We start from the raw sequence: 54,183 nt of genomic DNA, 5'->3' as shown, positions 1-54,183 counted from the left end.
AGATGTGGACTTGCCGCTTCTGAAGAGCAGCGAATCAAAGAACCAACAAGCCAGCAGATCGAAGCATTGCTTCATTGGCTCACGCTTCGTTCCGACAAATGCCCTCAAAAACAACGGCCGCTCTGAAGGACTGATAAGGGAATTGTTAAGCAAAAAGGCTATTGATATCGGTGGATCGAATCATTTCTTAACGATACCTGAAAAGAACCGGTTCTCGATACCCAACCCTAGTCTTCACCCTGACAAATGTTGTTCTTCATGTTATTTGCTTCGTTGCAGACATGTTCCAGCAGTTGGTCATTAAAGAAGAAATGCTGCTTGAACAGCAGGAGTTGAATCTGAGTTTTGACCAGAAGGATGCTAAACAGGAACAAGTGGAAGTCTGGAAAAGTAACAAGGGACAGCAGCTTCACTGGCTGGAGACTGAGAAGACCAAGCTTCATGTTACCCGTGTCCCTGTGAAGACTGAAAATGATGATGAAATACCACAGTCATCACAGGTTCTTCAGAACTCAGGTATGAATTGATCAAAGCTCTGAAATGTCTGTTAGTGGGAGCAGGTGTTCCACTGCTATGAAACTATTTAATTACTCTCAATATGGAAAAGGAATTCTCCTGACCACATATAGGAAAAATCGACCCAGGATGCATTGCATCAACATTTGGGACCTCGTGTACAAAGGCATGCGTAAGCACAAAAATATCCAGATATATCAAGGTGTGCGTACGCATGATTCCAAGCATGTTCCTTTTTCACACCCCTATTTAAATGTGCAATTGTATGTAAATTGTGGGAACTGGGAATCCCCTGTCCGTCAGATTGGTCAACATGAACACAGAAAAGAAAGTACACAGAGTGTGAGCTGCAGATGGCACACAGGGATAGTTTATTTTTGTACGATGTCAAATGAAATAAATGTGCACCGGTAAAAAAAAAACAAAACAAAAACAAAGCACATGTATGTGTGAGGCCACTGTGAGCTCAGAGCAGCGCACACACACTGAAGTATTAAAAAGATTAGGTACGCCGACTGACAGTGTGACATTCACAAGTGTTTATTGACGAATACTGAGCACAGGGAGACAATCAGGGGCCTGTTAAGAAGCTCAGCAGCTTTAGTTTCACCATCAAGAAAAAGAAAAGACATTAATAATAAAAACATATTTGAATGCACACATGCCCAAATGTGCCTGCACTGGTTTTCATTCAGAACAATTATGCAAATTTCCTTACTAAGCAGTCACCAATCGTGCACCATGCCAGCTTCTAGCCTATTCCCAACCCAGTGCATTTGTGCATCACATCTGATTTGAACATTGCTGGAATGAAAATGTTTATTAACAAAAACAAATTCATCATATGATGGCGCATTCATAGCAATATGTGTGCAGTCAACAACTCCGTTACGTTAGGGAAACCTGCTCTCGCTGGCCACCAACTACTTGGCCACCAGCCTGCCTTATTACCTAAAAATCTAATTCCACTGATTTTTTTTTTTTCTTCAGTACTTTGTACTTATTTCTTGTCCCTAAATTCCCCATCCCAGCTTTTCTTTTTTTTTAATAGTTACAGGCCTGAAACACAGAAATAGATGTATTAATAATTCCTTCTTTATGTTCTCTAATGTCATATACCAACACAGAGCAGAGTAGCTACCTAAACTCTGTAAGGGAGTTAGAGTATCTCGTCAATAGTTTTACATCCTCTTTGAAGACAACTTTGGATGCTGTAGCTCCTCTGAAAAAGAGAGCTTTAAATCAGAAGTGTCTGACTCCGTGGTATAACTCACAAACTCGTAGCTTAAAGCAGATAACCCGTAAGTTGGAGAGGAAATGGCGTCTCACTAATTTAGAAGATCTTCACTTAGCCTGGAAAAAGAGTTTGTTGCTCTATAAAAAAGCCCTCCGTAAAGCTAGGACATCTTTCTACTCATCACTAATTGAAGAAAATAAGAATAACCTCAGGTTTCTTTTCAGCACTGTAGCCAGGCTGACAAAGAGTCAGAGCTCTATTGAGCTGAGTATTCCATTAACTTTAACTAGTAATGACTTCATGACTTTCTTTGCTAACAAAATTTTGACTATTAGAGAAAAAATTACTCATAACCATCCCAAAGATGTATCGTTATCTTTGGCTGCTTTCAGTGATGCCGGTATTTGGTTAGACTCTTTCTCTCCGATTGTTCTGTCTGAGTTATTTTCATTAGTTACTTCATCCAAACCATCAACATGTTTATTAGACCCCATTCCTGCCAGGCTGCTCAAGGAAGTCCTACCATTATTTAATGCTTCAATCTTAAATATGATCAATCTATCTTTGTTAGTTGGTTATGTACCACAGGCCTTTAAGGTGACAGTAATTAAACCATTACTTAAAAAGCCATCACTTGACCCAGCTATCTTAGCTAATTATAGGCCAATCTCCAACCTTCCTTTTCTCTCAAAGATTCTTGAGAGGGTAGTTGTAAAACAGCTAACTGATCACCTGCAGAGGAATGGTCTATTTGAAGAGTTTCAGTCAGGTTTTAGAATTCATCATAGTACAGAAACAGCATTAGTGAAGGTTACAAATGATCTTCTTATGGCTTCGGACAGTGGACTTATCTCTGTGCTTGTTCTGTTGGACCTCAGTGCTGCTTTTGATACTGTTGACCATAAAATTTTATTACAGAGATTAGAGCATGTCATAGGTATTAAAGGCACTGCGCTGCGGTGGTTTGAATCATATTTGTCTAATAGATTACAGTTTGTTCATGTAAATGGGGAATCTTCTTCACAGACTAAAGTTAATTATGGAGTTCCACAAGGTTCTGTGCTAGGACCAATTTTATTCACTTTATACATGCTTCCCTTAGGCAGTATTATTAGACGGTATTGCTTAAATTTTCATTGTTACGCAGATGATACCCAGCTTTATCTATCCATGAAGCCAGAGGATACACACCAATTAGCTAAACTGCAGGATTGTCTTACAGACATAAAGACATGGATGACCTCTAATTTCCTGCTTTTAAACTCAGATAAAACTGAAGTTATTGTACTTGGCCCCACAAATCTTAGAAGCATGGTGTCTAACCAGATCGTTACTCTGGATGGCATTTCCCTGATCTCTAGTAATACTGTGAGAAATCTTGGAGTCATTTTTGATCAGGATATGTCATTCAAAGCGCATATTAAACAAATATGTAGGACTGCCTTTTTGCATTTACGCAATATCTCTAAAATCAGAAAGGTCTTGTCTCAGAGTGATGCTGAAAAACTAATTCATGCATTTATTTCCTCTAGCCTGGACTATTGTAATTCAAAGCCTTCAGTTGGTTCAGAATGCTGCAGCTAGAGTACTGACGGGGACTAGCAGGAGAGAGCATATCTCACCCGTGTTGGCCTCTCTTCATTGGCTTCCTGTTAATTCTAGAATAGAATTTAAAATTCTTCTTCTTACTTATAAGGTTTTGAATAATCAGGTCCCATCTTATCTTAGGGACCTCGTAGTACCATATTACCCCATTAGAGCGCTTCGCTCTCAGACTGCGGGCTTACTTGTAGTTCCTAGGGTTTGTAAGAGTAGAATGGGAGGCAGAGCCTTCAGCTTTCAGGCTCCTCTCCTGTGGAACCAGCTCCCAATTCAGATCAGGGAGACAGATACCCTCTCTACTTTTAGGCTTAAAACTTTCCTTTTCGCTAAGGCTTATAGTTAGGGCTGGATCGGGTGACCCTGGACCATCCCTTGGTTATGCTGCTTTAGATGTAGATTGTGGTGGAGTTCCCATGATGCACTGTTTCTTTCTATTTTTGCTCCGTATGCATCACTCTGCATTTAATCATTAGTGATCGATTTCTGCCCCCCTTCACGGCATGTCTTTTTCCTGGTTTTTTCCCTCAGCCCCAACCAGTCTCAGCAGAAGACTGCCCCTCCCTGAGCCTGGTTCTGCTGGAGGTTTCTTCCTGTTAAAAGGGAGTTTTTCCTTCCCACTGTGGCCAAGTGCTTGCTCATAGGGGGTCGTTTTGACCGTTGGGGTTTTTCATAATTATTGTATGGCCTTGCCTTACAATATGGAGCGCCTTGGGGCAACTGTTTGTTGTGATTTGGCGCTATATAAGAAAAAAGTTGATTGATTGATTGATAATAAATGAAATGAAGTTTACCAAACAAATTACGAAATATCTTTGGTTCTTTCCACTGATGGGGAATAACAGTGTTACTGATGGTTCCACAGTCACAATGCCATTACCCTTACTGACAGTAAAATGTGGCGCGTCAACATAATTATGCTCATTGAAGCAGTTTTCATCCGACCAGGCTTCCCAGCTACAGCTGAGCTGCAAAGCTTTTCTTTTTTTCCTTTGACCACCACAAATTCCACTCAAATCCAGCATATATGTCTATAAACTGCATAGATCACCAAGAAATTTGCTTTTTAGAAGGCTCAAGCAACACACAAGGGACATTAAAGTGCTCTTGTGCCTCCTGGTAAATTTCTTTAGATGCACAACAATCTCTCAGAACTTTGTGATCTGATGAAGGATGTTATGAGCCCCAATAAGACAACCAGCCGTGCATCCCACTGTACCTCTGGACATGTTAATCTGATTTAGAATAATTGCATAATTCTGATAAAGCACATCGCATGTTGCTGTTTACATGACCACTTGAATAACCAGATAATTCCAGTAATCACATAATGTGCAGGCAAATGGGTCCATTGTTTTATACAGTGGTATGTAAACGTTTAGGCACCCTTGACAATTTCCATGATTTTCCTTTATAAATCATTGGTTGTTTGCATCAGCAATTTCAGTTAAATATATCATATAGCAGACAAACAGTGATATTTGAGAAGTGAAATTAAGTTTATAGGATTTACAGAAAGTATGCAATAATTCTTATTACATTTTTTAATTAATACATCAATATTTAGTAGATACTCCTTTTGCAGAAATAACAGCCTCTAAACACTTCCTGTAGCTTCCAGTGAGAGTCTGGATTCTGGTTGAAGGTATTTTGGACCATCTATATAAACCATCTCTAGTTCAGTCAGGTTTGTTGGTTTCTGAGCATGGACAGCCCGCTTAAAATCACACCACAGATTTTCAATAATATTCAGGTCTGGGGACTGAGATGGCCATTCCAGAACGTTGTACTCGTTCCTCTGCATGAATTCCTTAGTAGATTTTGAGCAGTGTTTAGGGCCCTTGTCTTGTTGAAAGATCCAGCCCTGGTGCAACTTTAACTTTGTCATTGATTTTATTTATTTATTTTTTTTAACGTTCTTAAGAATCTGCTGATATTGACTGGAATCCATCTGACCCTCAACTTTAACAAGATTCCCAGTACCTGCACTGGCCACACAGCATGATGGAACCACCTCCAAATTTTACTATAGGTAGCAAGTATTTTTCTTGGAATGCTGTGTTCTTTTTCTGCCTTGCATACTGCCCCTTGTTATGACCAAATAACTCAATTTTAGTTTCATCAGTCCACAGCACCTTATTTCAGAATGAAGCTGGCTTGTCCAAATGTGCTTTAGCAAACCTCAAGCGACTGTGTTTGTGCCGTGTACACAGAAAAGGCTTCCTTTGCATTACTCTCTCATCCAGCATCTCCTTGTGCAAAGTGCGCTGTATAGTTGAATGATGCACAGAGACACTATCTGCAGCAATATCATGTTGTAGGTCTTTGGAGCAGGTCTGTGGGTTGACTATGACTGTTCTCACCATCCTTCATTTAAGCTTATGAGATTTTTCTTGGCCTGCCACTTTGTGCCTTAACTAGTACTGTGCCTGCGGTCTTCCATTTCCTCATTGTGTTCCTTACAGTGGAAACTGACAGCTGAAATCTCTGAGATAGCGTTTTGTATCCTTCCCCTAAACCATGTTGAACAATCTTTGGTTTCATATCATTTGAGAGTTGTTTTGAGGCTCCCATGTTGCCACTCATTAGAGATGCAAGGAGAAACATTTGCAAATGGCTACCTTAAATATCCTTTCTCGTGATTGGATTCACCTTTGTAAGGAGGTCAAGGGTCAGTGAGCTTACCAAACCAGTTTTGTGTTCCAATAATTAGTGCTAAATGTATTCAAATCAATAAAATGACAAGGGTGCCCAAATTTATGCACCTGCCTAATTTTGTTTAAACAATTATTGCACACTTTCTGTAAATACTAAAAACTTTATTTCACTTCTCAAATATCAGTGTGTTTGTCTGCTATATGATATATTCAACTGAAATTTCTGATCCAGACAACCAATGACTTATCAAAGAAAATCATTAAAATTATCAGGGGTGCCCAAACATTTGCATACAACTGTATTTTCAATACACTGGGATTTAAAAAAAAAAAAGTTCCTGCATTTCTCCCGGGGAAGTTTAGAGTTCAGAGATGTTCCATGAACTATGCAACGGGAACAAACATTCAGGTTAAGCACACTGTGGGGAAAAAAACGATCTGAACCTGAGATGCGGTAATGAAGAGTTTGCGACACGGAGGAATGCTGGGAAATCCTGTGTGACAGCATGTTGATGTATTTGTGTGAAGGTGTGGACTCTGCTAAGGATCTGTGTGAGGACACAGAGGAGGGACCCTCGAAATCCAGTCTGTGTGGGGCCCGTGAGATCCAGATCAAAGCTCAGAGGTGAGACGAGGATCTGAAACTGACTGTTGACTTGGAATGGGTATTGACAAGATTTTATCTATCGATTCCGCTTATTGATCCAATTCCTTATCAGTTGCCTTATCAACACTTCTTGTGAATTTTCTGTGTGCTAAAAGTAGGCTTTACAGGTTTTCTATTTCAGCAGCATTTTATTGTCTTACAGTAAATAAGTATAAAATTGGTCACTGGATTCTTGAACTCTGGACATAAATAGAAATAAACAAAATATGTAGTTTTTGTCAAAAGCATTTCCTTTCAGGTATAAACGAGACACGTCAAGATCAATGTTTCATATAGAATGGAGGATGACTCATTTTTGGAGGAAAAATGATTGGGTCAGTGGTGTATATGGTTTGGGTCAGTTGTGTATATACACCTTTGGAAAAAGGTGTCATTCGAGTTAAAATGGTGATTTGCTTTGAAGTTATTAATTCCGACCGAAATCTATCTTTCCAACTTTACTCGGTAGAGAGCCACACAGCTTTTTGAGCTGTGCAGTTGTCCCACAAAACAGAGGATATTATCATTATTATTTCCTTTACATGATGGAAAACTTCAGTTTATGCACCAGCAAAGCGGGTCCTGCTCACGCCAGAGAACCATCACGTAAAACTCTGGTGTGGAACGGAGAACGATTCTTTTTTTTTTTTTTTTTTTTTTTTGCAATATTTTATTTATCAGTTTTGAAATTTACAGAGAACAAAAGAAAACTGACAAACACAAGTCCCTCTCCGTCCCTCCCCTGCTCACTTGAGGAAAAAAAAAAATCAAACAATAAGTAGTACATAATAAATAATTATTAAATTATTATTATTATGCTCCAAAGAAAGACCACTGCTCTAATTTTGAAACAAAAAAAAGACATGACATATCTTTACATATCTTTAGTAGGGCCAACTGATTTACAGAGTTGTACCTATGTAATCTAAGTAAGGTCACCAGATTTTAAGAAAGGTTTTGTATGACTTTCTCAAATTGTATGTTATTTCAGTGATTCTCAACCGGGGTGCCGTGGGCAATTATCAAATATCACCATTATCGGGTGTATGTGCTGTAATAGTGTGGCAGATGATGTAATGCTCTTTTATTCCAGTAGATGGCAGCAAAGCGCTATACTATAGTATAATAGACATACTTGCGCACCTAGCGTTGTGCGTCTCCATGGTTACGGGTTACTGACTACAGCGTGAATCTCTGCTGCTCACGGAGCATGGCTCCTCTGGGGAAGGACAAACCGCATTGGCTGTGGAGGTGTGCGGGGAAGGCGTCCTGACCTCCGTTGATGTCACCGTGGTCATACTTGGGCCTTCTCGCTCACAACTGGGTTCACTGAAGGCAGCCTCTGCGCTCCGTGAATATTAGAGTGGCAGATTTTTGTGAATAAAAGTCTCGACATGTCTAAAAAACACTTGAGATTAGGGCTGTCACAATTGTTACTGTATTCGTCAATCGCGATTATTTTTCATATTCACGATTACTGTGAATTATTTATTATCTGACGTCATTGCGCTGCAGCCTCGCTCTCGTTTTAAGGCGGGACAATAACATGGAGGCTGAAGAGCGATCCGTCCCGCCGTTTGGATAAGATGGCCGATTAAAACAGTGGCCGTCTTCTTCAAAAGCCGTCTAAAATGCGGTGCTGTGTGTGTGTGTGTGTGTGTGTGTGTGTGTGTGTGTGTGTGTGTGTGTGTGTGTGTCAACAGGCTGCAGACTGCGAGGGAGGGGGTGCGTGAGGGAGATTCCTGAATGCAGGCGTGACACGTTACAGTCTGAGAACCATCAGTGCGCAGCGAGCGCGGAGCAGAAAGAGGATTTTAACCCGAGTAAACATGTTAACAAAACCAAAACATGAAGCTGCTTTTACTTCTCTCTGAACTTTCTCTAAAGGTGTGATTCTGCCGTTACCATCCTGTTCACACCATGTGCGCGTCGTATGCTGAATTTATGAGATGAAATAAACGGTCAGATATCTTTAAAAACATATTTAAAAAATGAGAATATATGAATGAACTGAGCCACAAAAAAAAAAAAAACCCTGACATGGAGAAGCTGTGGTGATGTTCAGATGCACAGATCACAGAAAGCAGGTGAGAACTCTGAACTTTAACAGCTGTTACTTTCCAAAGGTATTTATTTGTTCAATATGGGCTTAATGCAGTGTTTAAGCACAAAACGTGACTGAGGAGAAACAATTTCAGAAATGCAGCAGAAACAACCACAATTCAGAAAAAGTTGGGACTGTATGTAAAATGAAGATAAAAATAAAAATGTTGCACTATTCCCAGTTTCTCCACTCACAGAAGCCAAACGTTCTTCCAGAGTTGTGTAATTATACTACAATAGTAGAATATAAAGAAGGGAAAAAAAATAGACAATATATTCGTCAATCGCAATTATTTGTCTGACAATCGTCTCCAGAAATTCCTAATCGTGACAGCCCTACTTGAGATCAGAGCGCAAAATGCTTGAGGATTTTCGAAATGCGGTGTTTTCTGTATCGATTTTCTATTGCGATAATTGGGTTTTGCGCAAAACCAGAGGTAATAGAATTATAATATTATTTTGGTTGGTGGTGTGCCGCAGGATTTTTTTAAATATAAAAAGGGTGCCGCGGCTCAAAAAAGGTTGAAAATCACTGTTATTTTTTTTCTAACGGCACACAGTTGTTCAACTCAGCATACCATCTTGTTAGGGACGGGGGGAATCACACTTCCATGTAACAGTAATACATTTTCTACCCACTGCCAAAGCTATTTCTAGAAATTTATTTTGTATTTTGTTTAATGGTTCTTTGTTTAATTGGAAATTTTGCAAAAAGTTCTGGATCCATCGGAATTGAAATTTTGGTCATGTTAGACAAGGTGTTGCACAAGTCGAGCCAGAAATGTCTGATTTTAACACATGACCAAGTACAATGTACAGAGGAACCAGTTTCTGTTGCACGTCGAAAACATACATCAGAAAGTTCTGGGTTAGACCTGTGGATTTTTTCTCGAGTCAGGTACAACTGGTGGAGAAAGTTATAGTGGATAAGTCTGTACCGTGAATTTGTTGTGGCTGACGTGCTGTCCTGACATAGATTAGACCACAGGTCCTCTTCAATTGTAATGTTTAAGTCTGATTCCCACCTTATTTTAGATTTATACAATGCTGGTTTAGGACATTGTTTTATCAACACAGAGTACACTTTAGAGATGAGTTTACTCAACACACCATTATATAACAGTTTTTCAAGCTCCGTAAGGTTAGGTGGTGCCATATTTATACCCAAAGTGCTGCCAAGGAATGACCGTAATTGAAGATAGCAAAAAGTTTTGTCTGACAGGTTGTATTTGTCTTTCAGTTGTTGAAAAGCCATCAAAGTTCCTTTCTCAAAGCAGTCCTCCAGGATATGTATTCCATTTTGATGCCAGGTGTCCAGGATCTTGTTGTTTACAGTCAGTAGAATGAGATGATTTTGTTTCAGGGGTGATTTTGGGGACATTCCAGTTTTTTTTATCCAATACATCTATGTATGTCATACCATAATTTAATGAGATGTAACAGAATTGGGTTATCACTGACTTCAGATAGAGTTTTTAAATCGTACTTATAAACAAAATCACAATAAGAATCATCTTTCAAAGACTGAAATGCAATTTGAACCCAAGAAGGAACAGTTTTGCCTTCAAATAAGGAAAAAATAAATCGCATTTGAGCGGCAAAGTAGTATTTTTTAAAATTAGGTAGTTGAAGCTCTCCTGACTTATAATCCCAAGATAACATTTCTAAAGACCTCCTAGCCCCTTTACCATTCCATATGAACTGTCTCACAGCTTTAAGAGATTTAAAGAAAGCTTGTGGTAAAGGTATGAGGAGTGATTGAAAGAGATACTGCATCCTTGGTAGGATGTTCATTTTAATGCAGGTAATTCTTCCAATCAAGGTAATGGGTACGCTAGACCATCTGTGCAGGTTTTCTTCAGTTTTTTTAATACATGGGGCCTAATTCAATTTATAGAGATTAAGGTTGTCATCCAGAGTTATGCCCAAGTATCTTATGCTTGAAGCCCATTTAAATGCGGAAATTAATTTACATGCCGAGTAATCAGATGTTGTAAGTGGAATAATTTCACTTTTATCATAATTTACCTTATAGCCTGAAATAGTTCCATATGAATCAAGTAAATGTTGTAGCCGAATAAGGGATTGGGATGGGTCTGTTATATACAGCATAATATTATCAGCTAATAAGTTAATTTTGTGGACTGTCCAACCAACCACAAAGCCCTTTATGGCAGGATCCTGTCTGATTGCCTCCGCCAGGGGTTCAGTTGCAAGTAGGAGCAAACTTGGAGATAAAGGGCAGCCCTGGCGGGACGATCTATTCAAGGGAAATGCCAAGGATATCTGCCCATTAGCTGTAATTCCTGCTTTTGGGTTATAATAGTGTTCTTACCCAATCAATAAAATTTTCCCCAAATCCAAATTTTTCCAGTACCTTGAACAGGTATGGCCACTCCAGCCTATCAAAGGCTTTCTTTGCGTCCAACGCCACAGCCACAGTTGGTTTAGATTTAGCAAGGTGAATTATGTTGAACAGTCTACACAGGTTATTGGCTGATGTGTGTTTCTGGATAAAGCCACTTTGATCTGGATTAATTATTTTTGGAAGAATATTACTAAGTCTGTTTGCTAACAATTTGGAAATCAGTTTATAATCTGTGTTAAGTAGTGAAATAGGCCTGTAAGAGGCACATTTCACTGGATCTTTATTTTTCTTTTGTATAACTGTAATTATGGCTGTCGTAAAAGATTCGGGCAATGTATGTGTTTTGGCTGATAAATTAATTACGTCCATAATCAAAGGAATGAGCTGGTCTTTAAATTCTTTATAAAATTCAGGAGGGAATCCATCCTCTCCTGGTGCTTTGTTAGACTGCAGTGAACACAAGGTTTTGTTGATTTCTGCTTGAGTGAAGGGGAGCTCCAAATTATTTCGGTCAATTTTTGAGAGTTCAGTTGTAGATAAAAATTTGTCAATGTATGTCAAATCATCTGGAAGTTCTGACTTATATAATTTGGAATAAAACATTTTAATGTATTGTTTATCTCAGTTGGATTATATGAGATTGTTCCCATTTCAGTTTCAATAGCATTAATTGTCCCTCTGCCTTCAGTTGCCATGACAAAATTTTATGTGCCTTCTCTCACAATTCATAATATCTTTTAGTTTTTAAAATAGCTCTTTCAATTTTGTAGGTATTTAATGTGTTATATTGAAGTTTTTTCTGGACTAACTATTGGTAGGTGTCATCTGAACCATTTCTTTGAAATTCTTTTTCCAACTGTGAAATGTCTTTTTCAAGATTTTCAGTGTCTTCTGTATATTTCTTTTTTAGGCCTTTGGTATAGGAAATAATTTGTCCCCTTAGGTAGGCTTTCCCACAAAATAAAGCAATTTGGAGAGCAGGCACTGTTTGTTTCACAGAAAAACTTGATTTGATCTCTTACAAATGTACAAAAGTCAGTTCTCTGTAAAAGGGTGGGGTTTAAGCGCCACTTATAGGTATTTCTTGGTAGAGCCGGGAACAGGATGGATAGAGTTAATGGTGAGTGATCAGACATAATTCTGGATAAATATTCGGAATCCAGTACTCTGTGGAATAATTGAGAGGACATCAGAAATAAATCAATTCTAGAATGGGAGGCATGGCGGGATGAATAAAAGGAATAGTCACGCATTTGAGGGTGCGTCCGTCTCCAAATATCCATTGGGTTTAAAGCTTTCATAAATGTATGAGTGGTAATAGCTGCTTTCGATCTGATAATAGTTTTAGATGATTTGTCCAAAGCAGGGTCTAAACAAAAGTTGAAGTCACCCCCTATTAGTACATTGTGTTGTCCACTTGCAACCTTTACAAAAATATCTTGCATAAATTTTACATCATCGTTATTCAGAGCGTATAAATTGAGGGACCATTTTTCTGAAAACATTTTACAGTTAGTCAGAACATAGCGCCCTGATGGATCAATAGTAGTGTCAGTAATTTCAAAAGGTACATTCTTGTTTACCAAAATAGCCACTCCTCTTGATTTTGAATTAAATGATGAAGATATCACCTGTCCAACCCACTCTCGTTTTAATTTTTTGTGTTCTTGGGGGGTAAGGTGAGTTTCTTGGATGAAAGCTATGTCTGTTTTTAGCTTTTTCAGATATGCCAAAATCCTTTTTCTTTTAATTGGCCCGTTTAAACCATTAACATTAAAACTAACAAACTTCAATATTCTGTCCATTCAAATCTGCTGGTATATAAGCTTTTATAGCAGATAAACATAAGATCTAAACAAAATGAGTTAGTGGAGCATTGTATATAGAAAACAAAACAAACAGATAATGTCCCCAAAACAAAAACAGTGAGCACAAAACCCTGTAGCACCATCTCCGAACGTATGGCACAAATCTCCTCATCTGGAATGGTCTTATTTTATTGTGGACAGTCTAAGGCACACCTGTGCACTAATCATGGTGTCTAATCAGCATCTTGATATGGCACACCTGTGAGGTGGGATGAATTATCTCAGCAAAGGAGAAGTGCTCACTATCACAGATTTAGACTGGTTTGTGAACAATATTTGAGGGAAATGGTGATATTGTGTATGTGGAAAAGTTTTCGATCTTTGAGTTCATCTCATACAAAATGGGAGCAAAACCAAAAGTGTTGCGTTTATATTTTTGTTGAGTGTAGTTTCAGGCTTAGCCATGTTGCCTCAATGCTCAATGCTGCTTCATAGCGTCAAGCAGTTCAACATAGAGAAATGAGTTTCCCGATAAACACCCTCAAAAACGGCGGCCGCTCTGATATAATGTGAACTGAAGAACCAATAAGGCAGGGGTGGCTAAGTTCGGTCCTCGAGAGCCACCTTCCTGACACTCTTAGTTGTCTCCCTGCTGCAACACCTGAATCCAATGAAAGACTCGTTAGTAGACTTTTAATGAGCCTTTCATTAGATTCAGGTGTGTTGGAGCAGGGAGACAACTAAGAGTGTCAGGAATGTGGCTCTCAAGGACCGAACTTGGCCACCCCTGCAATAAGGGAATCGTTAAGTATAGAGCTGAAACAACTAATTGGGTTAATCGATTAAAATAGATTATTAAAATAGTTGTCAACTAATTTAGTCATCGATTAGTTGCTAAATAACTTTGTTTTACCACAAATGTTTCGTTTCTTCTATATAATCAACCGAGCTTTGCTTTGAATCTTGAACCAATGGAGTGCTTCGTGCTGCTGCTTCGTTGGTTTCATTTGTTTTATTTCGCTTTATCTTAATTTTTCTCCACTAAAACCCTAAAGAGCATATGTCTGTGAGGAATATTTACATTTTTTATGTTAAACTGACCTGTTATGATCTTCTGAAACAGTTGATAGATGTACGTATGTATTATGCTAACGCCGATGCTAATGTGTTAGCATGCCTATGGTGTTTTCAATGTTAAAGTTAGCATTAAGCTGCTGGCATTTCAGCATGTTTGTGCATTTGTTTTCTTTATAATAATTAATGGCTCAGCGTTGTCATAAGAGAGTCAAATGTATTACAAGTTATAATATTTTTTAATTTATTTTTATTTATATATTAATAATAACAACAATAATAGTAATAACTAATAATGCTACAATACAACTTTAGAGAAAGAGACATGAGTCACATGTGTCATTGTGAAATGACCACATAGTTTACAAGTTATACAGAGAATGTTGCACATATGAGTCAGGCTACAGTTTTATGGTTAACTGGTTATGCTAATTGCTCATTTGCAGCAACAAAAATAACACTGTTTTTCACCATATATTTTATAACATATGTTTCAGTGTTGTTTTATGGCAACTCGACATTTTGATGAAGCAATATCATTTGAAATAATTATTTTGTCCTTTATTATAAACTGTTTTATTCTTTATTATTTTATATTTCAATAGCCAAGGGACATTTGACGATTTGTTGATTTTCAAGTATTTTAAGTTTTCAAATAATCTGTTGTTAGTGATGGAAGGAGAGAAAAATTGTTTCCCTGGCACATTTTGAAAAAATTCCTCGCTAATCCGATTAATCGTGTCGAAAGCCCATCAGATTCATCGATAATCCAAATAATCGTTTGTTGCAGCCCTAGTTAAGTAAAAAGGCTGTTGATGTTGGTGGATCGAATAATTTATCGATTCTTAATAGGAACCGGTTTCTGATACCCATCCCTACTGTTGACTATGTCAGAGCTCAGCACTCACATCGCTGCACCTTTGTTTTGTTTTTGTTTTTTTGGGGTGGTACTTGTGCTTTTTTTAAGTCTGAGGAAGCCGTGGTGCGAGCGTCCTCTGTGGAGTGGTTTACCCTGTAGGCAAACTGGTGGTGGTGGTCCAGAGTGGGAGGCAGACAGGCTCTGATGTGCTGAGAGACCAGTCTTTCAAAGCACTTCATGACCATGGGCGTAAGTGCAACAGGCCAGTAGTCATTTATGCTCTCCACTGCTGACTTCTTTGGGACTGGAATGATGGTGGAGGATTTGAGGCAGAGTGGAATCGCTGTATTTGTTGGTGATTTGACATTCGAGAATGAAGATCTGTTTAAATCAGAATTTCTTTCATCTGGTCATTAATATTGGAGTATATACACTTTTTAAAATGAAAACTGATTCATATTTGCTTTTCCACAAACTCTGATGATGTGAACAGTATTCAGTCAGGTCCCAAGTAAAAATGGAAAAAATCATATTCATGGTAGGGCTGAAATGATTAACTCAAATAATTTGATCACAAAAAATTTTGGAGGCAAAGAATTTGCCTTGAGGCTTTGTTGAATTCTGGTCACCAAACTCCTACTAAAAATGTCTCTGCAATCACTCGTGGCCTGCTCAGCTCTGGTATCATTGTTCCACACAAACTGTTATTGTTGACACACAGTACATTCAGACTTGAGGTGGCTTGATGGCGGACAGTCAAGAAAATGTCCATAAGCAGCAGAAAATGTCCAACGTTTGGTCTCAGAAAACATGACCCACTTTCCATACCTGGGCAGCCATGTGTCATCATGACATAGATGATGAGATCCAGCACTAACTCAACTGCAGGAACTGCCTTCCGCTGGCTTTGCACCTGTGTTTTCAACCACAGAGACCTTTGACATGAGACAAAAACTCCTTGTCTGCAAAGCTATTGTCGTGGCAACATTTCTGTACAGGTCTGAGAGCTAGACCAGCTACTGACGCCACCTGAAGATCCTCGAGATATTCCACCAATGCTGCATAGGGCTGCAGCAATCGGTTATTTTTAGTAATCGAGTATTCTATCGATTATTCTCGCGGTTAATCGAGTAATTGGATAAAAAGTACTTTTGCGTTTTTAAACAACAATCAATAGTCCAGGGCTGTTCCTAAGCAGTGGCACAATGTCCCTGTGCCAAAGTCTTGACATTTTGCTGAAGTGGTGATGGGATGTGGCTTTCTGTTGTTGTTTTTTTCTCCAACTTATAAAATTTAACCATTTTAAGTTTTTCTATTATTATTTTTAATCCCTCTTTCACAGAATTTGCCTCGATCATTTTTTGTAATTGAATTATTCGAGTAATCGTTTCAGCCCTAACGCTGCATGAGGAATATTCCCCGCATCCAGTGAGATGACTACTGTGGCAACGTCAGCATCCTGGATGAATCCAAGCTGCAGATCATTGAGTGTGTCATTATCAAAAGCCAGGTTCGGTGGGTGGGTCTGATTGTTGGGATGGATGACAGACGACTTCCCAAACAGACCTGCTGTCCGCTTGAACAGAGGCCTTAACAAAAAAAGGGGACAAACAGCACAGAGAAGAAGGACCAAGATCCAGACCATTGAAAACTTCCAGCAGCAACCATGTACAGTGTTTGTCAGAAACAGTGCACATCAAGACTGGGCCTGTCCAGTCATTGCCACATCCACCACGCTGTCCAGGAGTCAATCAAGAGACACTGGATAATTGCCACAACGCCTGAGAAAATAAGCAGCTCATAACTTTTAACTTCCACACAAAATGAAACTGTCTGGAACACCACCACACCGTTCCCAGAGATATGATTTAATAAACTGAGGTGAGCCTGTTAGCTTAGGTGGTTCAGACTAGAAGAGAAGGGTGTGTCTAGGTTTTTCATCACACACAGAATCACTCATCACTCCACCTCTTTATGCATTAAAGAGTTCATCGTTACAATGACCAGTTTAGCTGCTGTTAATGGCCCGGACCCACTGGGGAGATGATTAATTGTGCATGAACTGAGTTTACAAATTCGGGCGTTTGTTGTCAAAATTGGCCAAAAATGACAAAGTTCTCAGTATGAATCACAGATATATCAATAATGTATAGCGAATATATGACAAACGCAGATATTTCAGGAATAAAAGCCAATGCGATTGCGGACGCTCCCCCATGAGGGGTACAACTGGTAAAATGTTGTTGACTGTATTGCAAACATTGCGGACATATAATGCATGTATAGAGGAAACGGGTCGGACGCATTGCGACTATCACGGATGTATTGAGAATACATTGTGCACGTGTTGCGGAAACAGCGGGTTTATTGCGCATGCGCGGCATCTGCGTTGCGGTCATAAAGGAAGCGCACCAACACCAGTGACATGTCTACACGAACGAAGCCGAGCAGGAAGAGGCAGAAGGCTGCTGCTACAGAAGAAAGAGCTCCATCTTCCACCCCACCTCCTCCAGCAACAGATACGAGGGCTGTCCGTAAAGTATAGGTCCTTTTTATTTTTTTCAAAAACTATATGGATTTCATTCATATGTTTTTACGTCAGACATGCTTGAACCCTCGTGCGCATGCGTGAGTTTTTCCACGCCTGTCAGTGACGTCATTCGCCTGTGAGCACTCCTTGTGGGAGGAGTCGTCCAGCCCCTCGTCGGAATTCCTTTGTCTGAGAAGTTGCTGAGAGACTGGCGCTTTGTTTGATCAAAATTTTTCCTAAACCTGTGAGACACATCGAAGTGGACATGGTTCGAAAAATTAAGCTGGTCTTCAGTGAAAATTTTAACAGCTGATGAGAGATTTTGAGGTGATTCTGTCGCTTTAAGGACTTTTCACGGTGCGAGACGTCTCGCAGCGCTCTCAGGCGGCGTCATCAGCCTGTTTCAAGCTTAAAACCTCCACATTTCAGGCTCTGTTGATCCAGGACGTCGTGAGAGAACAGAGAAGTTTCAGAAGAAGTCGGTTTCAGCATTTTATCCGGATATTCCACTGTTAAAGGAGATTTTTTTTAATGAAAGACGTGCGGGCGGATTGCAGCGTCGGCTCGCAGCCGCCGCGACGCTCCGCCACAGGAAAAACACCTCTGTTGGAAGACTTGAGGAAAAGTTGGAACATCTCCAGCTGATAAACAATTTCTCATATACTCACTCCACTAAAAGCCGCCTGGATTTTACAAATGGTTATCAACACGGAATGCTTCCTTGACACCTCTCTCAAACCATTTCTTCTCTCTGGCTAAGATTTTAACTTCCTTGTCCTCAAACGTGTGGTTAGTGTCTTTCAGGTGGAGATGAACTGCAGACTGAGGTCCACTGGCGACCTCTCTGCGGTGCTGGTATAGCCTCTTGTTTAAGGTTGCTTAGTCTCACCTATGTAGTGTTCATTACAGTTTTCCTGACATCTGATATAATACGCTACATTGCTCTGTTTGTAACTAGGGATCCTGTCCTTAGGGTGAACTAACTTCTGTCTCAAGGTGTTAACCGGTTTAAAGTAAACTGGGATTTTGTGCTGTCTGAAGATCCTCTGTAGTTTTTCCCCTACTCCTGCTAAATAATGGAGAGACACTCCTCTTGTCTCCGTCTCCTGTCTATCTGGTCTGTTTGTTTTCTGGGACTTCTGCACTTTGTCCAGGGACCATCGTGGGTACCCACATACTGTGAGGGCTTTCCGTACAAGTTGTTGTTCTTTAGCCCTTCCCTCTGCAGTTGTGGGCACCTGTAGGGCTCTGTGTTGAAGAGTCCTGATCACCCCGAGCTTGTGTTCAAGGGGGTGGTTTGAGCCAAAGAGCAGATATTGGTCAGTGTGAGTGGGTTTTCTGTAAACCTCTGTCTGGAGCTGCCTGTTCTCTCCAATCGTAACATCACAGTCCAAGAAGGCTAAATGGTTGTTTCTGGCATCCTCACGTGTGAACTTGATATTGGAATCCACCGAATTTGTGTTCTGTAAAGTCCTCGACCTCCTGTTGCTTGATTTTAACCCGTGTCATCGACATATCTGAACCAGTGACTGGGAGAGATGCCCGTGAACGACGTCAAAGCTGTCTTCTCCACTTGCTCCATGTACAGATTGGCCACAATGGGGGATACCGGAGACCCCATCGCACAACCATGGATCTGCCTGTAGTAATTCCCCCTAAACAGGAAATACGTGGCGTTAAGCCAGATCTGTAAGAGTTGGCAGATGTGGTCTGGTGTGAGTTTGGTCCTTTCAGGTAGAGACACAGCCTCCAGCAGTCTCTGCCAGTGACACCATAGTTTCATCTGCCTCCAGCTGCAGGTCCTTGATCTTGTTCACAAAATCTTGTGTGTTCTCCACATGGTCTGAGTTACCCACTAAAGGAGCCAAAATCCACTTGAGGTGCTTGGCCAAATTGTATCTGATGGAATCTGTGCTACATACAGTGCTGAGTGGCACGTCCTGTTTGTGGATTTTGGGCAGTCCATAGATGCATGGAGTGGTGTCCCCCAGGTACAGTCTGTAGTATGTCTGCCTGTCGATGAGTCCCTCTTTCTCCAAAATCTTAGCCAGAGAGAAGAAATGGTTTGAGAGAGGTGTCAAGGAAGCATTCTTTGTAAAACAGTTGAAACCCAGCCTCAACCGGGAGGCGGGTCTCAGACACGCTTTGGCCCCTGTTTGCAATGGGGTACTCAGGTCAAAGCAGTTTCAGTCTTTTGTTCATGGTAATGAGTCATTCACGTCATCAGGAGAGTCGTCAAGGGAGCCATCAAGGGAGGCTTCCATCCCATCATTAGGAGAGTGCTAACTAGCGCACAATAGGTGCTAATTAGAGCTATTGTTTAGTCACTAGCCTATAGCAGTGGGCCTCTCGGTAGGAGGTGTCTGGTTAGGTTAAAAACTCCAGCTTTTGTTGGCTTCTGGTTTATTCTTCTCTACAAGAGTCAAGACAGAAGTCAAACTACCAGAGCAAGAATTTTAGCTGAGGAAGCTTCTGTGATTTGAAGCGAAACGTCCTCACGTCAAGCAACCCAGTCCAGTCGAAGATTCAAGCTTCTCTACTATGGAAACCACCTGGACAACTGAGAGCCTACACAGAAACATTGTACCTATGATGAAAATTACAGACCTCTCTCATCTTTCTAAGTAGGAGAACTTGCGCAGTCAGGAACTGACTAAATACTTTTTTGCCACACGGTAGGCCCCGTTCTTCCACCCTGTCCCCTGAAGCTGCTGCTGTCGATGAGGTCCTGGAAGTCATTCCAAGTCGTAGTAATGCCGGAGACGCATCTGATACACTTCCTACTGTTGGCAGGGGGACGGGCAGGGGAACAAAGAGCAAGGAGAAAGCGGCAGACCAACAGCCAGAGAGGAAGCCGAGGAAGAACTTCACCCTCCCACCAGAACAAGAGGATGCTGTGTTTGGCTGAAGGAAAATGAGCTGCTGTGGAGAAGGGGGCACAGGCTATTCAAGGACATGAACAGGAAGAAGGCCTTGTGGGAAGAGAAAGGGGGGGAGCTGGACATGTCCTCTGAACATCTGCAGGGCTGGTGGAGGGGGATGCATACCTGGTATGTGAAGCTGCACAAGGTTAAGTCTGGGCCGGCTGCGAAGAAGCTCACAGACAGGGAGAAATATGTGCTGCAGACGTGTTCCTGCTATGAGGGACAACTGAGACACCGGTCATCTGCACCCATGAAACCCGTAAGTAATGTTGTGCAAATTGTTTTTCATTTTATTTTTAATTGCTATTTATTTTATTTTGTTGTCTTTCTTAATTTATTGCCTTTATAATGCATCACCATGGAATTTCAATAAATCTGTTTATACATACAGCTGCCTCATGACGTGGACCGTGACGCTGCAGAAGCTGCTTTTGAGGCTGGATCAGAGGTTGAGAGTGTCCTCACTGACACAGCCGACCGAGATGAGGAGGTGGAGACTGAAGGGCTGCTCTCCAACATAGAGAAGACTGCTGTACAGGCCTCAAACGTGCATTCAACAGCAGAGTTGGCACCAGCTGTTCGACTAAGAGGAGGCGCCAGGATGCTGAGGAAGAGGAGTGCTTGAGGGAGATCCGGGACAGCATGAAGGTCAACACCCAGCTGCTGTCCCAGCTTGTTGGCGAGGAGTCATCCTCACCCAGGGAGCCCTTCATCACCTAGGTGTCAGACACGCTGAGAAGACTCCCCGATCATCAGTACAACGCCATGATGCGGAAGATCACCTCCCTTCTGCAAAACCTCAATGCCACCCACTCTTCCTCATCTGCCGAGCTCCCCCCCATTCAACCTGCAACACCCAGACCGAGGCAGTCCCAGTCTGCACCTCCTGAGGGCGTGTACCAGCCGTACCAGCAGCCACAGCCATCTGCCTTCCTCCAGTACCAGCCATTACAGCGGTTCCAGCAGCCACAGCCACCTGCCTTCCCCCAGTACCAGCCAGCACAGTCCCTGCAACCAAGTAACAGTTGTGCCACTGACCAGCCAAGACGTTCAGCAGACACTTTGTCACAAGTGTTGGAGTCGACACATGACATCTTGGATGGCTCCTTGAACCTGTCGCTCAGTGGATTGGGGGATGTCAGTTTGCCGTCCATGAGGTCCCTCAACACACCTCCTGCTCCACTGCCTTCAACTCGCAATTCCACAGCCACAGGGAGAGACCACTCAGTAGATTCATGGGCTATATTATGACAGTTCACTTGTTTATTTCATGTCTTAAGTATTACCTTATAATGTCACTTTTGAACAAATTAAAAGAAAGCGTTTGTTTAACTTTGATTTCTGTACCTCTTTGTTGTGACTTCCTAATTAGACCTATATTAATGAAAGAGAATAAATTTTGAACATGATATAACAGTGATGCAAACTTGAAATGCTATGTTTCATAGTCCATTAACAGAAATTTAATAGAAAATATTTTAAGTCATAATATACTTTGTTGTAAAGTAGGGTTAGGACTGTCTTTACTTGGGGACTGTCTTTACACCAAGTCTAGCATTCTGGCCTGCCAGGCTATGGAACCAGCAGGTGAATTGCACCAGTGCTTGATGAGGTTGCGCTGCATCTTGCCTTCTTTTAAAGCTCTGTTGGGTGCTTGGACTTCCACAGTGTCGGCAAGGTTTTGGCTCCTTCTCCATTCTCCAGGCTCCATTTGTCCATTTTGCAGCTGACGGTCCAAAAGCCTGTTCTGCATCACTGGGTAGCGGGTATGCATCAGGTTGTGGAGCACAGTACAAGCCTTCACTATGAGCCTGACCGTTTCAGCATGCTGTTGCATGGTGGTGAGCAGTACCTGGAATCTATTGACCATAATACCAAAGGCATTCTCCACCACTCTTCGTGCCTTTGACAATCTGTAGTTGTAGATATGCTCTTCCCTGGTCAGCTTCTTGCTGCTATGTCTTCATCAGGTTTGTTCTTAGGGAGAAAGCGTCATCACCCACAGTGAAGTAGGGAACATCTTGTGTATGTCATTGGGCAGGGGGTCTGGACATGGCCAACCAATGATGATGTCTAGATCTTGCTTCAGCTCACTGGTTGTAGATTTGGGCGTCTGATACAGCACCATTTCCTGATACATCAGCCCAGAGGAACTTGTAGTCGGAACTGACCATGCCAAACAGTATGATGCTGAAGAAGCCCTTGTAGTTGTACTATTCCAACCCTGTGTTGGGGGGAGCTTTGCATGCCACATGCTTGCCATCAATGGCACCAATGGTGTTGGGAAGTTCCAACTCTGCAGCCAGTCATCAGCAATTTGCCGCTATTCTTCGGTGGTGGGGCAAGTCATAAGCTCATCAAAGTACTCCTCCACTATGGCCTCACGTACCTCTCTGACAACTTTGCTGATGGTGTGGCACCCTCCAGGTATACTGCATGTCCCTGTATTTTGTATCAGAGGCCAGGTGGCGCAGGGTTACTTTGACCTTGAGACCAGGCTCTAAGTTACGTCTGAAGTTGGTTGGTTCCTTGGTGGGAGTGAGCCGGTTCACCAATTGGTCAAACATGGATGGGGGCATTCTCATGAAGTTGTGAAAGGCACATGGAGCTCCACCGTCAGCTTATTGTACATACCCGGGTCCAGTCTTCTTCCAACCCATGGTCTCACCCAAACAGTTCTTTGTGTTCTTCATCACCTTCTCCACCTCTGGAGCAATTGCTGGACCTGGACAAGTTGATTATGTTGTTGGATGGGAGCAACTATCACACTACATCTTTGGGCATCCATAACTACATCTGTAATTCTCCACAGCTGGACCGACAATGACTGGCAAATATGTGTTTGCAAATTGTTTGCAAATCAGATGCAAAGCAGACGGAATTCAAACGCTTTATCCATGGCCAGTCTGCATTTCCTACAAATTGTTTTTTTTTTCCATGATGTAGACGTGATTGGCACGCTATATATCTGTTTTACACACTGTTCCAGTCCGCTGGCAAGCTGCAATACCGGATATACAGTGCATAGATTATGTATTGCATATGTAAAGCGGATGTCATCCGCAACCAAAAGTTTGTGCAGCTCAAAAATCCTGGCAACGGAAAATCGTGCCTCTGCGGATAATTGCGGAAGTGTGCGGATGTTGGCCGACTCACGCAAGCATGTTTCACGGATATTGCGGATGTTTAGTGAATATAAACCAATTCTGTGCGCAACTCATACGCAAATCTTCCTCAACGCCAGTGGGACCGTGCCTTAACATCGTGACTCAGAAATGGGCTTCATATCGGCTGTTCAGGGTCTTGATAGGAAACGTATGGGTGATGTCATGCAGGCTTTATCCAAAACACAGTAATTACAGTCTGTGGTTTAGTCTCACACTGTTCAAATGTCTCTTGGATAGTCTTCTCCAAAAGACAACAAATGCTGGAAAGTCGCAGCTTTGAAGGAACTTCTCAGGGCTCTTACAGAAATTTAGAGTAGGAAGGCACGAGATATCAGGGGCAGGGGGCTTCCATTCAAGTACCAACCCCCCACCCCTACCTTGTTGGAAAGAAGCTCCATCATTTTTCTTTTTTCCAGTATCAATGGAAGTCATTTGCTGCAACTTCAGCTTTACATCTCTCTCATATATCATCTTCAACTGCTTATTTGGGATTGACTCGCAGGGGCAACAGCTCCAGCAGGGGACCCCAAACTTCCCTTTCCCGGGCCACATTCATCACCTCTGTCTGTGGGATGTAGAGGCATTCCCAGGCCAGTGTGGAGATATCTCGCCACCTAGTCCTAGGCCTGCTTGGTCCACTGGCTGCTCTCCACCTAACAGACGAAGTGAAAAGATGCGCACTTTAATGGAATAAAGTTTAACTATTCATAACATGTTTTTATTCGGACTCGATCAGAGTTTTCATCTGTTTGTCAACAGGGTACCCAGCAGTTTGTTCAATGTGGCTTTTGCCAAAAAGGGGCACTCCACAGACCAGTTTTTCACAGGTTCTGTGCATGTGCGGCCCGCTCACTGACTCATGATTTTGCTGGTGCTTATGGTCCATGAAAGCTCCACATAAATAAATAATTACCTGGGAAAAATCTGCATGATGGCGCAGCTACTTTGCTCCACTACTGAGGAAAAATCCTGTTTCTGAAGGTTATTTTTCTCTTCTTCAGTTAGTGTGGAATAATGTCTTTGCTGTTTAATTTGCTCTTTCTTTTCATTACAACCCCAATTCCAGTGAAGTTGGGACGTTTTGTAAAATGTAAATAAAAACACAATAATGTGCAAATCCTCAACCTATATTCAGTTGAATACACCACAAAGACAAGATATTTAATAAAAAAGAAATAACTGGTGCAGCACAGAAATAAGTGGAAAAAGTCTTTAATAAGGTGCTGAAAAAAAAATGTTCAAAGGGACTGACGTTTCGATGTGAGAGTCACATCTTCCTCAGAGTCCTGCACAAACAGATGGTACAGCATAAATACTAATAAGAAGCAGGTGCTTTCAAAAGGGCATAACCATCATTAGATTCTGAGTACGGATTGCCGTTATAAAACGGCAATCCGTACTCAGAATTTAACTTATGCCATAGCAAGGCACTACAAACAGGCCGGTCATGGCTCTCCAGCATCTTTAAAATTTGGGGGGGATTGAGAGAATTATAGTTCCACCCAGAGGTGGTGACATCATCAAAAAACTTATGTAGAGAAGCATTTTGGATTTATACTTTAGGCACTTTGGAAACTTTTGGTTTAAATGAAGATCTAAAATTTTCTTGTTTTCTTTAATAATTGTTTTTTGGTTTTAGTCATGTGTGTTTTGGGACAGTGTGTTTCTGATCATGAATTGATTACTAATTGAGTGAGTGTTGTGCCCTTTGAGTGATGGTTATGCCCTTTTGAAAGCACCTGCTTCTTATTAGTATTTAAGCTGTACCATCTCTGTTTGTGCAGGACTCTGAGGAAGATGTGACTCTCACATCGAAACGTCAGTACCTTTGAACATTTTTTTTCAGCACCTTATTAAAGACTTTTTCCACTTATTTCTGTGCTGCACCAGTCATTTCTTTTTTTACAAATTGGTCCTGTCTGGTTGCACCAGATTTGTTTGTGCTGTGCAGAAGCATGGTGAACTCTTTGTCTTTGCTTTACAAGATATTTAATGTTCAAACTGATAAACTTTATTGTTTATGTGCAAATATTTGCGCATTTTGAAATGGATGCCTGCAACACATTTAAAAAAAGCTGGGACAGTGGTATGTTTACCACTGTGTTACATCACCTTTTCTTCTAACAACACTCAGTAAGCATTTGGGAACTGGGGAGAGTAATTGTTGAAGCTTTGTAGGTGGAATTCTTTCCCATTCTTGCTTGATGTATGACTTCAATTGTTCAACAGTCCGGGGTCTCCGTTGTCATATTTTGCGCTTCATAATGCACCACATTTTCAATGGTCGACAGGTCTGGCCTGCAGGCAGGCCAATCTAGTACCTGCAGTCTTTTATTACGAAGCCACCCTGTTGTAACACGTACAGAATATGGCTTGGCATTGTCTTGCTGAAATAAGCAGGGACGTCCCTGAAAAAGACGTTGCTTGGATGGCAGCATGTGTTGCTCCAAAACCTGGATGTACCTTTCAGCATTGATGGTGCCATCACAGATGTGTAAGTTGCCCATGCCATGAGCACTAACACACCCACACACCATCACAGATGCTGGCTTTTGAACTTTGCGCTGGTAACAATCTAGATGGTCTTTTTTCTCTTTTGTCTGGAGAACACGACATCCATGATTTCCAAAAACAATTTGAAATGTCGACTCATCAGACCACAGCACACTTTTTCACTTTGTGTCTGTCCATTTCAAATAAGCTCGGGCCCAGAGAAGGCGGCGGCGTGTCTAGATGTTGTTGATGTTTGGCTTTCGCTTTGCATGGTAGAGTTTTAACTTGACGTTTTAACTTTAATGCAGTGCCGCCTGAGGGATCAAAGGTCACAGGCATTCAGTGTTAGTTTTTGGTCTTGCAGCGTACGTGTAGAAAGTTCTCCAGATTCTCTGAATTTTCTGATTGTATTATGGACTGTAGATGATGGAATCCCTAAATTCCTTGCAATTGAACATTGAGAAACATTGGTCTTAAACTGTTGGACTATTTTTTCACAGTTGTTGACAAAGTGGTGATCCTCAACCCATCTTTGCTTGTGAACAGCTGAGCCTTTTGGGGATGCTCCTTTTATACCCAGTCATGACACTCACCTTTTTCCAATTAACCTGTTCACCTGTGGAATGTTCCAAATAGGTGTTCTTTGAGCATTCATCAGCTTTTCCAGTCTTTTGTTGCCCCTGTCCCACCTTTTTTGAAATGTGTTGCAGGCATCCATTTAAAAATGAGCAAATATTTGAACAAAAACAAAAAAGTGTCAGTTTGAACATTAAATATCTTGTCTTTGAGGTCCTTTCAATTGAATACAGGTTGAAGAGAATTTGCAAATCATTGTACAAGTATTATCGTAGACACCCTCTCTACTTTTAAGATTAGGCTTAAAACTTTCCTTTTTGCTAAAGCTTATAGTTTGGGCTGGATCAGGTGACCCTGAACCATCCCTTAGTTATGCTGCTATAGACGTAGACTGCTGGGGGGTTCCCATGATGCACTGTTTCTTTCTCTTTTTGCTCTGTATGCACCACTCTGCATTTAATCATTAGTGATCGATCTCTGCTCCCCTCCACAGCATGTCTTTTTCCTGGTTCTCTCCCTCAGCCCCAACTAGTCCCAGCAGAAGACTGCCCCTCCCTGAGCCTGGTTCTGCTGGAGGTTTCTTCCTGTTAAAAGGGAGTTTTTCCTTCCCACTGTAGCCAAGTGCTTGCTCACAGGGGGTCGTTTTGACCGTTGGGGTTTTACATAATTATTGTATGGCCTTGCCTTACAATATAAAGCGCCTTGGGGCAACTGTTTGTTGTGATTTGGCGCTATATAAAAAAAATTGATTGATTGATTCTGTTTTTATTTACATTTCACACAACGTCCCCACTTAATTGGAATTGGGTTTGTAAATGCGTACATAACACTCACAAATATGTCATGTAAATGTTTTTTCTCAAAGGTGGAACACATAAATAGTGAGGAGCACGGCATTGCGCGCACACACCGTGTTGCGAGGTGTTGGTTTTAGTGCAGAAGGTTCCCTCTTTAACCCTCTGGGGTCCGAGGGCATTTTTTTGAACAGTTCACTCGCCTGGCATAAATGTTTTATTATTGCTGTTAACAGCTCTCCCTGCATCCCACAATCAAGTTTTATGTCTCTTTTTTTCCAGAACAACCTGTTCTTTCATAATATATATGCTTTTGTGTTTTATAAGTGTAATAAATTTTTACAATCAAAAATAAGGAAGTAAATAGTAAAGCGAAAAATAATTTTCCACACACATTTATTCAAAATGCACAGCAAACTATAATAAACTGTTTTGACACTTTATAAAGGTAATTTGAGGTCTTGTGTGAAAGACTGTACAACAAAAAGATTAAAACAATAAACACAAATGCACATTTTGAACAATATATACAAAATGGTCTATGTGTTTATGCTCCAGTCTGAGGAGTGGCCCCTCTCCCTCACCTCATTGATATGGTAAAGGGTGCTTTACACCAGAGGGAGAGAGCCACAGAGTAATCCAGTAACATTCAAATGCAAACTAGTGGAGCAATCCTGATAGTTACACACTCTTTGTTTGAGCACATGAGATTGTCATGCGAGGCTCTCCGTCTGCTTTCACTTTCGCTGTGCATAATGGTGCATGGCGCATTGGAGGAGTTAGGGGGCTATTCAAACGGGCCAGCTAGTAAGATATCACTCCTGAAAACGTTCTTTGGTTTATCACATGAGGTAAATCTGCCCTACGATTGGATTTTGGAAAACCATGTGACGGTGAACCAATTCCGATTGGACACTCACATTGCATATGTCATCACACAGTTTCTGTTAGGAGTACAAAGATGGCCGATGGTGGATCAAAGAGTACGTTTCTATCTCATATCATTAAAAAGTTATTTATAATTTAGTAAAGCTTGGTCCCAGCCGTTGTATATGATGGCGTCGGCCCCGGAGGGTTAAACCCCACCTTTGCCACATTTCTCCATGTAACATGAAGTTGCATCAGGAAAAGCATCCGGTGTAAAACTTGTGCCAAATCAACATGCAGATCCAACTTGGATTTGCTGTGGTGACCCAGAGTGAAAATGAGGGAGCAGCTGAAGTGACTTACTTTTACAATTATACATCATCATATCACCTACCATCCCTGGTTCTCAAGACCAGGCACCTAAGTGGCTCTACTCTTCCTTTTTTTTTAGATATTTAAATATACTTTAGTATACACTAGTAGAGGTTTACCTTAGAATTGGAGTGTATAATAGAAGATATACCTTACTGAATTTTTATGTACATTGAACTGACACGCTTTTTACCGGCCCCTGCTGGAATTGTGTGAGAGTCAAGGATGCTTATTCACCATCTTTGGGTGGTTTTCTGTCTTTTTGCAAATTCTTGCTGTCTAAAAGAACACTCTTGTGAAGGTGGTAAATGCGCAACAATGTCTTGATGTTCGACAATTTCCTGCCTGCTTCCCGCACCAAATCTCATAGCATCGTTCAACAAATTTTCTACCTCGTCAGTATGTTCATTGTTTATTTCCAATATTCCACAAGATAAATACAGGTATCCAGTCCAATCCAATTTATTTATATAGCACATTTAACAACAAAAACGTTCCAAAGTGCTGCACATATAGTAGAATCACGATAGATAAAACCCCAGTAGTCAAGAAATAAAGTAAGAAAATTAACAATAAAAATAACTAAAATGTGCAAGATAAATAAATAAATACATACATACAGCATACAAAAGATAAAACCAATAAAATCTACCAAAATAAAACAAACCCAATAAAACAGAGGACCACACAACTCACGCAGTGTTAAAAACCAGAGAATAAAAGTGGGTCTTCAGACGAGACTTAAAACACTCCACTGTGGGGGCTGTTCGGACATGGAGGGGCAGAGCGTTCCAAAGTCTGGGGCCAGCCACAGAGAAAGCCCTGTCCCCCCGGTTTTAAGTCTCGTCTTGGGTACCACGAGCTGGAAATGGCCCTCAGACCCCAGAGCATGCGCCGGAGAGTAAATATGTAGGAGGTCAGTGATGTATTGAGGGGCCATTCCATTCAAAGCTTTAAAGACAAACAGTAAAATCTTAAAATCAATTCTAAAATTAATAGGAAGCCAGTGCAAGGATGCAAGAATCGGGGTTATGTGTTCACGCTTCCAGGCTCCTGTTAAAAGTCGCGCTGCAGCGTTCTGGACTAACTGCAAACGGGAAAGAGCCCGTTGGCTAATGCCGAAATAAAGTGCGTTACAGTAGTCCAGACGACTTGAAGTGAAAGCGTGCACAACTTGTTCTAAAAGGTTGAAAGATAAAAACGGTTTTACCTTTGATAAAAGACGAAGATGATAAAAGCACGATTTCAAAACACTATTGATTTATCAAATTTAAAATCGCTGTCTATTGTGAAGCCAAGGCTGGTGACCTTGGGACGTACAAAATCCTTAAGCGGTCCCAAGTCAACGAGGGGACTTCCAAACAACATAACCTCTGTCTTGCCCTCATTAAGTTTCAAAAAAATTCTGTGACAACCAAGCCCTGACGTCACACAGACAGTCGAGTAGGGGTGTCAGGGGGCAAAGGCTGTTTAAGGTATGGCAATAATTTAATGCTGATATCATTTAAACAAGTAAATTCTGTGATATTTTGGTATTGTTGTATGATAAATGTAGTGCTTAGTAAGGTTGGGTATTGAAACCCAGCTCTCTTCGGGTATTGTTAAGAAATGATTTATCCACTGACATCAATAGCCTTTTTGCTTAATGGTTGCCTTATCGGTTCTTCAGAGTGGCCGTTGATTTTGGGGGGTGTTTGTTGGGAAAATGATAATGCCTCTACGTTGATTACAGAACCCCTGCAGGGTCTGTAATCAACCGTTTCTGCAGCGCAGCTCTTCTTTGAAGCTTGAAGCAATGAATAGGGATGGGTATCGAGAACCGGTTCCTTTCGGGTATCGTTAAGAAATGATTCGATACACCGACATCAATAAGCTTCGTGCTTAACGATTCTGTTATCGGTCCTTCAGAGTGGCCGTTGTTTTGGCGGGTGTTTGTCAGGAAAATTATCATTTCTCTACATTGATTACAGACCCTGCAGCGGGTCCTTAATCAACTTTTCTGCAGCGCGGCTTTGCTTTGAACCTTGAACCAATCGAAGCGTGGTTCACAGATTGAAGCAATGCTTTGGTCGATTGCTTCGTTTATTTATTTCGCTTAATTTCCCCCCGCTAAAACCCTAAAGAGCATACGTCTGTGAGTATTATTTACCTTTTCTATGTTAAACCGACCTGTTATGGTCTTCTGAAACAGTTGATAGATGTATTTTAGAACTTAAAAACGGGAGCGATGTTAACGCGTTAGCATGTCTATGGCATTTTCAATGTTAAAAGTTAGCATTTAGCAATTGCAGCCGTCATCACGTTCGGGTGCATTTGTTTTCAAATTGTAATATTTCTTAAATTTATTTTTGTTTATATATTAATAATCTAATGATTATTATATACAATTTTAGAGAAAGAAACAAAAAGACCCTGAATAGAAACACAACAGAAAATATATAATAGCAACTAACATAAATAAATAAATATATACAGAAATAAGTGTTTCCTGTGAACACCAAGTGACTCTCACACCTCCATTTCATCCCTGTCTTATTTAAGTTTAATGACAGTTTGTTTCAGTCAAATCATATTTTCAGTTTGTTAATTTCTTCAGTGATTTCCTCCAGAACTATCTGCCAAACTATAGAAACTACTGCATCCTAGTAAGAGCAGAATACTACTGGAATGAATCTGAATAAGGAAAGTTGTATTTTTTTTTCTCACTAAATGGATACTGCACTCACTCCAGTTTATTGTCTGGAATAGTCCCAGATTGCATTTCAGAGCTTCTAGAATTCAAACATTTTCGTGCAGGTGGTGTTGGGGGGTAATTTTGGGTTTCAACTTTTTTTGTTTTTCAACACTTTCATCTCTGAATATGAGTTGTGATTCACTTTTGTGCGGATTAAAGTTACTAACTGGGACTCCTGTCTTGTTGCAAGAAAGAAACGAGAATCATCCTCTGTTCTGTTCACACAGCTCCAAACGTTGCACGGCTCTCTGACAAGTCAAGATAGAATGATAGAATTCAGTCTGAATTAATAACTTCAAAGCGAAACACAGTTTTGTTTATTTTTATTTATGTCCAGAGATCAAGGATACAGTGACAAATTTCATATTTATTTACTTTAAGACTCAAGGAAATACATAGAAAACCTGTAAAGCCTACTTTTAGTACAAAATTCACGAGATATCGATAAGGGAATCGATAAGGAATCGGATCGATAAGCAGAATCGATAATGGCATCGATATCGATAAAACCTTATCAATACCCATCCCTAGCAATGAAGCATTGATCCGACCTGCTGCTTTGTTGGTTTTATTTCTTAATTTTTCCCCGCTAAAACCCCAGAGAGCACATGTCTGAGTAATATTTACCTTTTTTATGTTAAACTGGCGTGTTATGGTCTACTGAAAGTTGATAGATGTATTTTATGACTTAAAAACGCGACTGATGCTAACGCGTTAGCATGTCTATGGTGTTTTCAGTGTTAAAGTTAGCATTAAGCTCTTCGCACCTCAGCACTTTGTATGCATTTGTTTTCTGTATAATAATTAATGGCTCAGCGTTTGTTGTAGAAGAGTCAAATGCATTACAAATTGTAATATTAAATTTATTTTTTAGATATTAATAATAATAGCAACAACAATAATAATAGTAATAATAGTAATAATAACTAATAATGCTACAATACAATTTTAGAGAAAGACAAAAAAAAAAACCTGATAAACACAACAGAAAATATAAAACCAACTAACAATGAACATAAATATATAAATAAATGTGAACACCTTCAATGTTGTTAGTTAATATCTGAAGTTTTTCTAAAAATATTAGTCCTATCAATGGTATGCTTTGGTGTTCACTCATACACTCATGTTCACCCGCTTCTCCAGGATCTGGTTGCAGGGGCAACAGTTCCAACAATGGACCCCAGACGTCCATTTCTCAGGCCACGTTGACCACCTCTGACTAGGGTTGGGTATTGAAAACTGGTTATTCTTAAGAATCATTAAGAAATGATTCACTTTGAAAATTTAATACCCATTACTCCATTGGATGATGTTGAAATTGAGGATGGCAAGCTGGCTGTTCCAGCAATATCAAATGCAACCCAATTCCAATAAAGTTGGGATGTTGTGTGAAATGTAAAGAAAACAGAATACAATGATTTGCAAATCATCTTCAACCTATATTCAATTGAATACACCACAAAGACAAGATATTTAATGTTCAAACTGAATTACTTTTTTTGTTTCTGTGCAAATATTTGCTCATTTTGAAATAGATGCCTGCAACACTTCAAAAAAGTTGGGATGGGGCATCAAAAGACTAAGTTGAGTTGATGAATCCTCAAAGAACGCCTAATTGGAAACATGAGAGTGTGATGATTGGGTATAAAAAGAGCATCCCCAAAAGGCTCACCCATTCACAAGCAAAGATGGGGTGAGGATCACCACTTTGTGAACAACTGCGTCAAAAATAGTGCAACAGTTTAAGAACAATGTTTCTCAATGCTCAATTGCAAGGAATTTGTAGATGATGGAATCCCTAGTCCATAATATAATCAGAAGATTCTGAGAATTTGGAGAACTTTCTACACGTAAGCGGCAAGACCGAAAACCAACATTGAATGCCCGTGACCTTTAATCCCTCAGGCGGCACTGCAATAAAAACGGACATCATTGTGTAAAGGATCTTACCGCGTGGGCTTCAGAAAACCATTGTCAGTTAACACAGTTCGTCGCTACATCAACAAGTGCAAGTTAACACTCTACCATGCAAAGCGAAAGCCAAACATCAACAACATCCAGAAACACCGCTGCCTTCTCTGGACCCGAGCTCATTGGAAATGGACAGATGCAAAGTGGAAAAGTGTGCTGCAGTCTGATGAGTCCACATTTTAAATTGTTTTTGGAAATCATGGATGTTGTGTCCTCTAGACAAGAGGAAAAAGACCATCCAGATTGTTACCAGCGCAAAGTTCAAAAGCCATCATCTGTGATGGTATGGGGGTGTGTTAGTGCCCATGGCATGGGCAGTGTACACATCTGTGATGGCACAATCAATGCTGAAAGGTACATCCAGGTTTTGGAGCAACACATGCTGCCATCCAAGCAATGTCTTTTTCAGGGATGTCCCTGCTTATTTCAGCAAGAAAATGCCAAGCCACATTCTGCACATGTTACAACAGCATGGCTTCGTAGTAAAAGAGTGCGGGTACTAGACTGGCCTGCCTGCAGTCCAGACCTGTCGCCCATTGAAAATGTGTGGCGCATTGTGAAGCGCAAACTATGACAACAGAGACCCTGGAGTGTTGAACAACTGAAGTCGTACATCAAGAAAGAATGGGAAAGAATTCCACCTACAAAGCTTCAACAATTAGTGTCCTCAGTTCCCAAATGCTTGAGTGTTGTTAGAAGGAAAGGTGATGTAACAGTGGTAAACATACCACTGTCCAACTTTTTTGAAACGTGTTGTAGGCATCCATTTCAACATGAGCCAGTATTTGCACAAAAACAAAGTTTATCAGTTTGAACATTAAATATCTTGTCTTTGTGGTGTATTCAATTGAATATAGGTTGAAGAGGATTTGCAAATCATTGTACTGTTTTTATTTACATTTTACACAATGTCCCAACTGTGTATAATGCCTGTGTCAGAGGCTAGAACTGTGTGTGTGTGTGTGTGTGTGTGTGTGTGTGTGTGTACACAGTGGTGGCCAAAAGTATTGAGACAGCATGATAAAATCGAATTTTTAGTTAATTGTTTATTAGCGCTCTATTGTATTACTCACAAAATATGCAATATTTCATCATATTTCCTGCACTGCTGGCTGCGCTGGGGGGGTCTGGCTGTCGGGGGCCTTGTGCTCTTCCTGGCCCCGGGGTCGGGCCTTGCCTCTTGTCTGGGGTCTGGGCCTCGCCCTCGTGTGGCTCGGTGGTCTCTACCTTGTGCTTTGGATTCGGTTCCGGTGGCTCCTTTGCTCCCTGTCCTTGCCGCCACTCGCTCCCGCCCTCGGGGGCCATGGCCCGGGTGGCGTGGTTCTGGGGCTCCCCCTGTTGGTGGTCCCATGCCGGTGCTCTGTGTGTTTTCCTCGGGTTTGGGGCGGCTCCCTGTGACCCTGTGGGGAGGATGTTGTCGGGGGTGCGTTCCGGTGCTGTCGGGCCACTCCCCTGTTGGTCCACGTGGCTTCTGATGTGCCGGAGTGGTCCATGTCATATGGTAAGGTTCTGTATTCTTGTCTTGGCCCAACACACCAGCCACAGTAGTGATCGGATATTTAGCTGTGATCTGGGTCTGTGTGTGGATGGTCGGGTCTTTGTGGCCGTCGCTACAATTTGGTTTTTGGGTGCTCTTAAGAGGATTAACACTACAGTGTTCTGGATTAGGGTATGGATGCTCACTAATTAGACAACAGACTGTTGCTGTCACTGTTTGTTCATGTGTGGTTGTTTGTCATGGTATGTCATATGGTTGGGGCCCCGTCTCCTCTGTGTCTCACGTCACAGTTATTGTCTTCAGCACTTGTCTCTCGTTCTTGTCTGTCTTTGTGTTGTTTTGGTGGTTGGCCCTGAGTAGGATGTTGTTGGCTCTGTTGTGATGTTGTTGACTGTTTGACTCTCAGTGGAATTAGCAGGACCAAGAAGAACACCATGAAAACCACTTTGAGAGTTCAGACCAACAATGCAGGTTGATGTGAACATGAAGCTGTTTGTGTTCAGACATAATGTGAGTAAACTTTATGATTGGTCCACAGAGTGAAGCAGAAGAGGTCAGAGGTTCTCAGGGTACCATCTGCTCTGCAGCATCACACATGCCTGAACCGCATGTTTATGGTCTGTTGACGTCAGTCATATATTATCATTCATAATGTCTTCATTCTGTAGCAACAAACACTTGGATGATGTTCATTCACTCATTTATATTCATGAGTGCATCATTCATGGCTTTACTGTTGAAAGTGAACATTTGAATTATTTGTGCCTTATTTTGATAAATTCTGATCTTGATCTTTAAGAAAAATAATTTAAGGATTTGACTTTTCAGTTTGCTTTTAACAGAACTGGATTTTATGAACAAAATTCAGAGAATCTTACACGGTGAAAAAATATAAGGTGTCCAGAAAGTATTCACAGCACTTCACTTTTTCCACATTTTGTTTTGCTTCAGTCTTATTTCAAAATGGATGAAATTCATTTGTTTCCTCAAAATGCTCCACACAATACCCCTTAATGACTATGAAAAAAATGTTATTTTTGAAAATTTATTCAAATAAAAAAAAAAACTTAAAAATAATATGTACATATGTGTTCACAGCCTTTGCCATGAAGCTCAAAATTGAACTCAAGTGAATCTTATTTTTATTGATCATCCTTGATGTTTTTACAGCTTAATTGGAGTCCACCCTGGGTAAATTCACGTGATTGGTCATGATTTGGAAGGAGTCATACCTGTTTACATAGAAGGTCCCATAGTTGACAGTGCATGTCAAAGCACAACCCAAGCGTGAAGTCAAAGAAATTGTCTGTATACCTCTGACACAGGATTGTCTTGAGTCACAAATCTGGGGAAGGGAAAGAAACAGTTTTGTTGCTTTGAAGGTCCCAATGAGTACAGTGACCTCCATCATCCATAAATGGAAGACTTTCGGATTCATCAGGACTCTTCCTAAAGCTGGCTGCCTGTCTAAACTGAGCGATCGAGAAAGATGAGCCTTAGTCAGGGAGGTGACCAAGAACTTGATGGTCACTCTGTCAGAGCTCCAGCATTCCTCTGTAGGAGAACCTTCCAAAAGGGCAACCATCTCTGCAGCAATCCACCAATCAGGCCTGTATGGTAGAGTGGCAAGACAGAAGCCACTCCTTGGTAAAAGGCATGTGGCAGACCACCTGGAGTTTGCCAAAAGGCACCTGAAGGACTCTGAGACCATGAGAAACAAAATTCCAGGGGAGGTGATGGTCTAGTGGTTAAGGCGTTGGGCTTGAGACCAGAAGATCTTTGGTTTAAATCCCAGCCTGACTGGAAAATCACTAAGGGCCCTTGGGCAAGGTCTTTAATCCCCTATTACGCCTGGTGTGTAGTGAGCACCTTGTATGGCAGCACCCTGACATCGGGGTGAATGTGAGGCATTATTTGTAAAGCACTTTGAGCTTCTGATGCAGATGGAAAAGCGTTATATAAATGTAGTCCATTTAACAAAATTCTTTGGTCTGATGAGACAAAGATTGAACTCTTTGCCGCGAATGGCAGGCGTCATGTTTGGAGGAAACCAGACGCCATCCCTACAGTGAAGTATGGTGGTGGCAGCATCATGCTTGTGGGGATGTTTTTCAGCAGCAGGAACTGGGAGACTAGTAAGGATTGAGGAAAAGATAATGGAGCAATGTACAGAGACATCCCAGATGAAAACCTGTTTCACAGCGCTCTTGAACTCAGAGTGGGTCGACTGTTCATCTTTCAGCAGGACAATGACCCAGAATGCACAACAAAGATATCAAGGGAGTGGCTTCAGGACAACTCTGTGAATGTCCTTGAGTGGCCCAGCCAGAGCTCAGACCTGAATCTGATTGAACATTTCTGGAGAGATCTGAAAATGGCTGTGCACTGACACTCCCCATCCAACCTGATGGAGCTTGAGAGGTGCTGCAAAGAGGAATGGGGAAAAAACTGTCCAAAGATAGGTGCACCAAGCTTGTAGCATCATATTCAAGACTAGAGGCTGTAATTGCTGCCAAAGGTGCATCAGCAAAGTCTTGAGCCATAGGTGTCAATACTTACGTACATATGATTTCGTCGTTGTTGTTTTTTTTATTTTTTATTAATAAATTTGCAAAAAAACAAACATGTCATTATGGGGTGTTGTGAGTACAAATTTGAGAGGGAAAACGGAATTTATTCCATTTTGGAATAAGGCTGTATCATAATAAAATGTGGAAAAAGTGAAGCATTGTATATTTTCTGGTTGAACTGCATAATGTGGAGACAAAATCCACACTCATGAAAAAGTGATGATTTTCTTTGTCCATGTTTATATCTTTTGCAGAATGTTGAGGAGAACATGGTGATGTTTGTCAAAAATGAGCTGAAGAGCATCCAGAAGGTTCTCCTGACAAATGATGTAGAATACTTAGAGAGTCAGAGTGAGAATGAGGAGCAGAGGAGCAGCAGACTGGTTTTCCTGTACCTCACAGTGACCTTCATGAGGAGAATGAACTATGAGGAGCTAGCTGACTGCCTGCAGAGCAGTAAGAGGACTTATGTCCACATTTAACATAGACGCTAAATGACACATGATGTTGGTTCATTTGAAATATATTCATGTGTGAATTCAGAAAAACAGGAAGTGATGTCATCATTCAGTAACTGATCTGTGCTGTTTGTTCTTTCAGGAACTCGTGCTGAAGTTTGTCGTCGTAAATTCAAATCTAAGGTAAAGCAGAAGTTTGAGTGTGTGTTTGAGGGGATCTCAAAAGCAGGAAAGTCAACTCTTCTTAAGGAGCTCTACACAGAGCTCTACATCACAGAGGGCGGGGCTTCAGAGGTCAACCAGAAACATGAGATCAGACAGATTGAAGCAGCATCCAGGAAAACAGGCATACCACAAACAACAATCACACGTGAAGACATCTTTAAAGCCTCAGCTGACACACAGCCACCAATCAGAACAGTGCTGACAAAGGGCGTGGCAGGCATCGGGAAAACAGTCTTAACACAGAAGTGGACTCTGGACTGGGCTGAAGGACGAACCAACCAGGACTTCCACTTCATATTTCCATTCACTTTCAGAGAGCTGAATGTGCTGAAACAGAAGAAGTTCAGCTTTGTGGAACTTGTTCATCACTTCTTTCCTGAAATCAAAGAAGCAGGAATCTGCAGCTTCCAGCACTTTCATGTCTTGATCATCTTGGATGGTCTGGATGAGTGTCGCCTCCCTCTGGACTTCCACAGCAATAACATCCTGACTGATATCACAGAGTCGAGCTCAGTGGATGTTCTGCTGACAAACCTCATCAGAAGGAACCTGTTTCCCCCAGCTTGCCTCTGGATCACCACACGACCTGCAGCAGCCAATCAGATCCCTCCTGAGTGTGTGGACATGGTGACAGAGATCAGAGGCTTCACTGACTCTCAGAAGGAGGAGTACTTCAGGAAGAGATTCAGAGATGAGGAGCAGTCCAGAAAAATCATCTCCCATGTGAAGACATCACGAAGCCTCCACATCATGTGTCACATCCCAGTCTTCTGCTGGATCACTGCTACAGTTCTGGAGGACGTGTTGGACACCAGAGACACACCAGAGCTGCCAGAGTCCCTGACTGAGATGTACATCTTCTTCTTGGTGGTTCAGTCCAAAGTGAGGAAGGTCAAGTATGATGGAAGAGCTGAGACAGATCCACTGTGGAATCCAGAGAACAGGAAGATGATTGTGTCTCTAGGAAAACTGGCTTTTGAGCAGCTGCAGAAAGGGAACCTGATCTTCTATGAAGAGGACCTGACAGGGTGTGACATCGATATCAGAGCAGCCTCTGTGAACTCAGGAGTCTTCACAAAGATCTTTCAAGAGGAGAGAGGACTGTACCAGGACAAGGTCTTCTGCTTCGTCCATCTGAGTGTTCAGGAGTTTCTGGCTGCTCTTTATGTCCATCTGACCTTCATCCAGTCTGGAGACAATCTGATGTCCAAAGAACAAACAACATCCAGAAGGTCTGAGACATCTGAAGATAAACGTAAACTAACGCGTCTCCACCAGAGTGCTGTGGTCGAAGCCTTACAAAGTCCAAATGGACACCTGGACTTGTTCCTGCACTTCCTTCTGGGTCTTTCCCTGCAGACCAATCAGACTCTCCTACGAGGCCTGATGATACAGACAGACAGAATCTCTGAGACCAGTCAGGAAACAGTCGAGTTCATCAAGAAGAAGCTCAATGAGAATCTGTCTTCAGACAGAAGCATCAATCTGGTCCAGTGTCTGAATAAACTGAAGGGTTGTTCTCGACTGAATCAGATCCAACAGCTCCTGAACTCAAGTCTCTCTATAGAAGGTCTTTCTCCTTCTGTTTTATCTGGTCTAATCTTCATCTTACTGTCATCAGATCAACATCTGGATGTGTTTGACCTGAAGAAATACTCTGCTTCACATGAGGCTCTTCTGAGGCTGCTGCCAGTGATCAAAGAATCTAAAAAAGATTTGTAAGGACAGAGACACTTTGACATTTGAACAGTGACTTCATTTATATCATTTTAAAGTGAAAATCTTTGTTTTTAATCGTCTTTGCAGGTTATCTGGCTGTGATCTTGCAGAGAGAAGCTGTGAAGATCTGTCTTCAGTTCTCAGACCTCAGTCCTCCAGTCTGCCAAAACTGGACCTGAGTAACAACCAGCTGCAGGATTCAAGACTGGAGAGTCCACACTGTCATCTGGAGACTCTCGGGTCAGGATTTAGTTTTTACTTCAAATGTTTCTCTGAACTCTAAACTGTATCATCAGATATAGTTTCACAGCAACACTCAGATATGTCATGTAGTTATCAGGACCTTCCAAGCTCCGGGAAAAACATGACTTGTTTCTATAAAAGAACCCAAGCTGCACCATTAATTTGGTCAGATGTTTAAGATGAACTTTAAAAGAAAGCTCCATATCAATAATTAATCCCAAATACTTGTAGTTGGTGACTACCTCAAGAATTTTAGCTCAGGCAGTTTTAATTAACGGTATGTTCTATGAGGAAACAGGTGAATTAGGAAAAAAGACATTATTTTGGATTTTTCAGCATTGAAGACCAGTTTTATTTTTGTGACTTCAATGAAGGTGTAACTGACACCAGCCGTCTGAATGCACTGCATCCTACGTGCCAAGTAATCTGCAAACCAAGAGACAGTGTGTGTGGAGATACCATTTTTGTAGAGTTTCTAACAGGAATTTTTTTTTTAAGATTTTTCTTTTTTTCTCTCGTTTTTGGTGGGTAAATGGACCTGAATGCATCTGTTTGTAGAGTTTACCCTGATTTTCCCAGATTTTTTTCCATAGTATAGTCTGGGGAGTGTACTTGGAGACTCAAAGATTGACAGGAGACGGACTTGAAAACCAGATGCTGTATTAAAAACACGCCCATATTGAATAAGAGTCACCATTTACAGTGCTGGGAGCTTGACAACAGACATCTCATGCACTGCTGAGGTCAAGACCCCCGACTTCCCGGCTGTAGCTGCTCTTAAGCCTGTCCTGTGCCTGCCCGCCCTGCTGGGTGGCTCAGTGGCGCTACATGATTGGGTGAAAAGTGTTGCTTTTGACGTTTATATGCGGTGACTGCTCCCATTGTATTATCTGAAACGGTATGTCTAAAAGCAAAACTGTATTGTCTGTGTCGCGTGGTAAGCAAAAGAACAATATGCATCATGGTGTCCCAGAGGAGATATGAAGTTATCAAAGAATTATCAAAGACATCAAGTTATCAAAGTAGCAAATTGGCCATTAGACAGACTGCCCAACAGATTTCTTCAAATCTACTTCACGGATTCTCACCAAATTTTCACCACAGACAGATATTAGGCCTGGTGTGCCCAACCAGTTGATCACGATCAACCAGTCGTTCGCGGGCTGAGTTCCAGTCGATTGCATGAAAAAAATTTGAGAGAATTTAGTGCTGCTACAACAGACTGATGCAGCAGGTGGCAGCAATGCACCAATAAGGATGCCGGCTTCTGGTAAATGCCAGAGATGAAGAGCTCTTCTTCTATGGTGGAGGACAAAAAAGGAAAATTGTCATTTTTATCCTGGATCATTTTTTCATTTATTCGAATGGCAAATCTGGCGAGAGGCCAGACAAAGAATGGTTCACAAGACACCATGACAGAACAAGGGAGAGGAAATGTGACCCGGCCCGGAGGAAGCCCGGGGCCCCATCTGGAGCCAGGCCAGGATGGAGGTCTGTCAACGAGCATTTGGTGGCTGGACTTACCACAGAGCCCAGTTGAGCACAGCCTGATAAGGCAACGTGGACCTTCCATCTCCACCATGTAAGCTCACCACCCACAGGGGGCACCGCTGGTGTTGGGCACGCTGTCCCATGGTTGGCAGTGAAACTCGAGGGCCTCGGCGGACCAGACCCGGGTGGCAGCGGCTAGGTCTGGGGGTGTGGAACGTCACCTCGCTGTGAAGGAAGGAGCCGGAGCTTGTGCGGGAGGTGGAGTGATACCAGTTAGAACTGATGGGCCTCCCCTCCACGCTAGGGATGCACCGATCCACAATTTTTCACTTCTGATCCGGTCCCAATACCTGAATTTGGATGTCTGCTGATACCGATACTTTTCCAATCTGATACCAGAGCTGTGTTTGCTTTAATATTATTATTACCATTATTGTTGATTTTATGAGTATTTTCTTAAAAAGGAGACCTGAATGTTCAGCCACAATTTGCCAGAAGGTGCATCTAAGATGAAAGCCTAGATTTGATGTTTTGGTGAAAGAATTAAGTACTTGCAGCTAACTTTTTAGTACACATTTTCAGCAACAGTTCCGTTAATTTTTCGGAAAATCCATGCTCGCAATTTGAACCTGACAGCCGGGCAGAAATTTGCTGCTAACCACAGCTAGAACACTGCGGAAGAGAGCTCTCTCAAACAGCCTGGCTTCAAAAACCTCCCTCTCCTCTCCTCCTGCTTGGCAGTAAATAAGCAGAGAGCAAACAACAGCAGTTGAGAAGATTCACAGTGGCTCGTCTCCAGTATCGGAAAATGTTGCAGGTTGCATAGGTATGTTCCGATACGCGAATTACATCTGTATCGGAACCAGATACCGATCCGGCATCTGATTGATCCCCTCCCTACCCCTTCACAGCCTCGGCTCTGGAACCACTCTCCTCAATAGAGGTTGGACCTTACTCTTCTCTGGAGTTGCCCAGGGTGTGAGACGCCGGGCGGATGTGGAGATACTTACAAGTCCCCAACTGAGTGCCACTACATTGGAGTTTACCCTGGTAGATGAGAAGGTCACCTCCCTGCACCTTCGAGTGGTGGAGGAAAACTGTAACTGTTGTTTGTGCATATGCACTGAACAGCAGTATGTCGTATTCAGCTTGGGACTCCGGCGAGGGCGGTCGCATCTCCTCGTCTCTCTTCGATCTCTGCTCCAACCTTCAAAGTCCCTACTTCACCAGGCTGTGAATTCTTCAGACTATATTGGATTAATCATGGAATTGATCGGCTGGTCTCTGAATGCTATTGACACCATTTTTTTGTCTACAAGAAGATCACGGCCGGGGGACCCTGCGTGGCCGGATGGAACTTAACCTGCGTACTATGTTCTCGACGCCTGGGAGACTTGGTGGGTCGCATGCTTTGCACCTTTCTCTGTGGAGGACGTCGAGGATTTATTCATATTTGGATTCATAGTAGGAGGGCTGGTACTTATTGGCTTATGTGCTGCCCTGACCTACCGGAAGATTGGCAAGACGGCTGCCGCCAAAACCACGACCCTTTGCTTGTCCGTCATGATTGAGTTGGGCAAGGCGATGCATTGTCAGACTGCGTTAACCCTTGAACTCAGACGCAAATTGGATAACATCTCGGAGCAAATGCGTGCCTTGCAGGAGAAGGTGAAGATTTCAGAGACCGGGGAAATTTTCAGAATTGGGATTTGGTTTGTTCATGTGAAGCTGGAAGTGTTTTTCACTGCTCACCAACAAACACGACAGGCTTATCAGCCTCTGAAGGATAAAATGCCCATTGTTTTTCCCTTCAGAAGAATTTCTACTGCCTTGGGAAGATTGGCTGCCTCCTTATCTCTTACTGCAGTACACAAGGGCAGACAGACTCACACATGGACAAAGACTGAAGCATGCTCCACTTTCCCTTCTACCTCTCCTCCTGCCCCCCATCACACACCCCATCCCGGCCATCTCTCACGCCACGTCTTTTCCCCTCCGGGGGCTGCGAGGTTTTAGCTGTGGCAGATCCCCGTTCCCCTCAAGCTAGCAGCGGCACAACTCCTGTTGCAGCGGCTACCACACACTCACATCGCCTCAATTTGGGAAACGGACTGTTTCAAGTTTAGTGCACATAAACAATATCAAATGTATATGTGTTGTCTTAATTCTGATGTGCCATTATTACAGTAAACAAGTAATAATTCTGGATTAATTGCTGTATCGTGTCTGTGGAAATGTGAGTGTGGGACGTAATCTCGCTGTTGCACTTGTAATGACAATGACAATAAATCTCATCCATCCATCCATTCTTGGACTCCCTGAATGGGGTCTTGTATGGGACTCTGGTGGGGAACTCCATTGTTCGACTGAGGGACTTCAGCGCACACGTGGGCAATGACAGACACCTGGAAAGGCATGATTGGGAGGGCTGCCCTCCCGATCTAAACCCGAATGGTCGTCTGTTATTGAAATTCTGTGTGAGTCACGGACTGTCCATAACGAACACCATGCTCAAACATGAGGTTGCTCATAAGTGTACATTGTACCAGAGCACCCTAGGGCAGGGGTGGCCAAGTTCGGTCCTCGAGAGCCACATTCCTGACACTCTTAGTTGTCTCCCTGCTCCAACACACCTGAATCCTCTGTTCTTCCCTCTGTGCCCACAACTGCAGAGGGAAGGGCTAAAGAACAACAACTTGTCCGGAAAGCCCTCACAGTATGTGGGTACCCACGATGGTCCCTGGACAAAGTGCAGAAGTCCCAGAGAACAAAGAAACCAGATAGACAGGAGACGGAGACGAGAAGAAGAGGAGACACACTTTATCCCCTGTTTACAATGGGGTACTCAGGTCAAAGGAGTTTCAGTCTTTTGTTCATGGTAATGAGTCATTCACGTCAAGGGAGCCATCAGAAAGGCATTCATCCCATCGTTAGAGGGACAGCTGTCCTGCCATTTGGTGTGCTAAATACAGGACAATAGTTGCTAATTAGAGCTATTGTTTAGTCACTAGCATATAGCAGTCTGCCTCTCAGTAGGAGGGGTCTGGTTAGGTTTAAAACTCCAGCATTTGTTGGCTTCTGTTTTATTCTTCTCTACAAGAGTCAGACAGAAGTCAGACTTCCAGAGCAAGAATTTTAGCTGAGGAAGCTTCTGCGATTTGAAGCGAAACGTCCTTGCGTCAAGCAACCCAGTCCAGTCGAAGATTCAAGCTTCTCTGCTACGCTGTGGCGTTCGATATTGCTTGGTAGATCTCGATACACTGTCAACTTTAAAAGTAGATCTTGGTTCAAAAAAGGCTGGGCACCCCTGTATTAGGCCAAGGAAGACTCCATTAAATTTTGGAGGGGATCTGACTCTGGATCCGGATTCTGGCTCAAATTTCATTTTATATAGGCTTTGAAGGATTACATCAAAACTACTTCACAGATTCTCACCAAAGTTTCACCACGGACACATATTAGGCCATGGAAGACTCCATTAAATTTTGGAGGTGATCTGGATTTGATTCCGGATTGTGGATCAAGATTTCACTTTATATATTACGCTTTGAAGAATTACGTCAAAACTACTTCACGGATTCTCACCAAATTTGTACCACAGATGGATATTAGGGCATGGAAGACTCCACTGAACTTTGGAGGTGATCCGGATTGGTGGACGTCAGAAATCTGTAATTGCTCTTGTTAAGATTAGTATATACAAGAACACACCAAAGCCTTTTAACGCTGAGTCAACATAATTGCATTTTCTTCACAAATGAATGTGTTGGAGTAATTTGCTGTGACATGAACAAGCATAGGGGAAAAACTGAGGAAACAAACAATAAGCCAACAGTTTAACACTTATTAATGCATCAGTGGCCAACAGAGACAAGAAGACTCAGACGACTGTCCAAAAAACAAAACTCCACCAGATATGTCCAGAATGTGACTCTGCCTCAGGTTATGGAAACAGGAAGAGAGCAAAATGGTTCAGTGCCAGCCCTGGTGGTCAGAGTGAGGATTATGGGAAAACACACAAACGCACACACTAGTTCAGTAGGCAGTGGTTGGCATGTTACTTTGCCAACCGCCATTGAAAGGGTTAGGTTATGGTTAAGGTTGGGGGTACGGGTAGGGTTAGAAATAGGGAGTTTAAAAAACCCTGTCACGAAAATTTGAATCATTTCGTGACGGGAGCACGAAAAAAACGTGAGACTGGGATGTCCACAGAGACAGCTCTCACGAAAGTGGTGAATGATCTTCTGCTTACAATGGATTCGGACACCACTAAGGGTCTGGTGCTGTTAGATCTTAGTGCTGCATTTAATAGGTGATTCTCAACCGGGGTGCCGCGGCACCCTAGGGTGCCGTGATCAATTGTCAGGGGTGCCGTGGGCAATTATCAAATATTAACGGGTGTATGTGCTGTAATAGTGTGGCAGATGGTGTAATGCTCTTTTATTCCAGTAGATGGCAGCAAGGCGCGCAGTAGCGCTGAGCCGTGTGCCGACAAGGAGGCGTGATCGCCATTTTAATTCCGGGCAAGTTAGTGATTTGTGTGCGTAGAAGTTCACTTACTCTCGTCAAGAAACAGGTGGAATTTGCTGGAAAGCTGCGCATGTTGGCAAAGTCACAAACGGAAGAACAAGGGAGACAATATTTCCTTCCATAAGTAAGTGGTTTTGGTTATTGTTGTCACTTTGTCCGTGATATTTGGATGATAAACAGCTGTATGTCTCCTGCCGTACCTGTGTCACCCGATGACACGGATCATTAATTTCACTTATGTCTAGTTGATATTTTCCACTGCTAGACCAATGCCTAGTTAAAATTCTTGTCGTTAGTGACTAAAACTTGTTCGACAAGACTGGGGAGTTTTTTTTTTTTTTTTGGCACCTTAAAATAATGAGATTGACCCGCGCTGTGCTGCCACACACACAGAAATGTGCACACACACACCGCTGACTTCATGAATGAAACTCGGTCAATAAAGGATAATTGTGTAAAAATATAATATATATAAATGTATTGTGATGGTTTTAGGAGCCGCGCTGCGTTGAACAGCAGCAGCTCAGCCGAGCAGCGCAGCTTAACAGCGCAGATCCATGTAACTTTCAACACTAATATTTGTGAATGTGTGGGTGTCAGAGTAAGTTTAATACTTTCCTGACATAATTTAATGTAATTTAATTTTACTGACTCGATATCCAGGACAAAATGGCATTTTAACACGTATTTTGCGAGCATTTTTCTGAGTGTGTTCAGTCGCGAATCTCCATTGAAAATGCATTAACATCCGGGTACTTCGTCAATATTTTGCCCGGTTAGGAGACATCATGTCGCTGTCCTTGAAGGGACGTTTTCGTTTAATGTGCAGCATTGGGACTGCGCTCTCTAGTTCTTATATACAGCTCCATGACTATAGTATACAATGTTACATCATATCTGTACCGCACGTGTTGCTAATGTGCTAATGCACCGTGTAGAGACAGTCGAGTTAGTGGTGCGTGACACGTGACACATGACAGTGGTGTGCTGCAGGATTTTGTAAATATAAAAAATGTGCCGCGGCTCAAAAAAGGTTGAAAATCACTGCTCTATAGGCTGGAGAAACATTTTAGGATTACTGGGAATGCTCTTGCAAGGTTGACATGATACCTGATCAATCGTTCTCACTGTGTTTTGTACAATAATACTACCTCTAACCATAGTGACATGAAATTTGGGGTTCGAGAGGGGTCCGTCTTAGGCCCCGAGTTTTTCTCTTTATATCGCATATATTGTAGCGTTTTGGGATTACCTTTCATTGCTATGCTGATGATACTCAGTTATACATGCCAATAACTGCTGGTAATCTCATCCACATAAAATCCTTAGAAGATTGCCTCGCATCAGTGAAAAGCTGGATGTCTAGCAATTTCTTACTTTTAAACTCTGATAAGACTGAAATGCTGATGAGACATCAGCATCAATTTGACCATCTAATTCTTAGCCTAGGCTCGTGTGGCCTACATCACACTGACAAAGTAAGGAACCTTGGAGTAATTTTTGATCCTATGTTATCCTTTGCCCTCCACATTAGAGGTATTACGAGGACTGCTTTCTTCCACCTGCGAAATAAAGCGAAGGTTCGTCCCATCCTGTCTGTGTCTGATGCTGAGATCCTGATCCATGCATTTATCTCTTCTAGATTGGGCTACTGCAATGTTCTGTTTTCTGGTTTACCGCAGTCCAGCATTAGGGGTCTCCACTTGGTTCAAAATGCTGCTGTCAGACTTTTGACACGATGCAGAAAGTTTGACCACATTACAACCATTTTGGCATCTCTTCATTGGCTTCCTGTCCCTGTGAGATCAGATTTTAAGGTTCTGCTACTAGCCTATAAAATTATTCATAGACTAGCACCTCTCTACTTAAGCTGATCTACTTAAACCCTACGTACCAGCCCAGGCTCTGCGTTCTCAGGGTGCAGGACTACTTTGTGTCCGTAGGGTGAATTAAAAAGTCTGCGGGTCACAGAGCTTTCTCTTACCGTGCACATGTTCTGTGGAATGATCTCCCTGCATCAATAAAACAGTCAGATTCTATAGAGACATTCAAGTCCAGATGTTCAAGATCAGACGTACTTATTTTCCCTTTCGTATGGCTAGCGTACTACAACCTCTGGCAAAAATTATGGAATCACCGGTCTCGGAGGATGTTCATTCAGTTGTTTAATTTTGTAGAAGAAAAGCAGATCACAGACATGACACAAAACTAAAGTCATTTCAAATGGCAACTTTCTGGCTTTAAGAAACACTATAAGAACTCAGGAAAAGAAATTGTGGCAGTCAGTAATGGTTACTTTTTTAGACCAAGCAGAGGGAAAAAAATATAGAATCACTCAATTCTGAGGAAAAAATTATGGAATCATGAAAAACAAAAGAACGCTCCAACACATCACTAGTATTTTGTTGCACCACCTCTGGCTCTTGCAGTTTCTGAGGCATGGACTTAAATCTCATTTCCTTTAGGCGGTTTCTTACAGTTCGGTCACAGACGTTGACTCCAGTTTCCTCCCATTCGTTCCTCATTTGTTTTGTTGTGCATTTTCGATTTTTGAGACATATTGCTTTAAGTTTTCTGTCTTGACGATTTGATGTCTTCCTTGGTCTACCAGTATGTTTGCCTTTAACAACCTTCCCATGTTGTTTGTATTTGATCCAGAGTTTAGACACAGCTGACTGTGAACAACCAACATCTTTTGCAACATTGCGTGATGATTTACCCTCTTTTAAGAGTTTGATAATCCTCTCCTTTGTTTCAATTGACATCTCTCATGTTGGATCCATGATTCATGTCAGTCCACTTGGTGCAACAGCTCTCCAAGGTGTGATCACTACTTTTTAGATGCAGACTAACGAGCAGATCTGATTTGATGCAGGTGTTAGTTTTGGGGATGAAAATTTACAGGGTGATTCCATAATTTATTCCTCAGAATTGAGTGAGTCCATATTTTTTCCCTCTGCTTGGTCTAAAAAAGTAACCGTTACTGACTGCCACAATTTTTTTTCTGATTTCTTACAGTGTTTCATAAAGCCAGAAAGCTGCCATTTGAAATGACTTTAGTTTTGTGTCATGTCTGTGATCTGCTTTTTTTCTACAAAATTAAACAACTGAATGAACATCCTCCGAGGCCGGTGATTCCATAATTTTTGCCAGGGGTTGTGTGTTACTATGCTTACTCTTTTAAATTCATTTTTTTAGGAGCTGGCCCGGCCTCAACTTTATCAAAATTCTGGGTCTTTAATTGAAGCTTTGGGTTAGTGGCCGGCGACCACTTTAGTATTTCTTCTGTTTTTCTTGTTGCTTAATGCTGACACATTATATTGTATTTGTTGTTTTTCTGATGCCTGATTCTGTTTTTTTTTTTTTCTCTCTCTCTCTCTCTCTCTGTTTGAGGTGTGCCTCCATCCAGAGATAGGAGTGGGTGTCTTCTTCTGCAAGCCTCCCGTCCTGTACACCGATATGAACTCCCAAAATCTCCTATATTTGTATTGTCAAGTGTGTTGGTAGCATGGCCAAAGCAGAGGTTCACCCCTTAGTCTGGTCTGCTTGAGGTTTCTTTCTCAAATCATCAGAGGAAGGTTTTCCTTAACACTGTCTCCGGTGTGCTTGCTCTTGGGGTTGGTAAGGTTATACCTTACTTGTGTGAAGCACCTTGAGGTGACTTTGTTGTGATTTAGTGCTATATAAATGAAATAAATTGAAATTGAATTAAATAGAATTGTTGTAGAAACACTGAGCTTCAAAACACAGCACCCTGATCTGCATCTGCATGTTGATTTGGCACAAGTTTTACACTGGATGCCCTTCCTGACACAACTCCACATGACCTTGAGAATGCGCATGGGTGGTCTTGAACCGCTAGGGCTGTGAAAACTCCACGGATCCGCGAAATTCCATGGATGTTATCATTGGGGGGGGGGGGGGGGGGGGGGGGGTGTTGGTGTTTAACTCTGTAAGTGTTCCTTTTTTTTTTTTTTTTTTTTTTTTTTTTTTTTTTTTTTTTTACGACATCGTGCAAGTTTTATCAGATCGCGGCAGTCTGCAGACACTGATCTGTGTGTTATAGATACAAATTAGTGTCCTCGGATGCGCAGAGTTTCGAGGAGAAAAAAGCCTGGCTGTTGCGACAGTTGTCGTAAAGTGAGTCTGGTTGGTTGCTGCGGCGACGCTGTGTCTCCTGTGCGAAGCTAAAGCTGAATGTAGCATGTGGACATTGCAAACCTTTAGAGCGCTAAACTTTTTAAAAGAAGACTTGTGCAGCCCGTCTATGTCACGGACCGACGTCGGACAGAGAGAAGATGGTGAGAAAGACGGTTTGACAAAGTCTGATAAGGACAAGAATCCGTGGAATTGTTGCTGGCTTCATCAACACATCTGAAAGATAAGAGAACTGTGCTCTCAGGAAACATGGTAAGAATATTTCTCTCTGGAAAATAAACATTGCACTGTTCAAACAGGATTTTAGACAAGATTATGTGACTTTTTTCATTAATCTAGACTTTCTTTCTTTGGAAACAAGACTGTGGCTTTGAATGGATTTAGGCTACATGAATTTACACAAGAATGTAAATGAGTTTTTATTAATGTAGACTTTTTCATGGGAAAAAGACACTGTGGCTTTGAGTGGATTTACAGGAATTTACACAAGAATATGTGGCTTTTACTATAATATATGTTATTGATATTTTACCATGATTTTCAAAATATTCTCCAAGCTTTAGCTGTGGTTTTTGAAATGCTGTAACAGTCTTTATAGTCTTCATGAATTTCATGTAGTTTAATTTTTGAGTTAATGCATAATTTGGTTTACAGTTAAAAGGAAAATCATTCCAGGTCCTACTTCCATGTCATATTCTGTTATTTCAACATGATCACCTGCTGGTTCAAATGAAAGGTTGAATACAGGGTTGTTAGATAAAATGTACTGTACAAACATGATTATCATTTATCTTTTATTACATCTGCTTTTGAAATTGTTCCTTTTGTATCTTAAATTCTGCAAACTGTTTCTCTCAGATATTCCCAGATAGTATGGCTGCAGGAGCCAGGTCAGCTTCAGCAAAACCACTCACTCTGTACCTAAGATTGGAATGATTCAGTTGATTGCAAACGTATGAGGGCTGTCAATAAAGTATAGGTCCTTTTTATTTTTTTCAAAAACTATATGGATTTCATTCATATGTTTTTACGTCAGACATGCTTGAACCCTCGTGCACATGCGTGAGTTTTTCCACACCTGTCGGTGACGTCATTCGTCTGTGACCACTCCTTGTGGGAGGAGTCGTCCAGCCCCTCGTCGGAATTCCTTTGTCTGAGAAGTTGCTGAGAGACTGGCGCTTTGTTTGATCAAAATTTTTTCTAAACCTGTGAGGCACATCGAAGTGGACACGGTTCGAAAAATTAAGCTGGTTTTCGGTGAAAATTTTAACGGCTGATGAGAGATTTTGAGGTGATACTGTCGCTTTAAGGACTTCCCACGGTGCGAGACGTCGAGCAGCGGTCTCAGGCGCCGTCGTCAGCCTGTTTCAAGCTGAAAACCTCCACATTTCAGGCTGTATTGATCCAGGACGTCGTGAGAGAACAGAGAAGTTTCAGAAGAAGTCGGTTAAAGCATTTTATCCGGATATTCCACTGTTAAAGGAGATTTTTTTAATGAAAGACGTGCGGACGGATGCAGCTGGCGCGGTGCGGCGGCACAGGAAAAACACCTCTGTGTTGATAACCATTTGTAAAATCCAGGCGGCTTTTGATGGCTTTCAGTGGAGTGAGTATATGAGAAATTGTTTAACAGCTGGGCATGTTCCAACTTGTCCTTAAGGCTTCCAACAGAGGTGTTTTTCCTGTGGCGGAGCGTCACAGCGGCTGCGAGCCGACACTGCTATCTGTCCGCACGTCTTTCATTTAAAAAATCTCCTTTAACAGTGGAATAGCCTGATAAAATGCTGAAACCGACTTCTCAAACTTCTCTGTTCTCTCATGACGTTCTGGATCAATAGAGCCTGAAATGTGGAGGTTTTCAGCTTTAAACAGGCTGATGACGGCGCCTGAGAGCGCTGCGCGACGTCTCGCACCGTGGGAAGTCCTTAAAGCGACAGTATCACCTCAAAATCTCTCATCAGCCGTTAAAATTTTCACCGAAAACCAGCTTAATTTTTCGAACCGTGTCCACTTCGATGTGTCTCACAGGATTAGAAAAAATTTTGATCAAACAACGCGCCAGTCTCTCAGCAACTTCTCAGACAAAGGAATTCCGACGAGGGGCTGGACGACTCCTCCCATAAGGAGTGCTCACAGGCGAATGACGTCACCGACAGGCGTGGAAAAACTCGCGCATGCGCACGAGGGTTCAAACATGTCTGACGTAAAAACATATGAATGAAATCCATATAGTTTTTGAATAAAATAAAAAGGTCCTATACAGACCTCGTATCTGCACATGACTAATAGCACATGTTGTAACAGTGGACTCATGTAGCCCCCACCCTTATCTTTGTTTTTTACACACAGTAAAAGGGCCTCGCAGAGAATGACACAGTTGGAGAACTGCACTTACAAGCTGCCAGCTCTGCTGTGTCTCCCCTTTGCAAAGCTCACAAAAGATATCTCAACTCTGAGTTCTTGTCTCAAGTGTCATTTCTTGTATGTCTAGGCGAGGTCAAACCTGACAAGGGTCTTTTAAATATGCACTAATTTTGAGACTTATTGTTCCAGGAGATGCTGAAAATGTATCATTAGATTAAAAAATTAATTTGGTTTCTGGGATCCCACAGGGCATGAGACCCCGGCTCCTGGGGTCTGTGCCCCCCACACCCCCTGCAAATGTTCCTCGGATTTCACAATTTTCATTTCACAGCCCTGACCTTCTGGTTTGGAAGCAAGCACACTAACCCCCAACGCTGCCCTACAATAAAATAACCATATTAGAAGAAAATAAAATTTAAAATCGAGTCGGATGAGACAACTTTAAAAACCTCTTTAACACTGAGGGTGAATTATGGCTCCTCATAGTGTTGATAATATCACACATACAAATGATTTATTACACATTCTAAGAGTGGAAGAGTTCTTGGAGATGTGAGCAGCTGCAGACATGTTATTTTTGGACATTTTAGGAGCATAAAAAGGAGGACTGATGAGACACAGTGAGACAGGGAGGGGACAGCTGTTATGTTAATGAGTGTCACAGGGAAATGTTAATGAGTGTCACAGGGAAGAGTTATAGAGTCCAGTGACTAATTTTGAGGCAACATCGCCCACCGCTAAGCCACATGACATCATCAGTTGTCTTTGTCATTGCTCGGTGTGAGCAGTAGATGTGATTGGCCGCTGCATTTTATTGCTGTAGGATTTTTCTGTGAGCTTTGGCTGTTTTTCTGCTCCTGAATGTTACTGTGCTGTTCAATGTACTGGACTGTATGTACATCTATCTCTGCCAGATCTGTATCAGGGGGAGTCCCCCTGAAGTTAGGCATGAGATCAGAGCTTCACAGTGTTTTTCCTGATGTGTTGAGAGTGTATTTGCTACAACATGGCAAATTATTTTAATTTACCACAGATTTTTCAATTTGACATGATTTCTTTGGGCTTCAGTCAAAATGTGTATCAACAGAAATTGATCAACATGGGAAAAAGAAGTGATTATATTTTTTTTGTATGTCTCAGCAGTTATTTTTCAACAAACCTAGAAAATTTAATTTACTCAACAAGGTTGCAAATTTGACCATTGAGGCAATTAGCATATAAAATATATCAACATGAAAATTAAAGACAGTTTTTTTTTTTAAATCAATGCTATAAATTTGTTGCCACAAAATGTACAAGTGGTCACATTGTAAATGAATTTGTTCCATGACTTTGCCACAAAATGGGGACAATGGCTCGTTGTCTTTTCTTTTCCTGATCACTGACCGTGTAAGTTCAGAACACTTCATTGTGTTTTAACACCATCTTTGTTTGATTTAAACAAACATCTTACGGACATTAATATCATCTCTCTCTCTCTCTCTCTCTCTCTCTCTCTCTCTCTCTCTCTCTCTCTCTCTCTCTCTCTCTCTCTCTCTCTCTCTCTCTCTCTCTCTCTCTCTCTCTCTCTCTCTCTCTCTCTCTCTCTCTCTCTCTCTCTCTCGCTCTCTCTCTCTCTCTCTCTCTCTC

At 41.8% G+C, this 54,183-nt stretch overlaps 1 protein-coding gene across 1 annotated transcript; it reads left to right on the top strand.

Moving 5' to 3' along the window:
* The first annotated feature begins 227 nt into the window (after positions 1–227).
* Positions 228–40,051, top strand: LOC117518002 (protein NLRC3-like). The gene is made up of 6 exons (XM_034179116.1): positions 228–516; positions 6,538–6,634; positions 35,335–35,413; positions 37,621–37,822; positions 37,967–39,767; positions 39,856–40,051. Exons 1-6 carry the CDS (start codon positions 282–284, stop codon positions 40,049–40,051), a joined length of 2,610 nt encoding a protein of 869 aa, XP_034035007.1. The 5' UTR covers positions 228–281.
* Positions 40,052–54,183: the final 14,132 nt, after the last annotated feature.

The sequence above is a fragment of the Thalassophryne amazonica genome, chromosome 9 (genome assembly GCF_902500255.1).
Source record: "Thalassophryne amazonica chromosome 9, fThaAma1.1, whole genome shotgun sequence".
Lineage (NCBI taxonomy): Eukaryota > Metazoa > Chordata > Actinopteri > Batrachoidiformes > Batrachoididae > Thalassophryne > Thalassophryne amazonica.
The sequence above is the reverse complement of the archived record's forward strand: the minus strand, read 5'-3'. Positions and strand labels throughout refer to the sequence as shown.

Bases quoted from the DNA above. Each gene is read 5' to 3' on its own strand.
- LOC117518002 (XM_034179116.1), top strand. From the start codon at position 282: ATGTTCCAGCAGTTGGTCATTAAAGAAGAAATGCTGCTTGAACAGCAG. The intron at 6,635-35,334 runs GTGAGACGAGGA...ATTGGTCCACAG, and splicing joins ATCCAGATCAAAGCTCAGAG to AGTGAAGCAGAAGAGGTCAG. The intron at 35,414-37,620 runs GTCTGTTGACGT...TATCTTTTGCAG, and splicing joins GCCTGAACCGCATGTTTATG to AATGTTGAGGAGAACATGGT.